The sequence below is a fragment of the Micromys minutus genome (assembly GCF_963924665.1).
Source record: "Micromys minutus genome assembly, chromosome: 25".
NCBI classification, from domain to species: Eukaryota; Metazoa; Chordata; class Mammalia; order Rodentia; family Muridae; genus Micromys; species Micromys minutus.
The window spans coordinates 4992279-5057848 of record NC_137960.1 but is presented as its reverse complement, the minus strand read 5'-3'; the positions used below and the strand labels follow the sequence as shown (position 1 = coordinate 5057848).

The following is a 65570-nucleotide window of genomic DNA, read 5'->3' as shown; positions in this document are numbered from 1 at the left end:
GAGTTTCCCCCTGGCTGGGAGCACCCGGAGCAGCCTGGTTTTGCTGGTCAGCAAGCTGCAAGGACCCCAGGCCTCTGCCCCCTGGCCCATGATTATAATACACGCAGCTATTCTGAGCGTAGGTTCTACTGTTGGTTTGATATGTGTTAACATGTGATTGAACCCTGGTCCTCGTGCATGTGTGGTACCTGACAGAACCATCTCAGCAGTCCCGTGTGACTTCAGCCTTTACTGTAAGCATCCCTGAAGCATTTTATCCTTCTCAGCTTCTCTTTCTTTCTTTCTTTTTTAAGATTTACTTATTTAATGTATGAGCACACTGTCATTGTCTTCAGACACACCAGAGAGGGCATCAGATCTCATTACAGATGGTTGTGAGCCACCATGTGGTTGCTGGGAATTGAACTCAGGACCTCTGGAAGAGCAGTCAGTGCTCTAACCACTGAGCCATCTTTCCAGCCAGAGCTTCAATTTCTGGATGTGTGTTCTAGCAAGAAGCACTTCGTACCTTTTACATGGTAAGGATTAAGAGAACAGACATGGTCACTCGTGAAGTCATAATCTTTTAACCCCAGCAGCTGGAGACGGTGGCAGGAGGATCTCTGTGAGTTCAAAGCCAGCCTGGTCTACTTAGCAAGTTCTAGGTCAGCCAGGGCTACATAGAGAGATCCTGTGTCAAAAATTAAAAAAAAAAATTAAAAATCTAAATCCAAAACAAAATAGCCATGAATGGAGAGATAGACCCACAGTTCCCCCCTTGCTGAGAAGAGAGGGAGCCCTTAGAAATTGAAGCTGGTTGAGTTAGGAAACCCTGTTAGAGGTTTCCTTGAGTCTGAGGACCCTAGGGAAAGGACAGGAGGGCTAGCTGCCATTAGCTCTTTGCCCTGAGGTTACAAAGGGGCCCAGCCTTATTTCTATATGCAAATTCGATTGTCAGCCTTATTTCTATATGCAAATTCCTTTTTGCATGTAGGGATGGGGACAGACTCATGGGGCAGCAACGCTCCACCTTCACAGGGTCACTTGGGAATTTTTCTTAGCTTTGTTCCCCAAAGCTGCTCCTAAGACAAGCCTGTTCATTTCCCTTAAAACCATGTTTTATGGGGTGTGTTCTGTGCCCAGGGTCACACAGCCCTGCCAGGCAAGAGGGTGCATGCCCACAAGGGAGATAAGAACTCTCTCCACTTGCTGATAAGTGCTGCTTGGGCCCCTCTGGGGGCACCGGTACCCAGGAACGGACCTGCACAATGCCAGCATTGGTGGCCAGCATTAAGGATCAAGGATGCTGCGTTTTCTGAGTTAATACAGCTGCTGCTCCCAACAGCTTCGGTTCGGGCTGTGCTGTGTGTGAGTCCCCCCGCGGCTGGTCCGCATCTGTGTCCACGCGGGCGCTGTGGGTCTCGAGAGCGGGGGGGGGGGGGGGGGACCAGGCTCTCTCGGGGTGAGAAGAGCCGAGCAAAAAGAAACCCCCCAGGCACCATTTATACAAAACATCCATTGGAAACAGCCAGGACCACCTAAGCTGCTACAGACATTCGAGAATCAGAGGAGGGTTCCAAGGGTTCTGGGTACATTGCTCCTTCCCTTCCTCCTCCCTCCCTCACTTCCGGTCCTTCTTCTCTCCTTCCCTGGATACTTCCAACCTGTTAGGTTCTGGCTGTTACATAATGGCTAACTTTCCTCGAGAACTCGCGAAGCCCATTCCCCTCTATCAAAGGAGCCAGTTCCTTATCACGGACAGAAGGGACAATGGCTACCTATGGTGCCTATTAGCATAGGCAAGTGCATGCATTACCCCAGGCTACCCCACTATCACATTTCAGAGTCCTTGCAGACATCCTCCCCTCACCCTAAACTTATCCAGCTCAAGAGTTCCCCTTCCCTATTCTCCTGGCCTTCTCTTCATCTTTCTCTTCCCCTCTCTCTCTTTTCTCTCTCTGCTCTGGACTCTTTCAGATGCCTCTCTGGCTATCTGCTTCCTCGAGTCTACAGTAAAGATTTTCAGCCCTTTAACTAAAGGGGTGGGGGCTACAAAAGGGAGAGATGGCTCAGCGATTAAGAGCACTGACTGCTCTTCCAGAGGTCCTGAGTTCAATTCCCAGCAACCACATGGTGGCTCCTAACCATCTGTGATGGGATCTGATGCGGTGTGTCTGAAGACAGAGACAGTGTACTCACATAACATAAATAAATAAATCTTAAAAACAACAACAACAACAAAGCCTTCAACCTAATCGAATCTTGGATGTGTCATGTCAGTCGGTTTATACATGGCCTGCTTTCTTCTTTATTGTTTGGTATGGGGTACGTTGCTGTTGTTTGTTTGAGACAGGATCTTACGGTGTAGCTCTGGCTAGCCTCAAACTCATAGACAACTGTCTGAACCTCTGAGATTAAAGGCACATGCTACCACATCGAATCCTGTTGTTGGGTTTCGAGACAAGTCCCACTACCAAAGACCAGGCTAGCCTTGAACTCCTGATCCTATATTAGCCTCTAGAGTAATGAAATGATGCCGTTTGGCCTGGCCCGTTCTATTTTGTACATAAGTTATCAAGCTGTATTCTTATTGTTAGCATTTTGTCTAAGCTCTGCCCCACAGTTACCTGGCAACAACCAGATATGCCTGCACTATAAAAGTGGCTGCTTGCCCCCTCCTCTCTCTCTCTTGCTCTCTTGTTCTTGTCGTCCTGCCCCTGTTCTCTCCCCATTCCCTTCCCCCCATTCCCACGTGCTCATGGCTGACCTCTACTTGTCTCCTCTCCTCTCCTCGCCCCCCCTTCAGCCTTTCTCTGACTCTACTACCTTCTTGACTCCCCTCCCCATGCCCTGAATAAACTCTATTCTATACTACACCATTGTGTGGCTGGTCCCTCAGGATAAAGGGACGCCTTAACATGGGCCGGCTGCCAAGGCACCCCCTTCCCCCACACCTCACCACACCTCCATAGAACGTATCCTCCCTCTCTTTATCTTTTAAAAAACATATCACTTATTATGTATACACTTCTAGATTTTTAAATAATATTTATTTATTTCATATATGTGAGTACACTGTCACTGTCTTCAGACACACCAGGAGAGGGATCCCATTACAGATAGCTGTGAGCCACCATGTGGTTGCTGGGAATTGAACTCAGGACCTCTGGAAGAACAGTCAGTGCTCTAATCACTGGGCAATCTCTCCAGCCCCTAGATTTTTTTTTTTTTAAGATTTAATTTTATGTATATAAATGTTTGCCTGCATGAACGTCTGTGCACATGTATGTCTGTGTAGCACATGTATGTCTGGTGCTGATGAAGGCCAGAAGAGGATGTCTGACCCCTTTGAACCTGAGTTACAGATGATTGTGAGCCTCTATGTGAGTGTTGGGAATCAAACCTGGATCCTTAGAAAGAGCAGCCAGTGCTGGTAATCTCCGAGCCATCTCTCCAACCTTCTGTGCAATTTTCCTGCCTGTTATATATTTTTGTTTTTCTTTTACTGTGGCTGGAATCCAGGTTTTCACACAGACTAGCATGTGCTCCACCCTGAGCCATGTCCCTACATGGTCTTCTATATCTTATATTAAATAAAAATTCCACAAAATAGTCCCAGTCTCCCCCCTCCCCCTTTACAGCATTGGTTGGGAACTGTCCCTATTAGAGACCCGTTGGCAGGCTGGCCTGGACAGGTATGTAAGATCTGCCCTGGGGAGGGGCTCAGCTTGGTTTAGGCTCAGCTCCAGGTCTTTCTTGATTTTTTTTCCCTCATTTTTGAGATAGGGTCTTGTATAACCTAGGCCAGCCTTGAACTTAGCATGTACCAGAGGCTGGCCTGGAACTCCTGATCTTTCTTGCTCTACCTCTGGCATGCTGGGATTACAGATGTGCTCCTCAGCAGCCCACTCACTACCGTAATACCTTTTGAACAGGGTCCTTTGTAATATTTTTGCATTGTACACTCACCCTGTGGCTGGCCCCATTCCTCAGACCCCTGGCTCCGTCTCTAAGGCTGCAGACTAAGACTTGGTCTTGGAGGGGCACTGAGGACTCTGTTAGGCGACGTACAGGCTGAATAAGCACAGAAGCCCCTTCCAGTGAGCACCGGCACACAGTGCAGACATGTCTGGGGCAGGATTGTTCACTTTTAGGCAGATGCCTGCATAAAGACCCTATACCTGCACAGTGACCCCACACCTGCACAGTGACCCCACACCTGCACAGTGACCCCACACCTGCACAGTGACCCCACACCTGCACAGTGACCCCACACCTGCACAGTGATCTCACACCTGCACAGTGACCCCACACCTGCACAGTGACCCCACACCTGCACAGTGACCCCACACCTGCACAGTGACCCCACACACATGCACAGTGACCCACACACCTGCACAGTGACCCCACACCTGCACAGTGACCCCACACCTGCACAGTGACCTCACACCTGCACAGTGACCCCACACCTGCACAGTGACCCCACACCTGCACAGTGATCTCACACCTGCACAGTGACCCCACACCTGCACAGTGATGCCCCACACATGCACAGTGACCCCACACACATGCACAGTGACCCACACCTGCACAGTGATGCCCCACACATGCACAGTGACCCCACACCTGCACAGTGACCCCACACACATGCACAGTGACCCCACACCTGCACAGTGACCCCACACCTGCACAGTGACCCCACACCTGCACAGTGACCCCACACCTGCACAGTGACCCCACACCTGCACAGTGACCCCACACACATGCACAGTGACCCACACACCTGCACAGTGACCCCACACCTGCCCCTCCATTGGCTTCTTTTTGATGTGATAAAATACACACAACAGAAAGTTTATCATGGGGAGGGAGATCCCCTGAACTATCATTGACTGGTCTGAAACTGGCTATGTGGCTATGTGGCTTTAAATTTACAGAGAACTGCCTGCTTCTCCCTCCAGCATATTGGGATTAAAAGAGTGGATGACGAAATTCGGCCAAAATGTGTGTGTGTGTGTGTGTGTATGTGTGTGTGTGTGTGTGTGTGTAAAGCACATTTTAAAAGATTTATTTAGGGCTGGAGAGATGGCTCAGTGGTTAAGAGCACTGACTGCTCTTCCAGAGGTCCTGAGTTTAATTCCCAGCAACCACATGGTGGCTCACAACCATCTGTAATAGATCCGATACCCTCTTCTGGTGTGTCTGAAGACAGCTACAATGTACATTATATGTAATAAATAAATAATTCTTTAAAAAAGATTGGTGCATATGAGCATTTTGCTTGCATGAATATATATGTGTATATCTGCACTGTGTCCGTAGATGTCAGAAGCAGGTATTAGATTAGATCCCCTTGATCTGGAATTAAATCATCTCGTGGGTGCTAGGAACTGAATCCAGGTCCTCTGCAAGAGCAGCCAGTGCTCTTAATCACTGAGCCATTTCTTAGCACTCCCCCCACTTTTTTTTTTCTGGCCAGGACAAAATGACAGGTAGGCCTTTGTCTCCTAACAAAAACAAACAAACAGAAACCCCCCAAACAAAAGCAGTAGATCCCTGAGAAGTTGGCTATTGGGAATTGGAAGTCATCTTCTTAGATGCTGTTGGTTTTTTTAGACTTGAAGACTCTGATAAAGCTTTGCTTTCAATTTCGTACGCGGACCAGACGTGACGCTGGCTTCTGAGCGCTGGTTTCATTCTGGGATTCAGGTGTAATAAGGAAGTTGTCGACTGAAACTGTGTGTTTTCTCCTCTGTCTCCCTGGCTGGCAGCAAAGGGTGGGGCGCTAAGCCAGCCCTCCCTTCTGATTGGCTACCTGTGAGCTCAGCTCCTGGGAAACAATATATATAACCCAGAAGTCCCGAGCACCTCCAAATGTTAGCAGCCGAAACAGCAGCTTTTTCTCCCTAGAAGTGTTAGACCTGACCTACAAAGGACTACTACTTACCAGGGAACAATGCCCAACTCCAAGAATCCCAGCTTAGGGATGTCCCGGGACAGCGGCGACTTCTGTGGCCTGAGGTAGGTTGAATCCTCTCTTTTGGAACCCTGGAGCACTGGATGGGGATTTCAGGGTCCCAAAAGGAAGCTGGAATAAGCGGAATAGACCTGAATTCAGACCTGACTTTGCTTCTAACTCGCTGATCTTCCTAGAATCTGTTTTCATATACATATATGTAATAGTCTAGCTGTCTTCAGACACACCAGAAGAGGGCATTGGTTCTCATTACAGATGGTTGTGATTGGGATTTGAACTCAGGACCTCTGGAAGAGCAGTTAGTGCTTACCCTCTGAGCCATCTCTCTGTTTTCTTATTTTTAAAAAAGATAGAGCAGAGGCCAGTAGCGTGGCTCAGAAGGAAAAGGCGCTTTGCTACTGACATCGAAGCCTGAGTTCAATGTTTGGGTTCAGTGATTCATCTGAATCTTCACATGCGTGTCATGGGACCCCCCATGACACCTCTGTACACACCACACACATGCGCATACACACATGGTACCATGCATACTTTCACACAAACACACATATACATACCAAACACACACACATATACACATACTACACACCACACACTACATACACTACACATGGGCACACACCACACATGCACACACACACATCACACACACACAGGGGTGAGGCCAGCACTTTTCAGAGTCTGTGACTGTAGGAGCCCAAGAAGGACCCCACATAAAAGAGAGACCTTGACTTGTTGCCGCTTAACAAGTGGGGCTAGGTGTGGCCGAGAACAGGCTTGCCACTTGGAGGCTCAGGAGTCCCCAAAGAGCCTCTCAGTACCCAGCCTGTGAAAAGGCAAGAGCTGCAAAAGCTTCACCCTTCTCTGTAGGGGTCCAAAATAATGGCTTTGCACATGGCATCTCCTGGCTCTCACCCGGAAGGTCCTGCGCTCTGGGTGGTATTCACCGGGAGAGCCATCCCGAGCCATGCAGAGCTTAAGCACATAGCCTCGGGGCTGTGGGGTCCCCTCTGGATTCATAATCTTTTACCTGCTGTGCGTGTATGCACTGTATTCACACATATAGATGTGTGACTGCACAGTCTGTGTGTGTGTGTGTGTGTGTGTGTGTGCGTGTGTGTGTGTAGAAGACATTGCCTGGTGTAAGAGTGAGAAAACAGAATTTGGAATTGGATGGGGAGAACAATGTTTGGCCCAGCTCTCTGCTCCCAGCTCTGGGACTTTGACCATGTATCAGTAGCTCAGGACCTCGGTCCCCGGTGCCTGATTCACTGGGTGCTGTCAGAGTCGACGCAATCAGAGGCGAAAGGGCTTACAGTGTGTTTGTGTATGGTTATTTCTACCATAAACAACCAGGGCCTGCCTGGCTAGCGGTGGGGACAGCAGGGAACCCTCTGGATCTTCATGGATCTTAGACATGGGACCGGGAGCAAGACTGATAGTGCAATGTCAGCTTCTTACACTTGGAACAGAGACTGTATTGAGTGTTCTGAGTACCCATGATGTGCTCCTGCAGGGCTTTTCATAGTCTGTGAGGCAGTGTGTGTGTGTGCGTGTGTGTGTGTGTGTGTGTGTGTGTGTGTGTGTGTGATGCCTGCAGGGGTGGAGGAGGGAACACTTGTGGCATCAGAGTAATGGGCAAGGCAAATGTAATGAGGTCAGAGTTCAGTTTAGAAAATATTCTAAACACAGCCTCGTGCTGGGGAAAACCGTGCCAGCTCGAGGTGACTTCTCTGGTCCTTTGAGGCTGTGAAATGAGTCACTGGAGCTGTCCTATCTTAGCCCCTGTGATCTGTGCATCAGACCTTGGGAATTTCTGGCTAGGGTGGATGGACTTTGTTCTGAAGTCTACTCTCGGCCATGTCAACAAACATGTTTACGTGAGTGGTTGGGTATCCAGCAGCGTGCCTGGGCTCTCCCAGTCTGGCTAGGAGGTTGTGATGATGCCTTTAAGATTTATTTAATGTGTGAGTACACTGTAGCTGTCTTCAGACACACCAGAAGAGGGTGCCAGATCCCATTACAGATGGCTGTGAACCACCATGTGGTTGCTGGGATTTGAACTCAGGACCTCTGGAAGAGCAGTCAGTGCTCCTAACCGCTGAGCCAGCTCTTCAGCGCCGCCTCTTCTTAAATTTTTTTCTTTTTGTGATGACTTCTAAATGGGAAAAATTTCATGCTGAGGATACCCAGAAAGATCACCAGCGGTGTAATTTGGGGAGCTGGGTGAGCGTCTTCTCAAAAAAGACAGGTATGCACCAAGAACGCCTCTCTAGGGTAGCAAGTTTGCCCTCTCTGGACAGCCATACTCTCTCAGCTCCTGTCCCAGAGTTGGAACAGTGTTTCTAGAACATTCCAATGACAGAGAAGACAGAGGGGTGGGGGAAGGGAAGAGACGAGTTCAGTCTGTTTCAGCCTCCTAGAAAGAGCTTCCAGGATGTGGTCATAGGATCAAAGGTCAGGACACCTTGGGCAGGAGGCTGAGGAGTGAGATCTCTGGGCTTGGGGTCAGGAGGTCTTTAGGACCCTGGAGTGGTTCTTCACTAGGAATCTTGGGAAAGCATCATGGGACTGTGTGAGTGTGGTAAAATCGCAGGCAGGAGAAAGATGCTGAGCTCATCTCCACAGCTGGTGAAAACTGTTTCCATGACAACACCCCCCCCAAAGATGGCTGTTCCTTTCTTCCAGCAAGGTAGGGATTTCCCCATTCTGTGGAATGGACCCCTGGTGCCAAGCTACTTCAGGGAAGAAAGGGGGGCAGAGGAGACTGTATATGGTGTCCCACACATTTGGCTGTTTTCATGATTGGGTTGACAGCCATCTTGGCTTATAGAAGCCTTGGCCACTGTTGGAACGATATTTCTGGCTCAGTTTCCTTTGAGCTAATTCATATGATCGGGTGGTCGATTGGTCTAAATTTGCCTTCTCTTAAGCCTGCAAGCTACTAAGGGGAGGGGCGGCTGCTGCTCTTGGCCAGTGTAAATGCCAGAACATTCTCTTTGGTTTACATTGATTACATCTTGCTTGTGATTGTATCCTTAGCTCCAAGAGGGATTCAGAGGCCAGTGGAGGGTAAAAGTAAAAAAAAAAAAAAAAAAAAAAAGTGGCTCCCACCCTGAGCCATATTTTGGACGCACATCGGTAAGGCAGTAACTTCTGGGGCTTCAGGAACATGAGGCAGTTTCCATGTAAGATTTCTCTACGGCCCAGATGTTCCCTTTAATGACCAGGGCCCGACAACATCCTCACTTCCTTCAGGAGTTTCCCTGAGACATCAGACAGTGCTGTGGGTCTCCACAGCCTATGATGATAGTACCTGCTGCAGGGTCCAGTTCTCCTACCCCAGACAGAGGCGTGTGTGTGTGTGTGTGTGTATGTGTGTGTGCACGTGTGTGCATGTGTGCACATGTGTGTGTATCTGAGTGGGTACCTGTGGAGGCAGAAGACAGCATCAGACCCCCTTGCAGCTGGAGTTATAGTCAGTCATCTGAGGTGGGTGCTGGGAACAGAGAGTGGGTCCTCTTTAAACTGCTGAGCCATCTTGCCAGCTCATGACATTTTAAAAAAATGTTTATTTATTTAATTCAAGCACCCACACAGGACAACTCACAACCTGTAACTCCAGCTCTAGGGTATTTAACACCCTCTCCTGGACTCTGTGGACACGTGCAATTGCATGTACCTATGCGCAGACAGACACGGATATACCCATAATTATTTTTAATTCAATGGGATGGTAACGTCTACCTCTAGTTCTAGCTTGGGAGGATCTCTGTGAGTCCGAGGCCAGCCTGGTCTACACTGCTCCAGGGTAGCCAGAGCTACACATAGACCCTGACTTCAGAACCAGAACAAAAATGAATGATTGTAAACGGGGAAGGTCATACTGAAACTACGCGGAGGTGTGGCCCAGAGCCTAGCACGTTCCGGGACCTGGGTTCCAGCCGTTGTACTGAGAGCATAAGTCTTACATACAGAAAAGTACACAGATCAAAATACAGCCGGCTGGCTAGAGTTTGAGACAGGCCGGGTCAAGTGCAGTGGTACACCTCAGGAGACTGAGGCATGACCAAGAGTTCAAGGCCAGCCTGGCTTACAGTAGTTTCTAAACCAACAATGAAGCGAAAGAAGAAGGGAGGGAGGGGCAGACGGACAAAAGGACAGGTAGAGGTAGACAGGCAGGCATCAACACCCAGAAACCCTGGCTCCCATCATGGGTCGTGGCTGTATCAGGAACAGCAGCTTGGCTCCTCCCGGGCCTTCCAATGTAAACAGATCTCCCATACTGGCCGCTCACACCAGTGTGGGGGAGGAGGAGGGTAAGGGTCCTGTTTCTGCTGAGACGGAGAGGTCTCCTGACAGATTAGATCTTTTAGAGTCACAAACTGCAAATCATCTGAGGAGAGAGAGGTGGGGACGTCAGGGTTGTGTTCCTCTGGGCCACTCTGGCGACGCCACCGACAGATTGGAGGGAAATCTGATTCTGTTTCCTTCTCTGGGAAATGGGTGTAGTGACCTCCTTCCCTGGGGGGTTGCACAGGGGACAAACAGGACAGAAGGTTTGGAAAGCATGGTCGGGAAAGGGTGGTATCATGGTGACAGGTCGTGCGTGAATGCAGGTGGGCAGGGGCTAGCCTTCCAGGGAAATCTCCTGAGGGAGTTGTTTGTTTTGCTTGTAGCCCGGTGGAGACCCCGAAGGGCCCAAGGAAGCCTTCAGGATGTAAAAGAGCCCGATCTTTGGACCGGCAGGTTCCCAAGAATAACCCTGAGTCCTCAAGCTCCAGGTGCCCCTCTAGCGCCACCTGCAGGAGGACAGCCAGCGATGGAGCCCGAAGTTCCGAGAGCCGGTCTCGCTTTGCAGAGGCCCGGGGCGCTGCCCCCGCAGCCCTCCCTCTGGAAGAGAGAAACAAGTTTCTCCCCAGTGAGCAGGGGCCACCAGAGGACACCAAGAAAGAGAGGCCTCCAAGGGAGGCCCAGCAGAACTGGTTTAGGATAGTGCTCAACCTCTTACTCATGAGGATAGAGGAGCCCAGAGAAAAGGGCAACCGGACGTCAAAAGGGAAAGGGGACCTACCAGAGGCAGCTGAGGAGCCAGCGTTTAGGAAGAAATCCCAAGACAAGAAGACCAGCCGTAAGAAACACAGTCACAGGAAGCCTATTGCCGAAGAGCCTTCTGGGCCCCGAACCGCAGAAGCACAAGGCCAAGAGGACACAGCACCCCGTGTGGCTGCCTCACACGCCACAGAGGAGTCCGACTTGCGGCTGATCTGCAGGGGTGAGCAGACTAGGGTAGCTCCATTGTCCCACCCCAAGGACCAGGTGGTGCTCTAAGTTTACTAAATCCCAGATAGGAAGTGGAGAGTAAGGGACATTTCTATGAGGTTAAACGTCTGGGCACTGGAGTTCAACCCAACAGAGGCGCTGCCATTCAACAAGCTGTGTAGCCTAGGGATGGTGAGAGAGGGGGCGGGGGAATGCTGTCTCCTGGGTCAACACAGCATTTGGGGGAGGGGCAGAAGTAGCCGATCTCCCACTCCACAAGCCTACGATGCCCATGAGTGCCTTGTCTAGACCCTGCTCCATCAAGAATAAATCTGCTGTCCGACATGGTGGCACACGCCTTTAATCCCAGCACTGGGATGGGGTGGGGGGCAGAGGCGGGCAGATCTCTGAGCTTGATGTCAGTCTGGTTTACAGAGCGAGTTCCAGGACAGCCAGGGCTACTCAGGGAAACCCTGTCTTAAAAGACATAGAAAACAAACAAAAGAACAAATCGGTTGTAGTTTCAGCCGTGGCTGCCCCTGGAGCCTCCGATTCCTCTATGGTCAAGGGAGACAACCCCAAGTGATCCCCGTAGCCAGGGACGTGGAGCGAAGTCTCCTCTCCCAGGGGTCTCAGCTATGTTCTGGAGACGCTGGTGCAGACACACTGTGACTTTGGTGGGAAAGGAGGCTCAGGGAGGGCTCGTGGGGAAACTTGGTCTGAGACAATCCACTTTCCTCCGGGCCAATTTCTGATTTGAGGTGAAGTTTAGGGGTGGCTGCTGCCTGGTCTGTCGCTCTGTGGAGGCATGTCGCATGCTGGTTAACAAAGTCCAAGGGATGTCACTAAATCCGGTTTCAACTTGCTTCCGTTTGATTTCCAGGGGGACCAGATTCTGACCTCCCCCAGGCCTTGCCCAGTGAAGGAGACCATGCTGAAACCCCAGATGGCTCCAGTCAAGCCACAGGTCCTCCATCAGAAGAGGACCCCAGGAAGCCTGACCGTGAGTCCAAACGCCTAGCGTCCTTCTTTCCGTATATGAGAGTCTGCACCAGACTAGAGGGTTGCTCAGGGCATGCGTAGATCTTGCCTACCCTGCTGCTTCCAACATCAAGGACTTACTTTAGAATCTGGCGGGAGAGAAGCTAAGGCAGCAGCACTCCTGCCTCTGTGACCATGGCAACGTGACTTGGCTCTCAATTTCTTAAAATGCATTTTGAAATATATAGAAAGACAGGGCAGGGATGCACCTCAGTTCGTATAGTGCTTGCCTGGCATTCGAGAAGCTGGAATTAGAGCCCTGGCTGACATAAATAAAATGTGGTGGTGCACACACGTAATCCCAGAGCTGGGGAGGTGGAGGCAGGAGGATTGGTTCATAGATCATCTGCTATGTAATGAATTGGAGGTCACTTGGAGCTACATGAGACCTCACTCATCCATCCATCTATCTATCTATCCATCCATCTATGTATGTATGTATGTATGTATGTATGTATGTATCTATCTATCTATCTATCTATCTATCTATCTGGTTTATTACACCTCCCACCTAAGGTGTGGTTAGGCAGGGACTCTGCTTTAGCAGGTAAGAGGTCTTGAGCTTACCTAAATAAGACAGCTGTATGGAAAAAGGCGGAAAGAACTGTCCGACAGCCACAGTGAATAGCCGACAGATGGCTTTGCGCCTTCTTGCAGAATTACAGAGAATGAAACAGAGCTTCGTCAGTGCAGACTAAAACCCTCACCTCTCAGCTGTATGTCCAGACTGATACACAGCCGGAACACCTCCACAGTGCCCTCTTCATCTACTTCTCTAAAAACAAAGGTCACATTTTTAAAGCTAGGGCACACAAGAGATAAAAAGGCTCGCCTGTGGCCAATCTGTTACCATTGTCTCAACTGTAGACTGCATCAGGAAACAGGAAGCCTGGGAGGCTGGTGAGAGACCAGGAGGGAGGGGTAGAAACTCCACATCTAGCTGGGGACAGAGATGCTTGTTTGTTTGACACTTTGTGCAAACAGACCTTTGGAGCCGAGTGTAAGGCAGAGCAAGCCACCCAAGGAAATGTGCTCACGTGAGGTGTAGTGGAGGCAGCTATGTGGCAGGTCCAGTGTGACCTGTGGAGTGTCCGCCAATGTCCTTTCTGTGCCTTAGGCTGGGGACCTACCATTTCTACAGATCGCCCAGGCTATGGGCAGCCGGAAGACTTGGAATCAGCCTTGGGAAATGTTTCTAATTCCTGTTCCTTGTCTGATGTCCTGGCAACCTAGGGAAGAAGAAGGACAGATTGTGACAGAGGTGGGAGGGAAGAGACTTAGCCACCACCAACTCAAAGTTCCCAGATCTAGGAAGCTCAGTTGGCAGGGCAGATGGACATCAGACCTTAAATGCCTACATAAAGCATCATGCTTTGGGCTGTGAAGTGGCTCAGTGGGTAAAGACATGTCCCACCAAGCCCCGATGATGTGAGTTCGATTCCTGGGACCCACAAAATAAAAGGAGAGAAGTGGCTTCCAAGAGATGTCCTCTGACCTCCGTGTGTGACTTTTCTCTTTTTCCTAATAATTAAATTCTAAAAACTAACTAAAAAATTAAAAAACTCATACGTTGCCTCAAAAACACTTCCCTGTTGGGCTGGAGAGATGGCTCAGTGGTTAAGAGCACTGACTGCTCTTCCAGAGGTCCTGAGTTCAATTCCCAGCAACCACACATAGCGGCTCACAACCATCTGTAATGAGATCTGATGCCCTCTACTGGTGTGTCTGAAGACAGCAACGGTGTACTCAAACACAAAATAAATAATTCTTAAAGAACAAATCAAATAAAAAATGACTTCTCGGTGACTCTGCTTTAGTCAGGATGGTGGAGGATGGGAGGGCCTTTGAGTATTGGGGGGTACAGGAGGGTCTTCGGGTACTGGGGAACCTCAATCCTGAGTGATCCGGGCTGGTCTTGTTCTCCTTGGGAGTCCAGATCTGAATACTGCCTGCGTACTTAGGCGTGGTGGTGCCCCTGCTCTCTTGCAGAGGATGACGTCATCCGGCAGATCGTGGAATTGATCAAGAAAGCTGGCGACCGACTGGAAGAAGAGGTGAGGCGCAGGCATCAGAGGGCGCCTGCAGAGCTGCTGCCGCTCCGGGTTCGTTCCCCCCTCCCCTTCCCAGTTAGCCTCATTCCCAAATCCCAGAAGCCGCCTCCCGCTCTGCTCTGCGTGGGCCTGTGTGGGGCTGCCTGTATTCTCTGCTGAAGGCCAAAGCTTTGACTCGGTTTCTTTCTCCTCCTAATAGCAAGCGCAAGTCCCTCAGCCAGAAGCCGTTCCTCCCCAAAAGCCAACGCCACCCCCCAGGAAGAAGTCCCAGGAAAGGAAGTCTAACCTGAAGAGAGCCTTGTCTCTCAAGAAGCTTTCCTCTGAGGAACCCAAGAGAGTGGGGATAGCCACTATCCTTGCCCCAGAAACCAGGCCCAAGAGGCCCAGCTTCCTACCCCTGTGTGTTAGTGGACCCCGAACTTCCACCTCCAGCAGCCGTGGTAAGCAAGCTCTAGCAGTTGCCATAGCAACCGCAGCTGCCTCCTGCTCTGGAATCTTGGATGCCCTGAGCAGTGTGGGGAGGGTTACAGATGATTATGAGTCACCATGTGGGAATCAAACCTGGTCCTCTGGAAAAACCGCTGGTGCTCCTAACCACTGAGCCATCTCAGGCACATCTTGGTGTTTGCTTGGTTGTTTTTTGAGGCTGGTCTCAAACTCCCTTGTGTAGCCAAAAATGACCCTGAACTTTTTGTCTGCCTGCCTCTACTAAATGCAAGAGTTATAGACTTAGGCTCCACCACCCAGTTTGTGTGGTACTAGGGCTGGAACCCAGGGCCTTAAACATCGTCTATCCGCTGAGTAGCCCAGGCTCTCCCAGTTGCACACTATCCCATCCCTGTCTCTGAGCCTCTGATTCCTCTCTGCGTCCTAGTGTCTGTCTGTGTCACAGTTTGTCACAGAACCAAGGAAGCAGAGTGCAGGAGTGATGTCATCAGTCACGTGGCTCATCAAAGCCAGAGTTAGAGGGAGAAGGACGGTCACATTGGCTCTTCCTGGGCGTTAGGGTGGATGTATGACACTGTTGTAAGGAGAATGTCTGGCTTAGAGAGCATGGATTTGGGGTCCTAAGAGGCGGGATTTTCATGCAAAGCAGTTTAGGCCATAGGATCTTCATACATGGCATGAAGCCAGGCACCTACTGCCCCCTAGTGGACAAACAAAAACCAGCGGCTAGGTAAAGAAACCCCAGGGAAAGAGGTGGGGGTCGGGGAGGCAGAGAAACCAAGGAAAGGCAGTTCTAGAGGCTGCAGAGAGCTCGATCCGGCTCCTCAAAGCCCCAGGCCTGGCACAGCCCAGAAGCTCACTGTAGCCTTGCATAGACCAAGGGTGGGGCGCACTGGCACCTGCCCGGGCTCAGAGTCAGCTGCTGGGTGTGGCTGACGCACACCCTTACTGTACTTTTCTGCTTCCCAGACTCAGAGGCGCCCACGGTCAGTGAAGTCCGGTCTGGAGACGGTGGAGGCTCCCGTCCCTCTGAGCTCCACCCACCAGCTGCTGTATTTCAGGGACCCGAGGAGAAGCCACTGCTGGACAGAGCCTCGGAATCCAGTTAGTCCCTTGCCCCTCAGAGAAACGCCCCCCGCCACCCCCCACCTCCTGCAAAGAACTTTACCGTTTGGAAAAGGGATGCGTAGGCGGGGAGGGTGGGGCGGGGCAAAGCCTGTTTCAGTCTCCCCGTGGAAACAGCTCCCGGCCCAGCGAACACTGCACCCACTAGCCTCAGTTTCCCCATTTTGCAAGCGTGGCCCTTGAGAGCTGCTGGAGGTTCTATCCGAATGACAGCTCATAGAGCACGGCAGGGCTTGTGACGGTTGACAGGCTGTGTTACCACTGTTACTGCTGATAGTTGGCCGGCCGGCTTGAGAACTGGCGAGCTGTGGGGAAGGGGCTGAGAACAGAGGGGAGGTCTTGCCATACTTGACAGTCTATTGTTGAGAGAACCAGGCCTGATCTGGAGACACCTTAAAACCGCTTTTGGGGGTGGCGGGAGATGCTGGAGAGATAGACGGTACGGCCATTAAAGTTCTTGCCTCACGAGCTCCAGGACCCAAGTTTGCACTCCAGAATATAGATTAAAAACAACAACAGAAATGTTGGGGGTGTGTGGACCTGGCCCGGACCTCAGAGACCTTTTAAAGGAACCCTGTTCTTTTCCTAGGAGAATTCAGGCAGAAGATCCTGGCCCTACTCCAGAGTGCAGAGGAAGAGAAGGGAGAGGTGAGAGAAGTAAGAATGCCTTCCCCAACCCTCCTGCTCTTCAGGGGACCCCAGCCCTCTGCTTCATTCTCAACTCCGGACTGGTCTCCCTCAGACAACATTCCACAGCACCAAAGACCATACCCCAGCCACTTCCTTCTCGTGCACCTTTGACATTGAGGTGAGGGACCCTGATTCAGTTTCTCTCTTCCTCCCCAGGAGGCAGAGGAGGCAGGAGAAAACCCGACCCCAGCCCGCAAGGCGAAGTCACAGGTGAAGAAGTCTAATCTCCGGAGAGTCTTTTCTCTCGGGAAACATAGCTCCAAGGAGTCCAAAAAAACAGAGGCTTCAGGGCCTCCAGTCTCTGGCAGCCTGGAGGCCCGGCCACCCAAGAGGCATGGCTTCCTGCCCATGTGTGTCAGCGGCCATAGGGCCTCCATCTGCAGCAGCACAGGTGAGCAGGCCTGATGTTACCATGGTAACTTCAAACCCTGACCTCTGCTTTCTGCTGTGGGAAGCAAAGGGATCAGTGTTTGTCAGGACGCTGGAAACTCAGAGTTCCCTTTCTTAGAAACAATGGTGTTGCCAGGAAGTGGTGGCACACGCCTTTAGTCCCAGCACTTGGGAGGCAGAGACGGGTGGATCTCTGTAAGTCTGAGGGCAGTCTGGTCTACAGAGCGGGTTCCAGGACAGCCAGGGCTACACAGAGGAACCCAGTTTTGAAAACACCAAAAAAGCCAAAGGTGTTGTTAGATCTGTGGTTTGACAGATGTCACTAGGGAACATTAACAGAAACACCTGAGGATTTCAAGGTGACTTGCACTAACCCAGGAGGACCATTGTTATACAGTGGTTTCCCCTGCACTTATGTAGTGCCTGCTGTATACCACGTGCACAGTACTATCTCAGTTAACAGGTCAGGTCTGTCTTATGATGCCCATTTGACAACAGAATATTTCAAAGTTTGCACATTTAAAGAGGAGGTCATTTTGCTGGATAAGAGCCATGTGCATCTTTTTTTTTAAAGATTTATTTATTATATTTATATGAGTACACTGTAGCTGTCTTCAGATGCACCAGAAGAGGGCATCAGATCCCATTACAGATGGTTGTGAGCCACCATGTGGTTACTGGGAGTTGAACTCAGGACTGGAAGAGCAGTCCGTGCTCTAACCACTGAGCATTCTCTCCAGCCCATCCATGTGCCGTCTGAGGGGAAGCTGAGGGCAAAGAGGGACCACAGATCTCAGGAGGACAGAGCTGGCACTCCCCATCCCACCACCCCAAGAAGGGATGGATGCAAAACTCATCCATTTTTTCCTGCAATCTCTTTCAGAAAGCCCCGAGTTCCAGAAGATGGAGGCTGCAGGAGAGGCACCAGCTGGGTCCCCAGAAGTGCCTTTCCAGCCCAGAAGTCATGCACCAGATGTGGGGTCTCCGCCAGAGGGAGCCGAATCTAGTTAGTACATCCTGTGCCCTCTGGGGTAGTTTCTAGTCTGTCTTCTACATGCCCCAGACTAAGTAGGAAGGCTCTGAGGAGTGAAGGTGGCCTAGCTGCATGTATACCTTCCTGCCAGAAGAGGGCGCCAGATCCCATTACAGATGGTTGTGTGCCACCATGTGGTTGCTGGGAATTGAACTTGGGGACCTCTGGAAGAGCAGTCAGTGCTCCTAACCACTGAGCCATCTCTCCAGCCCCTACTGGTGTGCTCTTTAAACTGAGGTAAAAGGTTCTACCTTGCTCCGTTTCAAGTTGTTTGTAATGACCCCTCTGTGAGTTTCCTGCATATTTTAGTGAGCCCAGCTCAAATCAACACCAAAGAGCCATAACACAGCCCAGGGACCCTCCTGTTGTGACAGCACCCATGGCCAAGGGACGTTCCCATTCCTGACATTAGCCCTCAGCTTTCCCGTGTGTCAGGTGGAGCTGAGTTCTGTCACAGGCGCTTAGAGAGAACTGCGGTCTTTCTTTGGACAGCCATGATGCTGTGGGGGTCTGCTCTGGGTGCTGGGGCGTCACTGGGGACAGCCTCTCATCTTTCCTTTCTTCCCTCAGAGGAGCTCGTCATCCAAAAGCTGGTGACTAGTCTCCAAGAGGTGGACAGCGAGCTAGGGAGGCAGGTGAGTACCCCTCAAACTCTCCAGGGAGATACGGGGGCTCACGCTCTTTCACTTGAGATCTGGGTTTTATCCCTACTTCTGGGTGACCTTGGTCATGTTCCCTTGACCTCTCTGAACCTCAGTTTCCTCTTTTGCCAAACTGGGATACTCCCCGTTTGACTCAGCGGTGCCTACGGAGAGAAAGCCAACAGGAGGCAGATGGGAAGACTATTCATTGTACACAGGCCGGGGAGTTGTCTCCACAGGGAGAGTGCTTACTGCGCATGCCCACAGAGAGGCTGAGTTCACATCCCAAGCACACCTGTAAAAAAGCCAGGCATGGAGGGATCGTGCACCTGTCAGGACAGAGCTGTATGGGGAGGTGACAGGAAGGCCTGGGCTCAGTGGTGGTTGGTCTACCTCCAGGGTCAGTGAGGGACCCCATTCTCAAGGGACTAAGGGAATAAAGCAGAGCCTGAGAGGAGGGATACACGACATTCTCTGACCTCCATATGTTCACATACAGGTGTGCATACATCATACACATACGAACATGTGAGTAGGCACACTCTCTTCTCTCTCTTTCACACACACACACACACACACACACACACACACACACACACACACACACACATGTTCTAATGGTTTCCCTGCCAATCAGAGCCTGCCCCAACCCTGGAGTCACAGCAACCCAAGACCTTGTGTCCTCTGACCCCTCAGATCCTGCCCCCAGGTCACCTTCCGGGGTTGCAGCCCTGCTAGTGAGCAGCTCAGTGGGGTCCAGTTCTCTCAGGCTCATAGTTATCCTGTGCCCCCCCCCCACTCAGGCTCCTGCCCCCCCCACATACATAGCAGCCTCCCTTAGAGATAGGCAGGTCCCTTGGGGGCCTGGAGGTACCCCACTTCCCAGGCCCAGCCCTGGGGCACCTGCATCTCAGTACCCAGTGAGTTGAGCCCCTGTATCACATCTGTAAGCTTCAGCCCTCCCCAGAAGGCATACACATTTCACTGCCTGAGCCACTTTACTATCCTTCCTCTTATTCCCCATCGGTGTGCCCAGGGTCCCAAATAAATCGCATGTGACCCAAGTCTTTGTCTTTGGGTCTCCCCCTGCAAGGAGACCAGAGATATGAAGAGAAGTGAATTAGCCAGAAAGACCTTAGTGTGAGGCTAAGAGCCATATCGGCTCCACACACGTGTTGGCTTGTTTGTTTTGTTTGCAGCCCTGCAGCTGCAAGCCAGAGCTTGTAGAAGTGAGAGTGGGGGGTTTAATGAAAGGGTGCTCACCCGGGATATGAGGGAGCGGGCTGGGGTGGGGGGACCCTGCCTGTAACACTGAGGACTCTACTTCTCTTCCAGATCCGCAAGTACCCCAGCTTCAAGCGTTTTTTCAATGAGTTCTCAGATGCCTCCCTCAGACAGCTGTTGGCCACCTTAGACAGACAGAAGGCCCGCCAGGCAGAGGAAGACAGGAACCTCACCAACAGACCTCCACCGTGTGCCTTTGGCACACTGAACAAGTTTGCCGCCAACCACAGCTGCGCCATCTGTACCCTTATGCAGTCCAGAGGCCACTACAAGGGACACAGTTACGCCCACTTCCTGTCCAGGAAGGCCCAGCAGGTGAGGGCAGGAGGGAAAGCACAGACACATCTAACTTTCCTGACACGCTCAACCAGACTTCAAAAAGTTCTTTTAAAGTTATATCTGTTTATTGTGTGTGTGCACATGCGTGCATGTGTGTGTAAGTGTCATAGTGCATGTGTGAAGGTCAGAGGACAACTCACAGGAGTTGGTTCTCTTCTGTGTGGGTTCTGGGTACAGACAGAAATCAGCTTGCCAGTCCTGGGGGTTAAGTCATTCACCCGCTAAGCCATCTTTCTGGCCCCTCGCCTGATTTTTAGGCTTTAGTTCAAATGCCACCCCCCCCCCCTGCTGTCTTCTGGGGCAATTCTAAATGCAGAGCTAAGCAGTGGTCAACTTCAAAGGGCAGGCAGTTAAGCCAAGGTGCTTCTGATTGGTCCCAGGAGGCCTGCAGGAAGTGCAGAGGCAATTTGAATGGTCGGGTGGAAGGTCTGGGGACAACCGTGCATGGGGGAGGGAGCTGTAAAGGCTAGTGGGTCAGCTCAATACAGAGTTTGCTGTTTGAAGACTGTGACCTGCTGACTTAGCCTGTGGCTTTTCCCCTCCCAGGACATCATGAGTCTGGACTGCCAGAGTCCGGACTGAAGGCCACATCCCATAGGCAAGTTCTTTTGGAGTAGCCAATGGTCGGCAGCTTTGGCGCACAGATCCTGAGGAGCAGGATGTCTTGAGCTTCCCAAACATCCCTGCAGACAAGAACGGACAATGGAAAACAGTCCTCTGTGAGCTCAGCACTGCCTGAGAACACTTTCTTCTTGGAAGCTGGACCTGGAGGCTGTGATGGGGTCAGCACTGGAATGGGGTTAGGAGGTCAGGTTCTATCTAGCCGAAGAGAGGCTCTCCCCTCTTCAGTCTCTGCATCCCACCCCCTACCCCCAACTCCCTCATCCCCCCCATCATGAAGATGACAATTGCTAGATCCATGAGTCTTAGAGTGTGTGTGTGTGTGTGTATGCATGTCTGCATGTCTGTCTGCCTGTCTGTCTCTATCTCTGTGTGTCTTTGGGTGGAGAGAGGGAGTGTAGGTCAGAGGTCAACCCCAAACGTCCTGCCTCCAGTTCCAACTACCTTGTTTTTTGAGACTTACCCAAGCAGGCTTGTCTAAGGACCCGCTTGGTTCTGCCTCTCCAGCGCTGACATCACAAACATCTACCGCCACACCCCACCACAAACCAGTCTTTGTTTCGAAAAATCATTTTTAAAATTCAGTTTCTAACAGGAAAATGCACATGCATTCAAATAGCTGGGTGTCTGCCAGGTAACTCACTCAATTGATCAAATAATCTCATGGATTTCCTGGGAACTCTGTAGACCCCAGCAGGAGCCTGGGATAACCTATAGATGGGAGGGAGGGGCGACCTCTGACCTTTGGGAATCCTGTTAGCCTTTATGAAGATCCTGAAAGTTATCTAGTGTTATAACTATAATTATTTTATTGTATCGAGGAAAGGCCTCAACCAGCCACTGTGGCTCAAACCAGTCCCAGGCTCTCAGGTACTGAGACTACCAACCATTCTGTGCCACCACACCTGGGCTACTTTGTTGCAGTCACAGCTGCGTGGATTTCAGAATGTCTGCACAGATGTGTACTGCTCCCAGAGCCTCTTGCCCTAAGACATGCTGTCTCTATCCCGTCTGTCCTGGCTGGTTGTGTATCAACTTGGCAGGCTCATGAGAGGCTCATGGCAGGATGGGCTGGGCGGTAGAATGAGAGTAGGGAGGTGGGGGCCAGTCTCAACTTTCAGAAAATTCAACTAAAATCGACCATTTACTTATATTTTTTTCCCCAATGGCATCAAGGTAGTCTTTAATTGGCACTTGGTGATCTCCGGGTAAATTTATTTTAGGCACTGTTCTGGGAGTGTGGCATGCACGTGCAAGAGCTAAAGTTTTGAATGGCTTTTTAAGAAATTTTACGTGCATTGGTGCTTTGCCTGCAGGTGTGTCTGTGTGTGGGTGTCAGACTCCTGGAACGAGAGTTATAGGCAGTTGCTGTCGTGTAGATGCTGGGAATTGAATCTGGGACCTCTGGAAGAGCAACCAGTGCTCCTAGCCATCTCTCCAGCCCTAGGAACTAAGTTTTAAGACCAGGGTCAGGAGCCTTTTGTACATAGTTTATTTTTATTATTAAGTCTTATACATAGTTCAGGTTAGCCACCACACCCAACTGTACATAGTTTCTTTTATTTATATAAAGATTTTGTTTTTATTTTAGTTTATGTGGGTTTGTATATGTGAGTGCAGTACCCACAGGAGCCAGAAGAGGGCACTGTATCTCATGGCGCTGGAGTTGCAGACAGTTGTGAGCGCCTGACATGGAACTGGGCTTGCTTTACCACTGAGTGCTCTCTCCAAACATTAGACATTGTTTCTTATCTTTAACAATAACTATTCAGGCAATAGAATATTTGTTATGAGTTCCTGGTGCTGGCATCCAAGTCTGGTTTTTGTACTCTGTTGTTTGAACCAATAAAGACACTGACTCAAAGTGTAAACTGGATCTTTTCATTTTGGGAAAGTAGATGACCACCCCCTTGCTCTACCCAATGGAAACAAAATGGCTGCTCCCTTGTTCCATCCACTAGAAAGCAAGATGGCCACCACCAGGCCCCCATCCAAAACAGTCAGAGCCTACTTGTAGTGGCGCCAGCCTCCCTGTCCTCTCTGGGTTCTTTCTGGCCCATCCTTGGAGTAACACTGTGCTGACCCTGTAACAAAAGGGATCTTAGGTTGGGTGATCATGAGCTCCGGGCTTCCCATCCACTCCCAGGCTGGCTATAAAAGAGCAGACTCCCAGGTCGCGGATCCTCCGACCTCAAAGTGCGGGTTCTCTGCACCTCCCGGGAAAGGCGACACCCCAAATCACTCACGAGAAACGGTCTTGATGCAAACTGCAAGAGGATTTTTATTCCAAGCGCACTTGAGGCCCACAACCTGTACGCCATGTTGGAGTAGAGGGCTGCGGACCACGAGGGCAGAATCGGAACATATTTTATATGGCTCACAACAAAGCCCGCGAATCATGGCAAAGCCCGCGAATCACAAACCAATCATTTCATAGCAACAGCCTGTGAGTTACAACCAATCATTGCAAAACCTGTGAATCACAAACCAATCATTTCCCTATAGTCTCAGAGGTCTGTATTTCTGTGGTCTCCTGGGTGGGGGTGGCAAAGACGGTTAGAAGTCACTAGGGCGGTGGGGGGGGGGGTTCTTAGGCGTGGGGTTAAGGCTCCCTTAGCTTGAGGTCCTTGGAGGGGTTAGGCTATATTTTTTATTCTTTCAGCTGGTGATGTCAGGAGTGAGGTATTACTGTCCTAACCTGACTCTGGAGGCACAGAGAGGCTGTGTCAGCCATCTTTCTGATTACTCCGTGAAGCCGACTTAGCACAGATGTGGATATCGGGCTTTATCTGCTGTGTGTCTAAATGGGAAAGTGAGGACAGGGGTGAGGGGAAGTTTATTGTAGATATGAGCGACAGAGCAGCCAGAGGCATGGCCAGCAGAAATGACTGGGGCCATGAGATGGGGGTGAGGATCAAGAGATGAAGAAGGGGGGTGGACCAAAAGAGAAGCCACAGATCAAGCGGTCATGTAGTCAAAATGGCTGGTTATACAGGAATTGGAGAATCTGTGGAGAGGGGAGTAAAGCTCGGGGATTGGAGAGATTGAGGGTAGGGGCAGGGTATGCCAATCAAGATGATTCTGTAACAGGTACTTATAATATGGATGGACAGAGACTGGCAGCCAGAGTCAACCTTGGTGTGTTAAATAGGTACCTCAGTTAGCCATTTGTCCCAGGTTTCTTTGAGGCCTAACAATATCCAGTTTGAGTTCACGCTGGGCTGTAAGGGTTCACGATTCGATGAAGAATGATACCCCGGACCCAATATAGTAAACACAAAGGGTGTTTTATTCTGCGGAAGTCCAGCATGCTGGGGGCTCCCGTTACCAAGGTACCCAAGTGAGCCTGATTTAAAGCACATTAGGGAATCCGGGGTAGGTGACCTCTATGTCAATCTGTTGGGTAAATCTCTATGGATATTCCATTACTGGGGTGTGGGGGCTGGGAACTTGCTGGGGAGGTCTGGAAACTGTTGCTGACCTGTTGTCCTTGCTCCCAGCCAGGTGGCTGGGATATCCCATTACCTGTGTATGAAGGCTGGAGCCTGGGCTTCCCTGGACTTGCCCAGTTTTAGGCCTAGTCTCTTCACCTGCCAATTTGAAGTCTATTATGGAATCAGTCTAGCCTTTTCAAGCTATGTAAGACCTGGTCCACAAACAGAGATCAGATAAAGGAAGAGCCGGGTAAAGTGGCGCAGGCCTTTGGCACTGGGGAGGCAGAGGCAGGTGGATCTCTGTGAGTTCAAGGCCAGCCTGCTCTACAGAGTTCCAGGTCAGCTAAAACTGCCCACAAATTCCTCATGTTTGAAGACAAAGAGAAAAGGAAAAGAGGAGACTAATAAAAGTTAACAGTTAGCAAACGAAAGCATAGGATGCTCAGCAAGTTAGAATCTCGGGTAAAAGACTGCAATGTCAGGAACAGCTACCAGGAAAACAATTGTTCAGTGTTTCCCTAAGATTTTAGTCAGAAGGTGTCCAGGGTCTTATCTACCAACCCTGGAACTTCTGGAACTCTGTGTTACCTCAAGACAGGGGAAATTAACAGAATCCTAGACAATCAACAAGGGGGTTCTAAAAACAAAACTAAACTAAAAATCAAGGAGTTTCTGGCTCACTGGACAAAGGTGACATTGTTCACAAATGGCTGAGGTGTCTCTTTAAGATATCAAAACGGACCTGGTCAGGTTCTCCCAGCATCCCTCAGTTTCTACCCGTTACAGGGTGTGGCTGGCACAACCCACTCTCTACCCTGAACTCTCTGGTCCAGGAGCTGGGCTGCCCTTCCCCCAGAGGCTCTTCCCTACATAATGCAGACATTTGGTTACCCATCCTTTCTGTACTTGGTTGCCCTCTCTTCCTCCCCCTCCCCCATGAGGCCAAGGCTCTGGGCTCTCCCAGATGTGTCAGCCAGATATGTCTGCCTCTGGCTAATAAATCCTCCAGGTCCTGTCCCGACTGGTCTACGGTACTGGATCAGCCATTTTATTTTATCTTATTTTGTGGATGGGTGAGTGGCACACTTTCTTCAGAGTGGAACAAGCCCTCCTGCCCAATGTCATTGTTTGCAGAGACTGAGAGACTCGGAAGGGTAAACACGTGGTGCCTGCAGTTGTACAGCCTGCCCAGAATCCGGTCCATCTGGGCCCAAGTCTGCTGAGCTTGTGGTCTCTTGGACTGGTTTCACACCAGGTAGTGAGTGCTCCTTTGGACTCAGCCGGGGAGATGCCTACTAACATATCAAAGCGGACCTGCTGGGCTCTCAGCATCCCTCAGTCCCTAACTGGATCTGGAGTCTCCCAGCTGGCATACCCTGGGCCTCTACCCTGAATGCTCTAGCATAGCTGCTGGGCTGCCCTTTCCTCAGCTGTTTTTCCCTATATAATTCAGTCATTTTGGCTATGTGTTTATTTTACCCTTTTACATTTGGGCCTCTTGGCTCCTGGTTCTCCCCTCTCCATTTCTCCTCACATGGCCCACCTCAGGATCATGTTCACTCTAGACTCTCCCAGATGCCTCTGGCTGGTTTCTCCCAGATGTCTGCAACAAACCTTCTGCTCCTCCATACCTAAAAGCAGTCACATCCTCTTAATTTTTTTCATTTGGTGTTCTCATGGATTCTGCAACAATTCTGCCAAAGACTTAAAGTGCAAGGGCTAAAGTTATGTTTTACATTTTAATTACTGTGGTTAAGAAATCTGTAGAACAAAAATGTTTTTAACCAGAAAGCCCCCACTTGCTCAGGGACAGATAACTTCCAGAAATGCTGGGAGATGTCTTTCATGTAAGATAACTAGCCACTTGTTTTTACTTCTGTAGACATGCTTGCTTGCCTCAACTACACAGAATGTGCTTGACCACATGTAGGTGGGAGGTACATAGACAGGAAGTACAGTCGGGATGTATGCTTGCCCCAGACTGGACAAAAGCAGAATTGTGTCCCTCTTCACGGATAGGCAGTGAATGGTATGGTTTGATGTCTGTCTGTCCATCTAGAGCGGAATGGTGGGAGGGCATCAAGGCTGGAAGCATAAGACTCTTCAGACCAAGAAACCCAAACTTGGGGAAGTAGAGGTTCTGCAGCACTGGATATCTGAAGGCACCCCTGGTCGAAACAGGCCTCAGGTGGGAGTCTGGACGTAGGTTCCAGATCACTGGGGTCTCTCCTGCTCCAGCCTAGGAGTTCTGTCTACCCACTCCCTAAGAAAGGACAAAGAGTTGTCATTTTGAGTGACCCTTACCTAGGACATCCCTTGCCACCCAGACTTTCTTCCCAGCATTCTCTCTGTTGCACTTGATCAAAACCAGGGTTATAGAATTGTTCTAGTTTAGGGGTTCACTTTACTATCCCAGAGTCCTTACCTGCTCTGCAAAGGGGATTCCTCATTGGGAAGTGATTTTTTTTTTAATGTTTGAAATATTATGAGAGATTAATTGGTTCTTGTTTTTCCAGAAGGGTGGGGTGGCCTGACTGCTCAGTTCAGTTGTGTGGTTACTGTTCCATGCCAGCTGTGGATGCAGGTGGGTGGTGGACATTTGAGTACTATCTGAAAGTTATCCATACAATGCTTTTTTTTTTTTTGGTTTTTGTTCTGTTTTTGTTTTAATTTTTTAAGGCAGGGTTTCTCTGTGTAGCCTGGGCCATCCTGAAACTCATTCTGTAGATCAGGCTGGCCTTCAATTCAAAGAGTCTCGGAGTGGTGGGATAATGCTGTGTGCCAGCACCGCCCAGCTGTGTGGTATCTTAACTAGAGGTTCTCAACCTTCCTAATTCCGTGGCCCTTTAATACAGTTCCCTGTGTTGCGGTGAGCCCCCACCATACACTTATTTTTGTTGCTACTTCGTTACTGTAATTTTGCTGCTGTTATGAATCACAATGCAGCTATCAGATACTCAGGGTATCGGATGTGGTATCGCAAGGGAATTGAGATCCACGGGTCTTAACAAAACCAACGTAAGTTCCGTTCGGCTCTCCTTTTTGTTCTCTTTTAAGGTAGGATCTTGCTGTGTAGCCCTGGCTGTTCTGGAACTTGACATGTAGACCAGGAGGACTTTGAACTCACAGAGATCCCCCTGCCTCTGCCTCTAAAGTGCTGGAGTTAAAGCTATGCAGCACCACCTTATCCCAGTTTGGCTTTGGCTTCTCTCTCTCTCTCTCTCTCTGTGTGTGTGTGTGTGTGTGTGTGTGTGTTTCTCTTTTCCTATTTTGGGGTTTTTGACACAAGGTCTCATAGTGTAGTGTTGGCTATGTTAGCCAGCTTTGAACCCACCACAATCCACCTGCTTCTGTTTCCCCAGATGTGCAGCACCAACACTCCCAGCCGTCCACACAACGGGCCGGTGCTGACCACGGCTGTGCCAGCAAGGGAGGGAAGGCAGAAATGAAACTATATAGTCAGAGTTGCTACATCCCCCAAGACAGGAGAGGCAGGGTCACTCTTGGGTGACATCCAGAGGACATACCTCGGGGCAGCTGTATTCTTGGATCCGGTTGGGATGAGGTTTGTAGGTGACCCAAACTGTCTTAGGGAGTACAGGAAAGTCCAGTGGACAAGGTGCAGACCTACATTCGAGAAGCCAAGGACACATTTGTGAGGGGAAATAAGAGCCAGTATAGTCCCCTGCTGTGTGACCCCAGGGTAGCTAGCCCCTTGCCCTCTCTGAGAAATTACGAGATCCTGCAGAGCCCACCATAGAAGTAATCTTGGCATTTAGACTTGCATGGGTAGGTGTTGTTTTAATTTAAACGTTATGTTTATTTACTTCTATGATAACTACAATTCTTCACTCAGGGCTTCGCAACTGGAGCCAAGGATCGGCAGGTTCTACTGGCTCTTGGGTAACATTATGACTGTGTCGGACACAGGGGTCCCAGAGGGAGCCTTGAACCTTGAACCCTTCAAACGCAGGCAGATCCCTAAACTCATCTGTCCCATGAAACTCTATCCAGGCAATCGTGAGTGGGCAGGAGGGTCCCAGCATCTACTCACAAAGAGGGATTGGTTGACAGCCCAATAAAATACCAGTTAGTTCAGTGGGTAGAGAGACACATGCTTCCAACCCTGCCGGTCTGAGGTCAGACCCTGGGACCCACGAGACAGACCCACAGGTCAGAGATGCCTCCAGAAAATCTGACCTTTGACCTCTCCAACACACACACATGCACAATCAGCAAGTAAATAAACGTCCAGAATGTTTAAAGCAATTTCTGCCAAATGGACAAAAGTATGGTCAAAAGCAACTTCCTGTTTGTACGAGCAAGGGGTCTGCTGGCCAAAGGATGACGTAAGCTGGGTATGGCATCGCCCGTTTATAATTCCAGGACCAGAGAGGTGGGACCAGGAGGGGATCTAGAGTTCAAAGTTAGCTTTAGCTGCACAGTGAGTCTGAGGCTAGCCTGGTCTACATGGTGAGTTCTGGGATAGCCAGGGCTACTCCACTCAAAACAAAACAATTCAACACACAGTTGAGAAGTAGCTAGCAAACCTCCAAGGCCCATGCCACTCTGACACCTGCTGTCTTTTGAAGGCCATTCCCAGGATGGCCTTCCCTGCTGTACCCTCACAGGCTTATGAGCCCGCCTGGCAGAGCAGAGACTTTCACTCACTGAAGTTTGCTAGCTGGCTTCTTCGACCAAGGGCTTCTCTGGAAGCACTCTTTGGTGGCATTTGTCTTCTGTTTCCTCTTGAACATCTTTTTCTCTCTGTTTGAATCCGCAGCAGGGCTCTCCCTGGGCAAAGAGACAAAGGAGGTGCTTGAACAGTGTCTGAAACCACCAGAGCCCTGCCCCAGCTCAGCAGACCCAGCGGCCCTGGCTGAGGTTGATGTTCTCCAGTTCAGGTCTGATAACCGTTAACTATTTATCCAGCCAAGGAGACAAACAAAGCCCAAACTTATACCTACTAAATATAGCCACAAAATGACTTAAAAATCACACAAGCAGGAGGCTGGAGAGATGGCTCAGTGGTTAAGAGCACTTAAGAGCACTGACAGCTCTTCCAGAGGTCCTGAGTTCAATTTGCAGCAACCACATGGTGGCTCACAATCATCTGTAATGAGATCTGGTGCCCTCTCCTGGTGTGTCTGAAGAAGGCTACAGTATACTCATATAAATAAAAGTTTTCTTTTTTTAATCACACAAACAATGTATATTCTTTATATATTTTAACCTACCCAAACTGTCAAAGGTTGGGTTTTTTTTTAAGATTATTTATTTATTATATGTAAGTACACTGTAGCTGTCTTGGGTTAGGTGCTCTGCAAGAATAGTTTGTGTTCTTAACCACTGATCCATCTCTCCAGCCATACTGTGTATATTAGAGATAAAATTACATAACTGGGGGAGGGGAGACAGATCCATCTTAATAAAGTTGGCGTGAAGCAAACACAAATGTCTATGGAAGAATGCCCAAGAACGCGATGCCGCACACTATAATCTCAAGACTCGGAAGGCAGAGGCAACCCGGGCTGTGTAGTGAGACCCACATCCAACAGTAAAATTAAAGAACATAATGTTTCAACCCTGCTTTTCTAAAAGACAACGTTGAAGTTGTGGGGGAGGATGGCTGACGTATACAAGACCGCCCTTCTGATCTTTCACGGGCCAATCCAGCTGTTAGCCAGCTAGCAAGGGAGCCTGGGAAATGTAGTTCCCAGCGATCTTCAAGAACTACAGATCTGCAGGTCCTGCAGAGATAATAATGGAGCGTGTACGTTCCACAACCCATACAACTAAGGCATGCTCTCTCGGTTTCTGTTGTGGTCAAACACAGGCAAAGGCACTTAAGGCAGAAAGGGTTTATTTGGCTCACAAATCCGGGTGACGCTCCGTCATTGATAGGAAGTGAAGGCGGCAGGACCCTTCAGCAACTGGTCACACCCACAGTCAGGAGCAGAGAGCACTGAACCATGCTCCCTCTGCTCAGCCCACTGCCTTTTCATTCACTACAAGGTTACAGTGCTGGGGCTAAAGCCACGCACTATCGTGCCGGCTCCAACGGAGACTTTGAGAGTCCTAGTCTACCATTATGGGCTACCTAAGGCTAGGATGGTACAGCTGTTAGACCATTCCAGTTGTGCCTTCACCCAAAATGAGATCCGGGACCTGGAGTGCACATACTCCCACTGTCCTAGATCAGGTTGTCCCCAGTATGTGCTGGTGTGGGGAAGAGGGATATGGTGTCACCTGTGGCCAGGTATGTTCCACATAGCGCCTCACTGCGGGAGAGAGAAGAGGGCACGAAGGACGAAGGAGAAACTTACACCAGCAGAGGCTTGTGGGGGGCTTCCTTCCCGGTACCCGGTGCTGCCGAGCCTGTCAGCTGTGACGAGGCGGGAGACCCTGTAGCTGGAGGAAACACCGGAAGTATAAGGGCAGGTAGCGGTTACTGGGTCATTTCGCAAATTACAATGTTGAGTGTGAGACCTGCGAGGATGCCAGGTGTTGGGGTCCAACACTCCTTTAGTCCTTTACTCCGGAGTCAGAGGCAGGTGGATTTCAGAGTTTGAGGCTAGCCTGGTTTACATCATGAGACATATAGAGGCATTCACCCAATAGCAAGATGCTACTGTTAAGGGAATTTTTTTAGTTTCTTTTTCTTTTCTTTTCTTTTCTTTTTTTCCCCCTCAGTTCTTTGAGACTGGGTTTCTCTGTGTAGCTTTGGCTATCCTGGAAGTCACTCTGTAGCCCAGGCTGGCCTCAAACTCAGAAATCCCCCTGCCTCTGCCTCCTCAGAGCTCACAACCGCCTGTAACTTCAGGGTTTCCAGCGCCCTCTTCTGGCCTCTTTGGTAGCAGACATGGAAGTGAGTGAGGCACAGAAATGAGGGCCGTGCACATGTTCATCAAACAGAAGCTTTCTTTCCCCCAGACAGGATCTTTCTATGTAGCCCTGGCTGTCCTGAATCCCGATCTAGCCTGTGAACACTGGGCTGGTCATGAGCTCAGAGATCTGATTGCTTTTGCCTCGATAAGATTAAAGGCAGGGGCCTGCACATCCAGCAAACACAATTTTTAAAAACAATTTCAATTTTTCAAAATGTTAGGCATATGTGTGTTTTGACTGAATATGTGTGGAGAGCCGCGATAGCATTCGCCATCACAAGACAGCGCTGACTTCCGTTGCGGCAGCCTGGACCCTCTCTGTAATCAAACTGTGTGCGCATGTGCAAGAGTGTGTTCGCGCCAAGTCTTTGCCCACCCCGGGGCGTGCCAGTGAGATCATGAGTAAGCGACCAATTAGATGTGGACACGCAGCTTTGGGGACTATATAAGGGACAGTTCACGGGGCCTCGTGGTCTTCCTCTTCAAGATGCAATAAACGCTTTGCGGCAGAAGGATCCTGGTGTTCCGTGTGCGTTCTTGCTGGCGAGACGATAGCGCGGGACATTTGGTGCCGAAAACCCAGGATAAACGACTCACCATCTCCGGTATTGAGGAGACCCTCCATCCCCGGAGAGGATCCAGAACTACAGGACTAAGGTAAGCTCTGAGAGACATGTTTGGTCTTGACCTCTCCCATCTCTCTCCCTCTGCTGAAGGGGCCGTAGAAGCTTTTATTCTTGTCTTCCTTGCATTGGTTCTTTTTCTTTTGGTTTTGTTAGAAAATGAAGCCTATCGCCCTATGGTAGCGGCAGGACAGGGAGCTCTGGAGGAGTTGCAAGACAGCATGTCAGAAACAGAGCTGAGTGAAAGGCTGTAGCTTGAAAAGAAAACAGGCTTACCTAAGAAACCAGATCCTTCCAAGGCTTCACAGTCTAAGGAAGTGCTAGAGCAGGGAAAGGGCGCCCTGGGAGAGAAATCCAAGGTAGCAGAACAAAAGAAGGACACCCCAGAGGAAAAATCACAAAAGAGAAGGGAAATTAAAAATATTCAAATAAAGAGACAGGAAAAGAAAGATCGGGTCATCGGAAAGAGGAGCCTCTACCCAGTGGAAGATCTAGAGGCCCTAGAAATTGATGATGACGAACTGAGCCCCTCTGAGGAGGAAGACCTTGAGGACGAGGCCGCTCCGCATGAGGCAGAGAGATGCCACCCAGATGACTGGCACGGTAAAAGGGTTAGAGGCACGGGTCTGGGTCATGAAAATATTTATTGGCCATCCTTTCTAACACAAGGGCCAAGCGGCCCCCCGCCTTATAATCCCAGAGTCTTATCAGATTCCTTTCTCTCTAGAGAAGACCATAAGGAAATTTTACAAGCATTCCCCGAGTTTGAGGCTGCTGAAGGGGGGCGCGTTCATGCACCTGTAGAGTATGTGCAAATCAAGGAGCTCGCTGAGTCGGTCCGTAACTATGGCGTCAGCGCTAAGTTTACTATCTCCCAAGTAGAAAGACTCGCTACTATGGCTATGACACCGGGAGACTGGCAAACCACAATAAAAGCGGTCCTCCCCAACATGGGACAATATATGGAATGGAAAGCACTTTGGTATGACGCCATTCAGACACAGGTCAAGGTAAATGCAGTTGCAGAAGGTGATCAGAGAACCTGGACCTTTGATTTGCTGACAGGACAAGGGCAGTATGCAAATAATCAGACCAATTATAATTGGGGTGCATATGCCCAAATATCTGCCGCTGCCGTCAAGGCTTGGAAGGCACTTTCTAAAAAGGGAGGAGGAGAGGGGCATCTAACAAAAATAATTCAGGGTCCTCAAGAGCCTTTCTCTGATTTTGTGGCCAGAATGACAAAAACGGCAGGCAAAATCTTTGGGGACCTGGAACAGGCTATGCCCTTAATAGAACAGTTAGTTTATGAGCAAGCCACTCAGGAGTGTCGAGCGGCCATTACTCCCAGGAAGAGCAAAGGGTTACAAGACTGGCTAAAAATTTGCAGAGAGATTGGAGGGCCGCTCACCAATGCCGGCCTTGCGGCTGCAATAATCCAGAGTACGAGGCGCCTGGGACAAAAAGGCCAGAAGGTCTGTTATAATTGTAGAAAACCTGGGCACTTAAAGAGAGATTGTCAGGCACAACAACAAAAAAGATTACCAGGACTGTGCACACGGTGTAAAAAGGGATATCATTGGGCTACTGAGTGCCGCTCTATAAAAGACCTTCGGGGTCGAGCTCTGCCACCGTTAGTTACCTCAGCAGTCAACAGGCGAGGGTTCCGCTCACTCGGCCTCCCATCTGTGCATCCAACATTCCTAAGGCCCGGCCTGTGAGCTTGATGCATCTTCCTGTTCCATCAATTTGAAAACAAAGAGAACCTTGTTCTGATAAAGAACGATTCTCCCCTAGTGGTGCCCGGGTGGGATCAAATGGTAAGTAAGGCAGTTCTAGAGTTTTGTCGGTTGTAAAAAACTTAGGGAAAACAACTGCATCATGATGGACAGGTATGGGCTTTGGAAAGGCAGACAAAATTGCCCATTTGTATTCTCCCCATATACTAGGAACCCAGATCCAAAGAGGCAATGCGAGGGTTAGAGGTAGTTTCCGAGGACCCCATCTGGGAGTCATTTCCAGGTGTCAAGATCCTTCGTGTCAATCGTTCCGGTAGCCAAAATGGGTTGTTTTCTTCCTGCGGGAAAACACAAACAGCCTTCCTGGTCCAATGTCCTGCGGAAATGACCTAGCAGAACAAGCTACGAGAGTGATTGCAGTTGCCCTGTCCCCCCAATTAGATGTAGCAAAAGAATTTCATAGACAATTTCATGTGACGACTGAAACTTTACGCCGCCGATTCGCTCTGACTAGAAAAGAGGCTAGGGAAATAGTTACCCAATGTCAAAATTGTTGTCAATTCTTGCCTGTACCCCATGTGGGAGTTAATCCACGGGGAATCCGACCACTACAGGTCTGGCAAATGGATGTTACTCATATCCCTTCCTTTGGAAGACTTCAGTATCTGCATGTTTCTATTGATACATGCTCTGGCATCATGTTTGCTACACCTCTAACAGGAGAGAAGGCCTCACATGTAATTCAACATTGCCTCGAGGCGTGGAGTGCTTGGGGTAAACCCAAACTCCTTAAGACAGACAATGGACCAGCTTATACTTCTCAAAAATTTCAACAGTTCTGCCGCCAGATGGATGTGACTCATCTGACTGGTCTCCCGTATAATCCTCAAGGACAGGACATTGTAGAATGTGCCCATCGCACACTCAAATCCTATTTAATTAAACAAAAAGGGGGAGTCGAGGAGGCTCTACCCTCAGTACCAAGAGTAGCTGTTTCCATGGCACTCTTCACCCTTAATTTTTTAAATCTTGATGCCCAAGGCCATACTGCGGCCGAACGTCACTGTTCAGAGCCTGATAGACCAAAAGAGATGGTAAAATGGAAAGATGTTTTGACTGGTCTATGGAAAGGCCCGGATCCTATATTAATAAGATCCAGGGGAGCTGTTTGTGTTTTCCCGCAGGAAGAAGACAACCCATTTTGGCTACCGGAACGATTGACATGAAGGATTTTGATACCTGGAAATGACTCCCGGATGGGGTCCTCGGAAACTACCTCTAACCCTCGCATTGCCTCTTTGGATCTGGGTTCCTAGTATATGGGGAGAATACAAATGGGCAATTTTGTCTGCCTTTCCAAAGCCCATACCTGTCCATCATGATGCAGTTGTTTTCCCTAAGTTTTTTTACAACCGACAAAACTCTAGAACTGCCTTACTTACCATTTGATCCCACCCGGGCACCACTAGGGGAGAATCGTTCTTTATCAGAACAAGGTTCTCTTTGTTTTCAAATTGATGGAACAGGAAGATGCATCAAGCTCACAGGCCGGGCCTTAGGAATATTTGATGCACAGACGGGAGGCCGAGTGAGGCTGACCCAGGACATTAGTAACCCAGAAATAACAATTACAAACATGACCTTTTGGCAGGAGGCAATTTGGGTCAATGGCACATTTCTATCGCCCAATGCCACAGACAGGAAACGTCCTCGTCAACCCAGAATAGCCCCCATTGCAGTCCAGAGGATGAGGGACGAATCCCATCCTGGACTCACTGCCAATCTTCCAATTCCCGCTGGGCAGATCAGGACAAAACCTTCTCCTTTTCCCCCAATATGATGTCGGATCCCGGAGAGTACCTGGTAGAGTTTAGACCCGGGGCCATGAGACAGAGACTCTTTCTACAAGACCTTAGAATGCACCCCTTTCATAAGTCGGTACTTTGTGGGATTAATGGTAGTTGTACAGAACTTAATCCCTTGGTCTTTATCCAAGGAGGAGCTGTTGAAAAGGCCTCCTTTACTGGTGTCTCAAGATTTTTTCAGTACTGGGGGTCAGAGTCTGTTTCCATGGGAACTGATGAAATTACAACTACAAATGCAAATTCTACTATAGAGATTACTGGGTTCAATAAAACTTTGGTGAACCAGACTAATTATCCACCTACTCCAGTCTGTTTACCCCCCCCCTTTTTTGTTTATCCTTTCCAATGATTCATTTGAAGCCTGTTCTAATGATTCTTGTTGGATGTCACAATGCTGGAATTCAAAGTGGGCTAATCGTGCTATGGTTGCAAGAGTCCCGAGGTGGGTTCCTGTCCCTGTAGAGACCCCCTCCACCTTGTCCTTATTCAGGCAGAAAAGAGATTTTGGAATAACAGTGGCTGTGGTGGTGGCGATGGCTGCTGCGGCAGCTGCCGCTGGGGCTGCCATGGCAACCACAGTCCAAACAGGCACCGCCCTAAATCAATTGTCAGCCGCACTTCATACCTCCGATAGTGCCCAGTTAAAGGGAGAATTAATGGTTGTTAACCAACGCCTCGACCTAGTAGAGGAAAGGTTGGATATTCTCTTTCAATTGGCCCAATTGGGATGTGAGAAAAAATTGGGTGCGCTTTGCATTACCAGCGTACAATATAAAAATTTTACCCGAGCAGCTAATCTGTCTAGACGATTGTCATTGTACCTTGCAGGAAATTGGTCAGCAGAATTTGATGAGACTCTCGAGTCTTTGAGGGCAGCAGTGTTGGCTATCAACTCAACACGAGTGGAGTGGACCTGTCGCTGACGGAGGGGCTCTCTTCCTGGATTTCCTTAGCCTTTTCTCACTTCAAAGAATGGGTGGGGGTGGCTCTGTTTGGTGCAGCCCTATGCTGTGGATTAGTGTTCACGCTATGGTTGGTTTGCAAACTCAGATCTCAACAAAAATGTGACAAGGTCGTTATCACTCAAGCACTTGTGGCCATTGAACAGAGGGCCTCCCCTAAAATTTGGTTATCTATGCTCAAGAATTAGTCGGCTTCTGAGTTCTCTGCTCTTGCACCCCAGGGATTTATGGATCCATTGCACTGGGACAAAAGAGACTCAGCGGTCATTGATCAGCCCTTGCACATTGCTGAGGTTTCCTCATTGCACGCGATAGGGTGATCATGACTTCCCCACTAATTCATTTTTTGGCTGGCCTCTTTAGAGTTCACCCTAGGCCATTTAGCAGTTGTTGTCGCACAGCACTGTGGTATCTAGAGACGGGCAACTTTCCTCATACGCAGACTAATCTAAGACACGGGGCCCGGTGGCGATAGGGTTACCCTATGACGGATAAAGCTTCGACATTAGAGGAACGACCTAAGACAAGAGCCACAGCAGATAGACATAACTACAGAGGCCTAGACCAGCCTCGTTCTAGTAAAACAAAAAGGGGGAGATGTGGAAAGCCACGATAGCATTCACCATCACAAGATGGTGCTGACTTCCGTTGCGGCAGCCTGGCCCCTCTCTGTAATCAAACTGTGTGCGCATGTGCAAGAGAGTGTTCACGCCAAGTCTTTGCCCACCCCGGGGCGAGCCAGTGAGATCATGAGTAAGCGACCAATTAGATGTGGACACGCAGCTTTGGGGACTATATAAGGGACAGTTCACGGGGCCTCGTGGTCTTCCTCTTCAAGATGCAATAAACGCTCTGCTGCAGAAGGATCCTGGTGTCCGCGTGCGTTCTTGCTGGCGAGACGATAGCGTGGGACAAATATGTATGGTGAACTCAGGCCACGTGAATGCTGCAGGAACAGCCAGGGGTCTTAAATACTGAGTGTCTAGTCTCTAAGTGGATTTTAAAAATAGACTCATCATGGTAGCTCAGCAGATAGAAGCACTTTCCAGCTAGCCTGAGAACCAGAGTCCCATCCTCCGGACCCATGTGGTAAAGGAGAGTCAACTCCTCCGGCAAATTGTCCTCTGGCTTCCACACATGTGCTGTGGGAGGCATCCCATTATACCCAGCGAATCAAAATTCAAAACACATGTCTGGATGTAGGCATGTATGACTATTTCAAGGGATGAATTCGGTTATTTTAGAATAATAATCAAACAAGCAAGTAAGCAATAAAACCAGCAAAGAACATTCTCATATTTAAGAGCCAAATTATCACATCAGTGAATCTGGGAGAAGGCTGCAGATGCAGACCTGCTGTTCCCCGCCCCCAAGGTAACGTCAAAGGGGCGGGTCCTGAATGTCTACCAGAGCAAGTAAGTAAAGCAATGAAGATTACTATAGGATCATTGTGTGTGTGTGTCTGTCTGTCTGTCTCTCTCTCTCTCGAGTGAGTGTTCAAATGGAGTCAGATGAATACTCAATTGTTTTGTTTTTTTTCAAGACAGGGTTTCTTTGCGTCCTGATTGCCACGTAACTTGCCATGTAGACCAGGCTAGCCTCAAGCCAAAGAGATCTGCCTGCCCCTGCCTCATGAGTTCTGGAATTGAATATTTAATTATGATTTATAAAAATTTCTCACTTATCTGGCTCATTGGCTATCGAGTTCAAGAGATCTGCATGTCTTCATGGCCCCAGCACCAGAGTTACACACACAGGATGCTGTACCCAGCCTTTATGTGGTTCCTGGGATAAAACTCTGGTCTTCATGAATTTTTATTGGTTAAATATTTGTATAAAATATATGAGTTCTCAATTTAAATGGCTTTATTATAAGCCTCTAATATCAATATTAAATTCATTTTATTTTTGAGATTTATTTATTGGTCAGGCTGTGGTGGCGCATACCTTTAATCCCAGCACTCAGGAGGCAGAGACAGGAGGATCTCTAAGTTTGAGGCTAGCCTGGTCTACAAAGTGAGTTCCAGGACAGTCAAGGCTACATAGAGAAACGTTGTCTTGAAAAACCAAAAGGAAAAAAAAAAAAAAAAAAAACAACTAAAAACCCAGATTTATTTTATTTTTAGTTGTGTAGACCGGAGGTGTGTTCATGTAAGTGCGGGTGTCCATGGGATCCAGAATGGGGAACAGATTTGGTTTTGAGCCACCCAGTGTCCTAGCCGCTAAACTGCTCTCCTCTAAGAGAAGAGCAATTGCCTGTAACCCTGAACCATCGCTCCAGCTGCTTTGAGGTGTTTTTTACTACCAGAAGGAGGCACTGAGCTTTGAGATGCGTGGGGACAAAGGTCAGAATGCCCTGTGGAGGTGCTAAGAGAGATGGCTAATGTCACCCTTAGAACTGTGTTTCTCAGTTCCAGGCCAGAGTGGGGAGAGCCATACCTGTGGGTTGTTCTGGGCCTAGGTCCTCCACAGATGGCTGGGCAGGTGTTGAAGGACTGAGGGGCAGAAGTCCAGATGTTGCCCTGGCTGCTGTGGCTCCCTGGGAAAGTCTGCGCAGCAGTCTAAGGGACTCAGGTGACCCAACAGAGGATCCAGCCTTTGTGCTGTGTGAGTCTGTAGCTGGGAGCAACGCAAGTAACAAGCTGCTCCTGCTTTCGTCATCAGTGGCCGGGTCTGGCGGAAGGTCGTCCTTCACTCCTTGCTCCGGGTTTGGAGTTCGAACATTTATTGGGCAACTGTCACTGGGGCCAGTGGGCCTTATTTCTGCACCCCGCAGGGCCGGGACCAAGGGCGATGCAGATGGCTGCTTGGAGGAAGAGGCCCTTGGGGACACAGGTGACTCCACAATCCCCTTGCACCCAGATTCAGGTGTCTGCACTGCTGAAGCTTGGCTGTCCTTTCTGTCCTCTTTGGGAGCCGCCGAGGAGTTTTCGGGGCTGCCCCTCTGTGCTGGGAGGCTCTGCAGACTTGTAGGCGGAGGCTCATGGCCCAGGGCGATCTCTATCTGGGAGTATACTTCTACCCTCGGGAAAATCACTCTCTTGCTGGGAGAGTCGAGGTACGCGGCGTCTAGGAGAAACCACAGCGCGTCAGATTTGCTATGCTCACGGTGTCTTATGGGTGGGTGCACAAAATCTACATAAATATGATGCACAGATAAGTACAGCATTGAGACAAGATCTCATGTAGCCCAGGCTAGCCTGGCCTTAAGTTTACTATATAGCCAAAGATGACCTTGAACTTCTATTCCCCCTGATCACATCCCTCCTCCACATCCCCAGAGCTGGGATTACCGCATTGCACCACCCTGCCAGGTTTCTGAATTACTGGAAATTAAACATAGGCTTTCATGCATGCTAGGTAAGTATTCGAATCAAGTCCCAGTCCCAGCCTCTCCAGAAAGACGGGGTGGGGGTGATAGATGTGTGTACGTGGCCTGCTGGGCACAGCTGGGTGCAGACTGGCATTCTTCAGCTCCCGCTTCTCCTTTCCCACTGGCAGGCCGGGCTAGCGGATTCCAGCTGCAGGAGTAACTGGGTGGGTGAGAACTTTTGCAAGGGAGGGAGGAGAGACCCGGGGGCGGTGAAGATAAGATTGAGAGGGTCCAGGGCGGCTTCCAAGTGGCAGGTGGGAACCCATAGTGTGACTCTGGGTACCAGCAGGGATTTCCCAGTAGCTCCTGATCACATCCTTTGCCAGCAGGAAAACCCAAGAAGCCTGGCATGAGGGAGGGAGGAAGGGACTCGTGCGCGCGCGCTGGCGCCATCTGGTGGAGGAGCCATGCATCTCATGGAGCCTGGGAGGAACCTGGGCCAGAGGGACAGGAACCTGAGAGTGTAGTTGTGACCCAGATGCGGAAGGGTGTGGCCTGGATGGTGAAATCTAAGTATTAAATTGTAGGATCTTCCCAACTTCAAGTTCCTCACAAACACCATCACCCAGGAAGGTTGAGGGCTTCCAAGCTGGTGGCTAAAGAATACTGCCCAACCCCAGCCCCCATCCTCCAGGCTCTGGGAGTTCACTGTAAAACTCCCTGAGATCGGCACTACCGTCGCTCCCCTCCTTTACAGATACAGAAGCTGAGACCCCAGGAGATTCATTACCGGCCACCCCAAAGATGTCAGGAACTCGGGTACAAACCCTTCTTTACAAAACTGGAAGTAAGACTCAGAACAGAAGTGATTTTTCCAAGCACACACAGCTCAGAGGTGGGGCTGAGAACCCCCACTTTTCTCCAGAAGCCAAGTGGCTCTTGGTCTCTGTCTCTGTGTCTCTGCCTGTCTGTCAGTCTGTCTGTCTGTTTTCCCAAGTTCCTGAAGCCTGGACAGGGGTAAGGACCCAGGAAAAAGTAAGGGAGCTGGAAAAGTCAGTAAGTAAATTTAAAAACATATATATTTCTAGTAAGAAAATATCATTCAACACTTACTTTCACCCCAAAATATTTCTTTTTCCCCAAAGTATTTTTTAAAAAGATTTATTTTATATAAGTATACTGTAGCTGTCTTCAGACACACCAGAAGAAGGCATCGGATCCCATTACAGATGGTTGTGAGCCACCATGTGGTTGCTGGGAATTGAACTCAGGACCTCTGAAAGAGCAGCCAAGTGCTCTTAACCGCTGAGCCATCTCTCCAGCCCCAGTATTTTTTTTTTTTTAAGTTACAGAGATGTATAGCCATATCAGAATAAGAATAAGAAATTTGGAACTCAAAGGCCCAAAGCCAAGTATTTTGTAGGACTGTGATAGCATATTATACATCTACTCTGAAGATTGTGTGACTACATGGAGAAAGGCCGGGCCAGCATTGGGCAAGCGCCCTTGGCCCTGAGATTCCATTGGTCGGAAACCACATTCTAAGTAGTTAACCCCAAGTACAGGCAGGTCTCTCTCCACAAAGATGCTTGCCAAGTTCATGGAGTTTGAGTGAATTAACCTCTGTACTGATTCTATTCGTCTGACGAAGGCAAGAGAAGACAGGGCCGGGTCCTCTTCCCAGACCATTGTAGGATGTTGATCAGTAAACTACTCAAACGGAACTAGTCACATCTACTTGAGACTGGGTCTGGAGCAGCTCAGGCTGGCCTAGGAGCAGCCACATAGCCGAGAATGACCTTGAATGTCCAGTCCTCTAACCTGTTCCTGAGTGGCAGGCACTCACGCACAATCCTTGTCTGATGCAGTGCTGAAGATTGATCCAGGGCTTTGTGCAGGCCAGGCAAGCGCTCTACCAACTGAGCTGCATCTCCAACCCCTGTTTTTTTAACTTCATAAATATGTGTTTAAAAATATTCTAAGCTGGTCAGCGGCGGCACATGCCTTTAGTCCCAGGACTTGGGAGAAAGAGGCAGGTGGATCTCTTTGCTCTACAGAGTGAGTTCTAGAACAGCCAGGGCTGCACAGAGGAAACCATGTCTCAGAAGACTTAAATACATAATATATACATATTCTTTTTCAACCCACAGCGACAGTGGTCTATCTTGGGCAGTAAAGGCTGCTAGGTCTCTTTCCTTCCGTCCAGCTTTCTTGGCTACAGCTTTGGGACACCCAGATTTATAGCCCTCCCCCGCTCCTCCCCCCCATCACACACCTCCCCCCTTCCTCAGGCTCTGGTTACTCACTCAGCCTCCGCAGGTATGAGACAGCGTCATCATATCCCCGGTAATAGTATTCCTGCAGGATCTAGATGGTGACACAGGAAAATAAATGAGGCTGCAGCCACCAGGAGAGCCAGTGTCCCGCCATAGCCACTCAATAAGTAGACACTCCTCCTGTCCCTCCTACTGGGGATCATGTCAGTAAGCCCTGGGCTATACCCCTACCCGTCACCGTCTGCCCAAGAGAGCCGGGAAGCAATTGGTAATGGGGTAGGGGTGAGCGTGTCAGCGGTCACCTGTTCCCAGAGCATCACCAGCCTCCACTGTTAGAATTTGTGGGGTGTTCCTGGGGAACCAGAGACCACACATCTGGGTCATAAGAAGGACAGAGGTTGGGGTTTAGGTTCAAACCCCACCACTACTCCTCATTGGCGATGTAGTTGTAACCACGCACAACCTCACAGTCTCTACCTAATAGGGATGTTGAGAATATCTTGCAGATGTTGGGTGTGTGTGTGAGAGCTATGTCCACAAAGCTCTTTCTGAAGGGGGCCAAACTGGAAACATTTAGGTCTTTGCCGACCACTTATTCCGCTGTGGGATTTTGTTTGGAGATAGGATGACATGTAGCCCAGGCTAACCTCAAACTCCCCATGCAACTAAGGATGACCTTGAACTCCTGATCCTCCTGCCTCCACCTCTCCAGGACTGTATACTCCAGTATTCCACTATCCTCGGTTTGTGTGGTGCTGGGGAATTGAACCGAGGGCTTCACGCATGCTAGGCAAGCACTACCAACTGAGGTACATCTTTAGCCTGCTGGTTTTTAGTGATCCTTTAAACATGGCAAAACTCTGGACCCTTTGAAGGAAGAGGCACAAAAGGAGGGTCCCATCTGTTGTGGATCCCACCCCGTTGGCCCTTCTCTCACCACCAGGTCCGGGGGGAACAGCGCATGTGTCATGCGGGTGATATTCTCCAAGGAGAACTGGAAGGAGAAGTTAAACATTCGGAAGTCGTGGAAGATGGCGGGGCAGTCCCTCGGACAGATGTCCTGCTGGCTGCTGAAGGTGGAGATGGTGATGGAGTCTGTCCAGAAAGCACAGGGCTGCATGCTTGTGAAGCCACCATCGATGTATCTCTGCAGGGAAGAGAGACGCTCAGCCAGAGAAGATGTGGAGGGGCTGGGGCCATGGGAGAGCAGAGTCACCATTCTGTGATCAGCCTTGAGGCTGAGGTCCCCAAGATAAATGGTGGGTGGTGTGGGCATGGTCACTTACTTGCTGAGTCTACGATGACCTCAGGACTCCAAGTCTAATGCTCTGTCCCTGGACTGCTGTCCCTCACAATTCTTGCTGATAACTGGCCTCTGTTTGGGGTCTGTGGCGGTTTATATATGCTTGGCCCAGGGAGGGGCACTATTAGAAGGTGTGGCCTAGTTGGAGTGGGTGTGGCCTTGTTGGAGTAGGTGTGTCACTGTGGGCGTGGGCTTTAAGACCCTCATCCTAGCCGCCTGGAAGCCAGTCTTCGCCTAGCAGCCTTCAGATGAAGAGGTAGAACTTTCAGCTCCTCCTGCCCCATGCCTGCCTGGATGCTGCCATGTTCCTGCCTTGATGATAATGGACTGAACCTCTGAACTTAGCCCCAATTAAGTGTTGTCTTTTATAAGACTTGCCTTGGTCATGGTGTCTGTTCACAGCAGTAAAACCCTAAGACACTGGATGACTTAAGAGACCACACCCCCTTCCACAACCTGACAGTATACCCACCTCCAGCCCCTTTTCTTTGGAGTGTGGGTGGGGCTTCAGTTGGTTTCCTTACTTATGAACTGAACAGTACATTGGTTCTGTACCCCAGGAGTACCAAAAAATGTCTGAATCTCTCACTTATATCCTCACTATTCAGACTGTAGCCAGGAGACGGGTCACGGGGTTCCCTAAGGCCAGCCAGAGATGCCGAATCTTGGCCAGCCCAGATCTGTTAGAGCAGAGTCCCCCATTATCTTAGGCCTCCTCTGAGTTACTTATGGGCACATGAAAGCCTGTGACACTGACCTAGATAGCCCCAAAGGTCTCCTCAGTCCTGGTCTCAGGTCCCTGTGTTCCGGGGTCTGCGTTCTGCACGCTGACTTCTGGGAGAACCTGGCAAGCCTTGGAGCCTTGACTTGCTGGGTTCAGTGCAGGGTTGGTGGGTCGAGAGTGGGACTTGGGGGAGGTGCCCCTTAAAAGCTAGGAATTCTGAATAGTAAATGTCCCTCCCCTTATGTTGTCCCAGGGTCTCTGTTCACTTACCTCACCCCGATAGGTTGGGGGGATGAAGCCACAGTAAACAGGAACAAAGCAGCTGCAATACAGGGCCTGGGGAGAGACAGGGTGAGGTAATTCGGGGGCCTGGGATAGGTGCTAATGATCCCTGACCCCTACCAATTCTCCATTTCTTAAATTTAAAGGGTACTGGCCTGGGGAACTGTCTGAAACTCACTTCTCATCCTGATCCCTAGTCGGGCCCCTGGAAATCTACTGGGACCACCTAGTAGACTAATAATCTTCCTCTTTAATCTTGAAGAACCGCTCCTGGCAGACACACCGGCACGAAGGAAGGGAAGGGCCAGGCGAGCAGAAAAGGGGAGAGGAAGATGGGGAGTGGGCTGGGCTGGGCTGAGCTGCCCCTGCTCCCCCTGGTGGTGACGCCCCAACCAGGGTCTTGCCTCAATGAGCTCTTCCTTGGACCGGTACTCGGAAACCACGACGTTCTCTCCGTCCGTGACTCGGGTGAGGCTCACGTGGAGCTTCCCGGTGGCGAACTTGTAGGAATCCTCCGGGAGCACATCGTACAAGAACTGTCGCATCATCTGTACCATCTTGCAGGATGGAGACAGAGGTCCCAGGAAGAACTTCTTCACCTCCGCCAGGCCGTTATTCAGCACTCGGAGGTACTCCTCTGTGGAGGGAGCAGGGGGAAGATCACCCTCAGGGGCAGTGCGGAACCGTGGGGGGAGGGGCCCTGGGCGTAGTGATAACCATTTCGCCCAACAGTTCACGGTGATGAGGCCTTGGCCCCAGAAGCCTGGGGCCTCGAGTACAGGCTTGTCATTGTGGACAGGACAAAGCCAGACCGGAAAGGAGGAAGTCCCAGATGCTCTACAGCTAGGAGACACCGGCGCCAACACGGGATCCTGGTGTCCTGCTTCTTGACCATGCGTGGACATCCGATAGAAAATTTCAGTGGCCAAAAAAGGTATTTTCTTCCAGCAAAATGACTGCCCCAGCTTCCTGTCCCCACACACCTGAGGTCTGCCACCAGGCTGTGTTTAAGAGATTCCTACACAAATACATACATGATTTTACCAAGTGACAAGGGTACAGAGGTCACGTACCCTTCACAGACTTCACCCGAATTGCATAGCCAAGGGTGATCTTGGTCCCCCAATTCTACAGTCTCCTCCTCTGGAGTGACACCCTGTTTAGCTTTTGCTCTGCCAAGGAGAGAACCCGGGGCTGCTGGGAAGAACTCTGCCAACTTAGCTGTGACCCTGCTCTCCTAACCAGATTTTTACATTTCATTTTATTTTTTAAAGATGTATTCATTTATTATATATATAAGTACACTGTCGTAGCCTTCAGACACACCAGAAGAGGGCATCAGATCTCTCTACAGATGCTGGGAGTTGAACTCAGGACCTCTGGAAGAGCAGTCGGTGCTCCTAACCACTGAGCCATCTCTCCAGCCCCTACATTTCATTTTTATTTATGTGTATGTATGTACATACGTGTGCCCACAGAAGTTAGATGGGGCTGTAGGATCCCCAGATCTGGAGTTAAAGGCAGCTGGGAGCCATATGACATGACCAGTAGGAACTGAACTTAAATCCTCTGTAAGAGAAGCTAATGCCTTTAGCTACAGTCGCCTTCTCCAGACCCACAAATACTGTTTCTCTTGGTGCCAGGGATTGAACTCGGGGCTTTGCACACGTTTGCATAAGTTTGGTGCTTGACCACTGAACTACGGAAGCCAGTCCTTAAACAAGAATCTCATTTGGAGAGGTTTGTTTAAAGCTGGTGTCATGTATATGTAGTAGGGACTTGTGTAGTCGTGAGCTGTTGGCCGTGGGAGCTCAGATTGCATAAGCACCTTTGACAGAGAGCCTATCAACTAGATCTGGGGGGGAGGGGTGAAAGAGTCTGGCGTCCTAGTGCCTGGCGATCCAGAGCACACACAGAGAAGGTATCTGATCTGCTCGAAGGCACACACAACAATCTAGAGACAGAGGGAGAGCTTATTCCTATTGCATTTTATACTTCACAGATCCTGGTCTAATCCTAGAGACTACTAATGCTGGAGTGCCTTTGTACAGATGGGGAAACTGAGGCAGGGAGCAGTGTCGTGCCTGAGGTCACACCGTCATGCAGTCTGGGTTTGCTGTTTCCTTTGGTTTCCCGACTCCGGGCCATCCCTCACTCACACCCAGATCACAGTTGAATTATGCTGTTAGGGACCCCTGACTTGGCTGTGGACAAGGCTTGCTCACACTCCTTCCGGGGATTAGGAAGCTTGGTCTTACCATGCGTAGGCATGAGCAATCAGCATCTTCCCTCCAGGGAGGGTGGTAACCACTGCAGGTTAGAAAACAACCTGGCAAGGGGCCACCGAGGTCTCAGGTCACCCAGAAGACAGATTACAACGCAAGCACTGAGAATCGCTTTCCCGTAGTGTAAGCTGGCCTCAGACTCACTGTGTAGCCAAGAGTGACCTTGAACTCCGGATCTCCCTTCAGCCGGTTTCCTAGTGCTGGGATGATGAATGTGTGCCATCAGACGAGCCATTTAAAAACCTTACTGTTTATGTACACATCACGCTGCACAGAGGTCCGAGGGGTGATGGACGCCCCGGGACTGGAGTTACAGGTGGTTGGGAACTGCCAAGTGGGCTCTGGAAATCCATCTAGGTCAACTGGAAAATCGGCCAGTGCTCACAACAGCTGAGCAGTCTCTCCAGTCTGTTTTTGTTTTTTTTTTAACAGGTTACCTGAGGTCATTGACCCACCTTCAGCCCTGCTTCAGCCTGTTCTACCAGGTCTGGAGAGTCACTGGCAGAGCCTGGGATGATGCAGGAAACACACCTACTCACATGGGAGAAACACCAAGCAAACCCAATACCAACAGCTGTGGAGGCACAAGTCTCCCGTCACCTTGTTAGGTAGAGGCAGGAGGATCAAGAGTTTGAAGATCGCCTGGGCCACCTAGACCTGCCTTAAAGACAAGACAGGAATACAAAGAAATAAAGAATAAAAAGACAAAGTCCCTCTATCCAGAAATTAACGTCTGGCCTGCCTTTTTAAAGAAACACACACACACACACACACACACACACACACACACACACACACACATTTTTTTTTCTACCTGCATGTATACCTGCATGCCGGAAGAGGGCATCAGATCCCATGACAGATGGTTGTGAGCCACCATGTGGTTGCTGGGATTTGAACTCAGGTCCTCTGGAAGAACAGTCAGTGCTCTAACCACTGAGCCATCTCTCCAGCCCCCACACTCAGCTAACCTGGTCTACAGTGCAGCTAGGGCTACACAGGGAAACACAGAGGAGGAGGAGGGGAAGGGGGTGGAGGAGGAGGGGAAAGGGGGAGGAGGAGGAGGGGAAGGAGGGAGGAGGAGAAAGAGGGGGAGAGGGCTCAGTGGGTAAAGTCAGTCGCTTGCTGTCAAGCCTGATGACCTGAGTTCCATCCTCATGACCCAGGAGCCAGGAGAGAACTGAGTTCTATTTTTACAGGTTGCCCTCTGACCCCCACCAGGGCACACACACACAGCAGTGAATACGACCTGCTAGCTACTCTTCCATTACCACGATAAACCACTAGGAACACATAGAAGGGAGGATTTGCTTGGGCTTTGGGTGGAGAGATAAGAGTCTGCCATGATGTGGGAACGTGGAAACAGCCAACAGCCAGAGCAGATGCCGAGGGCTCACACATATGAACCACAATCAGAGAGCAGAGAGATCTCATTGGAAATGGCTCAGGCCTTTGAAGTCTCAGGGTTTCAGTGGCACACCTTGTCCAGCAAGGTTCTGCCTCCTACACAAAGAGTTCAACCAACCAGGGATCACATATTAAACCCCTGAGCCTTCGGGGGACATTTTCATTCAAACCACCACATGCACACACATGCACACACACGCATGCAACACATACACATACATGCATGCAAACACACAGGCAGGTATGCACACAAACACACAAACACATGCACACAAGCACTTAAGCGCACACATAATTTTAAATACTAGTCTGCTAGAGGACCTGAGAGATGGCTCAGTGGTTAGGAGCACTGGCTGCGCTTCCAGAGGATCTAGATGTTTCAGGGTACCCAGCGCCCTCTTCTGGCCTCTGTGGGCACTGCATACACTTAGAGCACAGACAAACATGGCAGGCAAACACTCATTAACATAAAACACAAATAGATGAACAGAAACAGGAGAAGCAATCCGTGCTAAATCCTCTGCTCATGTTCCCGACTATTTTCTTTAGGACAAACCACTGGAAGTAGGCATGCGAGGTCAAAGGTCTGCATGAGTCAAGCTGACCTTACTTTAAGGTCAGCTTTAGAACAGGATCCATTCCCGGACGATAGGGAGGGGAGTGACGGTGACGAACCGCAGTGGGGGGAATGGAAATGGTACTGACATTTGTAGGCTCCGTGCATCTGAAATGGTTCGGTCTGGAAATCGGCTGTGTGCACCCAGACACACAGAGCCAGAGGGAGGCGGTTTGGTTTCTCAGCCTGGGGGCGTTTGGCTTGAAATTCTTCCTTGATGCTCAAAGCAGACACAAACCGAAAGGTCATCTATCTCTCTGCATTTTCTTGCTTCCCTCCTGGTTTCTGTGTTTGTCTGTCCTGGGGTGGGGCTCTCTGTGTGTCTGTCCTCAGGGTCTCTGTGTGTCTGTCTTCGAGGTCTCTATATGTCCATCATCGGGGTCCCTCACTGTCTCTCCCTCCCTGGCGCTCCTCCCAGCAGTTTTGGTGATGAGGAGGAGAGATGAACAAGTAACCAGGTCAAACAAATGTCCTTTAGTGAAGTCAAACATTAACAGATGTAACGGTTCATACCAGTCATCCCAGAGCTCAGGAGATAGAGGCACATGGTTTGAGTTCACATTGAATCTGGTCTATTTTGCAGGATATTTGATCACACTGTGAACCCTGAGATCCCATTGTTTACTGAAAAAAAAAGAAATCTGTTTCTAGTTGTGGTGTAGGCTCTGAGCATACACCTTTAATCCCTCTTGGGTACCTTTAATCCCAAACAATGAAGGTAAAGTAAGATCAGAGAAGGAAGCACCATGTTTGAAAGTGATGTCTAATTGAGTGGCAGACAAAGTGACAAATCAGAGGAAGATTTGACAGGATAGGACACGCCCAAGTCTCAGGAGACCAGAAAGAAAGAGAGGCTAAGAGAGCACAGGGAGAGAGAGAAAGAGAGGAAGCAGTTTGCTAGAAGAGTTTTACACAGATGGTTGCACACACACACACACACACACACACACACACAGAGAGAGAGAGAGAGAGAGAGAGAGAGAGCAAGCCAGACACAGGTGAAGACAGAACGAGCCAGAGAGTGAGAAGGAGCCAGAATGAGAACAGATTGTCGAAGTTAGCATGAGGCCAAGCAGAGCAATTCAGTGAGAAGCCGAGAGAGAGGCCAGATTGAATCAGTCGGCTAGAAGAAGAGTTTGAGCCTGAACAGCTGAGTTGAACCAGCCAGCCAGAGTTCAGAAAGAGCTAGAAAGGGTGAGCCTATTCATCAGCAAGTATTAGAGGCTGAAAACATTCTAGGCCTAGATTAGATCGGAAGAGGCTAGACGCTTCCAGGACTAGGCCCAGGTTTGCAGACTGACGTAAGACAACCATGTTCACATGGATGGTCCTGTCTCAGAGAGAGAAGTGAGAGGGAGAGCAAGTGAGACACACACACACACACACACACACAGAGAGAGAGAGAGAGAGAGAGAGAGAGAGAACACTGGGTTTGGAGCCTTCACTTCTTTACACGCTTGTTTCTACTACAGATAGCAGTTCTCCTGTGTGTGTGTGTGTGTGTGTGTGTGTGTGTATTTATGAAGCCTCCTCTCAATATCCCATCAGGAGGCCTTTCAGGAACCTTCCAGAAAAGGAAGCTGTCGCTTGACTCTACCATGAGCTCGCACACAGACAGCCAGGGGACACATTCGATTTTGGTATATGGCCTCCTATACCCAAGTCTGGCCTAGATTTACTGTAGTTCCAAGAATGACCTTTAACCCCCTAGCCTGTTCCCTGTATCTCCCAAGATGAAGGGAGGTCTGTAACCAGCAAGAATCAATTGTATTGACCAGTGTGGCTAACCCAGGCTTCAAAAGCCTCCAGCGTGGGGAACTTCAGCAGGAGACAGAGGCTGAGATGAGGCTTCTGTCAAGGGCAGTGTGAAGCCACAGTACTGATTCTCAGATACTTGGGGAGCTTCATCATCTGTAAGCACAGGTCTGTACTGCAAAGCCAGGCAGATTTGCCTCCAACCCCAGGGTCACACAAGCCGTCTGGGGTAGCTCTGGCTAGTTGGGCATGCTAATTCAACTCCACCATCTATAAAATAAGGAAAAGGAGAGTCCAGCGTGGTGGCTCAGCAGGGAAATGTGCTTGTGGGGAGCCTGGCTTCCATCCCTGGGAACCACAGGGTGGAGAGAGCTAATTGACAAAAGCTGCTCGCTGACCTCCACAAAGCGCATAGGTGCTGTATGTGATCCCATGACCAAACACGCCCATGCGTGTGAATGTGCACACAATTTTAAAAAATAGAAAGTTTATATATACATATATGCATGCACACACACACACACACACATATAATTACATACATGGACACGGTTTCTTTGTGTTGCCCTGCCTTTCCTGGAACTCACTCTGTAGACCAGTCTAGACTCAAACTCAGATTTCTGCCTGCTTCTGCCATTCAAGTGCTGGGGTTAAAGGCATGCTCTACCACGGCCGGCAGTTCCATATTTTTAATGTAGATAAGAATATCTTCTTTAGGACTGAGGATTTGTCCAGCTAGTAGTGTTTTCCCAGCATGCACAAAGCCTTGCTCTATCTCCAGCAGTGCATAAACTGGACTTGGTGTAACCTGAAACCCCAGCACTGTGGAGGTGGAGACAGGAAGATCAGGAGTCAAGGTTATCCTCTGCTACAAAGGAAGTTAGAGGCCAGCCTGGGCTACACTGTATGAGACAGTGTGAAAGCCCTCTGCATACAGTATGCACTCAATTTTTGTCAGGCCTGTAATTGTCTATGTGCCCACTGAACAAGGCACCAATCTTTCCCTTCATCCTCTTCAAGGTGTATCAAAGTAGAGGGCTGGAGAGATGGCTCAGTGGTTAAGAGCACTGACTGCTCTTCCAGAGGTCCTGAGTTCAAATCTCAGCACCCACACGGTGGCTCACAACCATCTGCAACTTCAGTTCTGGGGGAATCTGACACCCTCTTCTGGTCTTTATGAGCACATCACGCATGTGGTACACAGACATACTTGCAGACAAAGCACCCATACACATGGAAATAAATAAGTAAATAGTAAAAACATGGGGGAGAGGGTATACCCACAGTCTCAGGAGTGACATGGCTGTGGTAACATGCCTCTTCTATGGGAGACTGCTAGAGGCTGCATTTGAAAATATCAGGGGCTAGAGCGATTGCTGAAGGAGAAGAAAAGAGATGATTTGATGTCTATGTATGTTATTTGATTAAATGGGAAATATTTACCCCTTTCCCAAGAGCAAAGAGGTCTTACTAACCCCTAGTACTCATGACAGCGTCCAGAGTCCCAGCAGACACTTAATTAACTGAATGCGTACTCAGATGATGGATGAATTAGTAAGCTCAGAGTTAAAGCAGATGCCTGTCTTCCCTTCCCCCACTCAGAGGTGAAGGGGCGCTGCAGGCCGACCCCATAAATGACTAGATCCTGTTCTTGGATGTGCAAGAATTAGGCCTGCTGTGTGGGATGAATCTGGGAAGGAGAATGGGGCTGTGTGCGCGCGCACACACAAACACACACACACACACACACACACACACACACACACACACCTAGTCTCGGTGGACTGGTAACCTAGCAACAGTCTCCAGCTTAGCCAATCACAGTTGGCCAGCCAGCTCTCCCTTGTATTGAGATGGCTGCTGGGGGGTTGGAGGAGGGGGCTGAGGTGAGGTGGCTTCTGGGAGGCAGGAGTGAGAAGATTCCCAGGGAAGCCCCAGCAAGGCTCAGAATCCCTGACTGAGGAACCTGCACGCCTTAGGCTCCTGTCTGGCTCCAAATTGCAGGCTGAAATCCCAGTTGTGTTTTCCCCTGGGTCTACCTTGGCTACCTAACCACATTCTAATAATAACTGTCATTGTTATTTAATGAAAGTAGTTCACCCAAACAGGCTTTCCCACCTCGGGTCTCCTCACCTTCACCGAGACAGGCAGACTCTAAGGGCAGATCCTGGTTCATGTGCCACACACGGCAGAGGCATCGATAAAACCATTTTGCTTAAAGCTACCCTGTTGCTTATAGAAAGCCCGTGGGGGCCCTTTGGTGTGGCCAGTTTACAGCCAAAGAAGGCTTTGGACCAGGCAAATCTGAAGTGAAAATTGATTCTATAAAATGACTAAACGGAAGCTGTTACGAATTGAAGCAGGCGGGCTGGAGAGATGGCTCAGTGGTTAAGAGCACTGACTGCTCTTCCAGAGGTCCTGAGTTCAATTCCCAGCAACCACATGGTGGCTCACAACCATCTGTCATGGGATCTGACGCTCTCTTCTGGTCAAGGACAGTGCAGTCATTACGTTAAATAAATAAATCTTTAAAAAAAAAAGATTGAAGCCGTATGGGGGTCAACCCCCTGGGAGATTCCCTGGCTCCACCTTACACAGGAAACCCCTCAAAATTCTTACAGATTAATAGTTCTAAGAGTCTAGGTCAAGAATACTAGAGCAGACGCAGAGAGGATTGCTCAAGGGGTAAAAATGCTTGCCAGGGAGACGTGAGGTCCGAGTTTGGTCCCCAGAACCCACGCAAAAGCTGAATGTACTGGTAGCTCCCTCAGCACTAGGGAGGGGGAGCCAGGCAGATCCACGCGGTTCACTAACCAGTCCCAGTGTAGTCTAATGGAGAGCCCCAGTTCCCCGTGAGATAATAAAACAAACACACACATAAAACAGGTGGGCAGTTCTTGAAGAAAGACACTGAGGTTGGTTTCTGACCCCATGTGCACACAAATGCATGTGTATCTGCACGTATAGGCACTGATGGGGAGCCACACACACACACACACACACACACACACACACACACACACACTAGCCCAACCCCCATTTGTCTGCTTTTGCAGGTAGAAGTTCCAGCCCCGCACAAAAGTGAAGGTGAGTAGATGATTAAGGGGGTGGATGAATGAATAGGTGGGTGAATACTTGGGTGGATGGATAAGTGGGGTGGTGAGTGAATGGGTGGGTAAGGTTATGGATGGATGGGTGGGTGGGTGGGGAGACAAATGGGTAAGGTTGTGGGTGGGTGGATGGTTAGATGGATGGATAAGGTAATGTTGTGGGGTAGGTGGGTGGGTAAGGTTGTGAGTGAGTGGATAGGTGGATGGATGGGTGGGTAAGTGGGTGGACACACACTGTAAGTCCTACACCCTATGTTAGTAGAAATATGTCATTAGCAGCACACACACACACACACACACACCTGTGCAGGTGCACACACACGTACATACACACACTTAATTCTTAGAAAGCCTTAGAATTAAGAAAAAAAACTTATACTAAAGTATTATTACCATATGGTGGGTCACACCTGTAACCCATCTCAAGAACCTGATGCAGCAAAGTTGGCATGAGTTAGAGGCTAGCCTCGGTTACACAGTGACATCCGGTCCCCAAAGCAACCAAATGGGACTCTGACAGGCTTGTGTCAGTTGCTGTGGGATGGGCTCATAGCCTAGATTTCTAGCCATCTTTTGCAGACCCCTTTCTTGCTTTGGGTATTTCCGTACCCCCCCCGGGCACCTCTCCTGGCATTCCTCCATGGACGAGGGGAGAAGCCTTACAGACCTTGATGCACCAACACAGAGGTGCATCTGGAAAGTTCTCTCAATACTCCAGAGCCCTCAATCCCCCTCCCCACCCCCCTGCTTCTCTCTCTGTTGTCTTTGGAGATTATGTCCCACGGTAGAAATCTACCCTGGCCCCATCCGCATCCTTCGGTATAAGCGAGACACCTTAGGATGAAGCCAGAACTGTGTTGTGGGTGTGGCAGGGTACCTACAGGTTGTCTCCCGGCACCCCTTCAGCCGTGAATCTCTCCAGTTGGATACCTAGGCAGAGCAAGACCAGGCCTCCTGCCCGCCCTCCCTCTCTACCACGACACTTAGTCATTTCTGCGAATGCTACGAGAGCCCGGGCTGCCTGAGGCATCCACTGGCCAGGCTCTGCAGAGCCCTGCCCCACCCCGTGTGACTCGGGTCCTGCTCTCTGCCACTCAGGTGCTGAGATCAAGCCCTCATCTTTGGTCCTCACCACACTTCAGATGGGAAGTGGGGCCACCTCCTCTACAGCACAGACCAAGGCTCAACTGGTAATGTTGGGCTGGGAAGGAGACAAACATGTCTGCAGGGAGCGGAGCTAAGGCAGGGGGCTGAGATCAAGCACTGCCCAGGGCTCTGCAAGCCCAGGGCCACCACAGATGACCCTTCCCAACCAAAACAGCCTTGTGACCTGGTGGCTTTCTAGTCTCCAACTTGGTCTGAAGCAGAGAACAATTTCCCTAATCTTTTTCTTTTTTAATTTATTTATTATATACACTGTAGCTGTCTTCAGACACACCAGAAGAAGGCATCAGATCTCATTACAGATGGTTGTGAGACACCATGTGGTTGCTGGGATTTGAACTCATGACCTCTGGAAGAACAGTCATTGCTCTTAGCTGCTGAGCCATCTCTCCAGCCCCTTCTTTTTCTTTTTGATGATGCTGGGGTTGAACCTAGGGCCTCATGCACTCCAGACAAGCACCCTGTCATTTTATACTACTCATTAACAGGCATAGCCAGAGACTTTACTACCCAGCATCCTATCTTTACTCAGGCATTGGCTCTCCATTCCTTGGGGGGATGGGGGGGTGGGGATCTCCAGGGGGAAGCACTGACAGAAAGACGGCACTTCCCAGCATCCTTTGCTACCAAGCGAGGCAATGTGACTAAGTTCTGATCTCTAGATGAGAGCTAACATGTGTGTGTCACCTCTGAGTCCCACCTCAGAGGGAAGGGGTGTGTCTGTTTCCCTTTCTGACTAGACAGAACGTAGACATGGACCCGACACAGGGCAACACCTGCGTGCACCTTGATGTGGACTCTAGGGACTGGGGCTCGGGGTCTACAGAGAAGACCTGAAGGGAGCTAGCACGTGTGCTGTAGAGGCAAGAGCCCTCTTCTGTTGCCCCCACTCAAGACAGCACTCTCCCAACAGCCTCCTGGGTTTTTGGAAGGTTCCGGAGATTGGGCCGCTGACTCCCAGAGGGCTCTACGCCAACTGGGAGACTGATCTCTTCCACGCTATAGCAGGTAAACCGGTCCAGAAAGGTAGCACTCTGGCCAGATGACATCCGGCCTTTTCCCTCCTTGCCAAATCCCATTCAGAAAGGCCACAGGAAAGCCAGGAGCCCCGGACTGAGCCACTATGGCTGCCCACAGTTTCTTAGCTCCTGTTCTCAGGGTAGGCAAAGCTGGGATCCTGATCTGAATCCCCCTCTGGGAGATTCTTGGCTCTGCCGCTACCTATCTGAGAGCAGACTAAGGGGCGTCAAGAACTGGGTGCCGGCTTTACGTAGTGCCGGGCGTCAAAGTCACCTTCAGACAGGCAGCCTATCAACTTATCCATATCTCCATCCCTGATTTTTTAATAAAGCCTCCGATGGTAACAAAGCAACTGGGAGCTGAGCTGACATGCCCTGGGTCATTGCTGAAGCTAAATGAGGACTTGAGGGGTGATAGCATCGCCCTGTATAATGTGCTCAACATTTTCCATGTTAAAAAAAAAAATAAAGCATTTTTTAAATGAACAGGAATGCTCACAAAAACACTATTCATGATAGCCCAAAGTAAAGACAACCCAGATAAAGATGTCCAACATCGAGTGGAGAGATGTGGTCAAGTCCACACAGTAGACTATTATTCAACCATGGAACGGAACACCAACTGGTTCGCACTACAGCCTGGTGAACCTTGATCACACCGCGATGAGGGAAAAAAGCCAGAGGCAAACTACACGCATTTCCTGTCTATTAGATGTGGAGAACTGTGTTGTTGACTGTGTTCATCTGGAGAGACTGAGGACAACTAAGGAGTAGGTTCCTTTGGGGGCAAAGCATTCCGAAACTGGAGCTCTTTTTTTGGAAAACTGAACAAACCGTGGATAAACTTTAAACAAACTACAAGGGTGAATACAGCCTACACGGCCACAGTAAAGCCCCCCCCCCCTCTCTCTTTTGGTTTTGTTTTGAGACAGTCTCCAGTTGCCCAGTCAGGTTTCCAGTGAACTGCGTAGCCAAGGCTAGCCTCAAACTCCTCGGACTCACAGGTGAGCTGCACCTCGCCTGGCTTTTCTTTCCTGTTCTTCCTCTTTGGTGAGACTGGGTCGGAACACCAGTCTTTCTGCTCTGTTGTGGGCAGGGAGGGGAGGGAAGGAGACCACAGGGAAGCTCCCGGGAGAAGGGGCGCGCCCAACCACTGGATCATCAGGCTCGTCTTAACCCACCGAGTCACTGTCCCTCCAGCCCAAGTCTTCTGTGATGTCAGTCATAGGTCACCTCAGACCAAGTAGAGGGGACACCAGCAGCACAGCCACCGGCCAGATGGCTGGCGGTTCTGCTCTGGCTTTCCCCACAACCCATTGCTCCTTTTCCTCCATGTGAACCGAATTTCCCCTCTCTGAAACCGTGACATCAGGTGACCTGTGTTGTCCATCTTCTGGACACACTGGTTTGTCCTCCTTGTCACCCTGTCCTTCCACATCCTTGCTGGAGGCCTCCGGTCCCGCCCAGCCTGTCTCTCCCGCCCTAACTCCCACTCACACCGCTGGCTCCCTCAGGCAATCCTGACTGGAGGCACCGGCTTCACTCTGAGCCTTTCTAGAACCCAGGGCACACTTCCTCTCTCGTTGGAACAACACCACAGAGATCCAGGCATGGTGAGACGTGCCTGTGATCCTGGTACTTGGGAGGTGTAGACAGGAGGAACATGAGGGCAGCCTTGGCTACATGAAGGGCCAGCCTGGCCTAGCTGAGACCCTATCTCAAGAAAAGAAAGCGTGAGACATATAGAGAAGGAAAGAATGCACAGAAGAGGGAAGGGTTGCCATAAAGTCTGTTGGGGAGGGGTCTTTTTGTAGTAGCAGCTGAGAGAGGTGAGGCTCCCTGACCACCAAATCGTGATCCTTTGATGAGAGATGGAAATTATTCGGGGGGTGGCAAGATGGCTCCATGTGTAAACGCACTTGCTGTTAAGCTTGAAGATCTGAGTTTGATCCCTGGGACCAACATGTTGGAAGAAAAGAGCAGACAGCTGAAAGTTGTCCTCTGAACCCCCCACAGGTATGCCCTGCGCCCCCCACACCCACACACATACACACAATAAAGGGATGAATGAATGTAGCTTAAAATACCCTATAAAGCAGTTCTTTTCAAAATACAGGAAATTCAGTTCTGTGACACTGTGTCCCACTTCTGGCCACACCAGAAACTCTGGAACCCCACTGGTTGTCATGGAGATTGCCTCTCCTCAAATAAATGGTGATGTCATCTCCAATGAGGACCAGACAGGGCCCTAAGTGCGTTTGAGATGTCTGCACCTACTTAGCTTCCGCAGGGATGAGGGAGAGAAGTCTCTGGTCAGAGAAGCTCCAAATGGAAACCACTTTGAGGGAAGAAGTGTGGCTGAGCTTAAGGACTTTTTTAAAGAAAGAAAGAAAAAGGCAGGATGGTAGCAGAAAGGATTGTCAGGTATAGGGGCTCAAAGCCAAGCCTGATGAACCGAGTTTGATACCCAGGACTGTGGGGGAGCAGAGGAAACCCTAAGTAAATGAAGGACTGACTCACTGTGCTCTTGATATGTGTACTGTCATGTCAAAGTCCCAGTGCCTTGGCCTCATCCTGTGTGTGTGTTGCTAGTGTGTGCAGAAAATGCCCACCACAGCTTTCTGTCCCTGAGATTTACAGCCTGCAGGTTGCTCCCCTGCAGAGAAAGACTGCTCCTACCAAGACTAGCAAAACCGGCTGTATTCGATAATCCTGTCCCCTTGCCCAGCTGTGTATAATTGTATCTCCTGGTTTACCTGTATGTAACAACCCTACGTCTGTGTACTGTTGTCTATAGTAAACACGCTGAGCTTCCAGGATGCTACAGTCTCTCCATCAGACAGCTCCACCCTCAACGTCCCAGCTTTTCTGTGTTTCTGCCATTTTTTCATCCCCTGACGCCCCTAGTCAGGGTTAGAAGGCCCATCCGTGCAAGGACATGGCCTAGGACCCACCTGGTGGCAGGAGAGAAGCAACTCCTGAAGGTTGTCCTCTGATCACATGTTCTACTTGGCACTGGTGCACTCACGCACACACATACTCTGGCGTGTGCACACACATAGTAAGTATAATAAAATTAATTTCAAAAAGCAACAGGTCTCCAGTTATATACATGAGAGTGTTCCCACATAAAGAACAAGGCAATGAACACACTTTTCCAGCTACTATGGGTGTGTGCCAAATCCCTGAGACCAGCAGGGAAACCCTCAGACCCTCCTGTGTCAGCACTGAGCTATCAGGAAGTGATGTGGAAAGAGAAACCCCTTCACAGCAGTAAAAACTGTAAGAGCCTTAGAGATAAACCTGGTCCCGGAGGCTGAGGCAGGAGACTCATCATGAGTTCCAGGCAAGCCTAGTCTATAGAGTGAGACAAAAACAAATAAAGATCCTTAAATTGATAAACATAAGTGACACACAATGTCTTCATTAAAGGGCACCGAGAGCAGAGATAGGTTATATTTACCACGGGAGGCTTAATTCCAGATAAAATCACAGCTGGACCTTTCATGTTGAAGATAGCAGGAGGAAGGTTTGAGGGAAGAGGGAGGGAGAAGAGGAGGAGGGGGAGGAAGAGGAGGAGGAAGAGGAGGAGGGAGAGGAAGAGGAGGAGGAGATGGAGGAAGAGGAAGGGGAGAGGAAGAGGAGGAGGGGGAGGAAGAGGAGGAGGGGGAGGAAGAGGAGGGAAGAGGAGGAGGGAAGAGGAGGGAAGAGGTTCCTTGGAATCTAGACAAGCATGTGATACAGAGATATAGATGGAAGCAAAACTTCCATACACATAAAAATCAAAATAAATGCATCTTTTGAAAAAATGATGTCTTGAAAATGTGGGGCGTGCTGGCACATGTATGTGTGCTGTATGTGCACATGTGTGTACACATGTGTATTCATGTGCCCACACCTATGCTTGAGATTTTAGCACTGGAGAGGCAGAGGCAGAGGTAGGTCTTCCTGGGCTCCCTAGCCAGTCAGTCTAGCCTCCTGGGTGAGCTCCAGGCCACAGGGACTGTCTCAATGCAGGTGTACAATGTTTCTAAGTGTAACACCAAGGTGGCCTCCACATGTTTGAGAAGACCCATATACACATACACACATACACATACATACATATATGCATTTCTCACACACACACCTCAGATCACACACACACATGACACACACACACATCTCAGACACACATATACACATATAAACACATCTCTCCCACACACATACACCTCACACACTCACACATACATATCACATACACGCACATACATATATCACACACATATGACACATACATCTCACACACACGCACTCACACCACTCCTATTAAACTGCAAAGTCACTGCAGAGAATCCTCCAGCATGGCATAAAAGAGCCCACTGCTGGTTACTCTTGAGTCCAAGGGCTTACACCCACCTTAGGAATGTCAGACAGCAACCAGCCTGCTCACTGCACCACTGTTTACAACCACAGGACTAGGGGTGTCCATCAACAAAGCAATAAGCTGAGAGGTGGTTGGTGTTAGTGGTACATGGAGACTTGGGTCCAGGCTTCCCCTGAGCTTCTGATAACAGGTCAACATCCTGGTTACCTGTCCTCTGTCTGGTAAATGTTCTCCCCAAAGTACTTTGTTTAAAAAAAAATTTTTTTTAATGAATTCTTCTTTACATTTGGTTTTGTTTTGTTTTGAAACAAGGTTTCTCAATATAGCCCTGGCTGTCCTGGAACTACTCTGTAGTCCAGGCTGGCCTTGAACTCACAAAGGTCTGCCTGCCTCTGCCTCTCATGCACCAGGATTAAAGGCCTGTACCACCATGCCTCGGCCCAATATATTTTTCAGCCCATCCCCTCAGTAAATCAGGTCTGTGTAAAAACTCTGTCCCCCGCCTCCCACTGCTAATCCCACAGCCACAAAGCCAGGGTCCCATGAGAGTCCACCCTGCCAAACAGTGACATGTTTTAAGTCATTCACGCGCCCACTCTGGACAAACTAGGTTCAGGCTGAACTTCCCACATGCTGTTTGTATGACCTCAGGCTGTATAAGTGTGACACTTTATATAAAGGGAGATAATAATAGATTCCCCCTTAGCAGGAGCTGTAAATCTAGATGAGTTAATACCCTAAAAACTCCAAACAGGATCTGAAACGAAGGACACTCCTGTTATCCGGAAATCATTTTGGTTATCCAGAAATCATTCTGGTTATCTGGAAATCATTCTGGCTATCAGGAAACCACGGGGCAGTAAAATGACTAAACTGGATTGGTCTGTACACCTCACCCCTCCTTACATCCTTCTGTATTCATGAGCCATGTTGGGTTTGGGCCTCTTCATGACTTCTTCCCATTCCCTGTGGTCCATTTTTGCCTCAGGCTGGCTAAACAGGTTTCTTATTTCTCCTATTGAACAAACTGAATTGATCCTATAAGGTCTTGCTATAAACTCACTGGGGTAACATATATATTTATATATTTATATATTATACACACACATATATATTTGGTTTTCTGAGGCAAGGTTTCTCTGTGTGCCTCTGTCCTGGAGCTCTCTGCAGACCAAGCTGGCCGCTGCCTCCTGAGCACTGGGATTAAAGTGTGGGATGGTATGTTTTTAAGAACTTACTGTAAGGCAGCAGAGGCCGAGGCTGGGGAGAGTGCTTGCCTGGCCTGTACAGAGCCTTAGGCTCAATCCCCAGAACCACAAAAATGGGCATGGAAGTGTGTGGTTGTTATCCCTGCAGAGAGGACTCAGGAGGATCAGAAGTTAGGGTCATCCTCAGCTACACAGAGCATTCAAGGCTAGCCTGTGCTACATGAGACCCTGCCTAAAATAAAGCAAAGACAAGGGGAGAGTGAGCATTTGCAGGGACCCAAAAGACCAGGGCCTCCTCCCAGAGACCCCGTGTCCAGGGCAGGGAGTCAGCAACTTCAGAAGGGAATGACTCTTACCTCTCTGAAGCCCTAGCATCCTTTCCCCTGGGGTGGGAGGGGGGAGCATTGGGTGTGTAACCACAGAGGGTCCCATGCCTAAGAAAGATCTGGAAAGATCTTTGTCCCTCCCTTTGCCCATGTTTGGGAAGGGCAAGTGGACTAAGGGCTGCGGGTTGGGCAGACATTTTAACTCTCTTGTCCCATTGTTTCTTATAAACTATTAAAAAGGAGCCGGTCCCTTGCCTGTGTGAGGGAACTAGAGGGGCCCTACTGTTACCCTTTGGGGTGAAGTCCCACCCCCACCGGCTGCTGCCTCCTCAGAGACCCAATAGCTGACCCTTCAGCTGGTCTCAACTCTACCTTCTAGCACATTCTAAACCCAATCCCCCTGTTGCCCCTGCAGAGAGGAGGCGGGAAGATCCGAAGTTAACGTCATCCTCTGCTACACAGAGAGTTCAAGGTCCAGTTGCTGGTACCCCATAGCACACTCATCCCCTAGTTGGTTTCTGCTCTGGTTCCTCGGACCCGGCAGTCAGGCATCCTTAAAACCCCCGAACTAGACAGTCAGTGAATGAAGCAGTTCATCCCTATTAACTAAGTTCCTCCTTTGACAAACCCATCATGGGGCTTTTCCGATGGCAGGACCTGGAGCACAGAGAGCTAAGCAACTGACTTCTGTGGGTACGGAACTGAATGCCAGGGCTAGGACTCAGCTTTGGGGTACACTCAGCATCCCACAGGCGCCGGCACAGCTCGACAGAGTCTCAAGTTATCTGGTCCTTCCGTTGCTTCCTCCAAACTCACCCTCAGTCCTCTCCTCTCAGGTCTGTCACCCGGGGAACCAAAAATGTCTTTTCTCTGCATGTCCCCTTACTCTGTGCAGTCCCCACTTGGACGCCTCCTCCTCAACATGGCCGCCCCTGAACATCTCTGGAGCACGGCCCCCTTCCCCCCTCCAGCCCCAGCCAGCTGAGATTTGTTCACAGACACTCCCCCCACCAATCCCTTCCATCATGACACAAGAGACGTCTCCATTTGAAAGTTTGTTATTTGTCTTTTCTCTCTAGAATGTTCTAGAACTTCAGCTCCACATGGGCTCTACATTACAGCCCGGCATCGGGCAGCTGGGGATTGGCTGGGCCTGTGCTCTACACTGTTAGGACAAGGAGGCTGTTGCTCCTATCCCTGGGTCAGCACTGTGGCCTCTGGTTCACCAGGGGCACAGCTGAAGTTCCCACATTGTTCCCAGCTTCTCCTCAATCCTCAGGGTTTGCACGTTGGGAGCCCCTTCCTCACTAGGAAGAGGCAGCGTTTGCATTTTAAGAGAAGCCTCTCCCAGCCTCACTCCTCATGATCAGACTGCAGTGTTCTGGCTCAATACAGAGGGAGGAGGAGTGTGTGTGTGTGTGTGTGTGTGTGTGTGTGTGTGTGTGTGTGTGTGTAAGGGGGGCTACCCGGGCTGCCAGGCTTGGCATTGTCCCCCAGTGCACTTCCAAGCTTGTACAGTCCCTCCGCAGCCCCCTTCAGAGACACCAGAATAAAAGTCTTACCCATCTCAATCCCGCAGATGACCAAGGCCGCAATCACAGCCCCAGCTGATGTCCCTGCAAAGCGATGGGCCGTGTCCAGCATCCTAGGGGCCAGATCTCGCAGAGCGTCCACGGCCCCAGCCTGATAGTAGGAAAGGAACCCGCTCCCGGAGAAGGAGATGGAATGAGGGGTGTCTGGGTCTCCTTTGAACACCTGTTCGTCCATCTTCCGGGCCCCTGGCCTCCCAGCGGAGGAAGAACCCACACCTGTCTGCCTTGGCTCAGTCTCTCCTTCCGCGCCAGCCAAGAGCCGGGAATGTGGCAACTCTACCGGCCCAGCCAGGCACCCACAGGTGGTTCATCCAGCCACTGCCTGGGCCTGTTTAGCTCTGCTGAGAGACACCCCTGGAGGGCTGATAAGGGACCCCAGATCCTGGATGAAATGGAGACGGTCCTCAGAGTCATGGGCAGGAGCGTGGTTCTGCAGACCCCATGCTGACTTCATGGCCTAGCTAGACTTGGGCACAGGCTCTTCAGCGTTCTCCACCCATCCTGAGCGCACTCAGGAACAGGGCATTCCCTGCTCCCTGATCTGGGTGTCCACAGAGGCGGTGCCTCTCAGCTCTCAGCATCCAGTTGCAAAATCTCTGCCTTGCCCTGTGCTTTCTTCACTGACAGGCTGCTCTTCACAGGGGACAGAATTACATGCCACACCCCTGGACGCCCGCCCCTGAACGCCACGCCCCCCAACCCTTGTCTCCCCCCCCCCACCCCACTCCCAATGCAGGCTGCCCAGTGGCTTTGGCTTTCAAAGGGGAGGGGTAACTCATACCACCCCATGTCCCCCCCCCCCGCCCTCCTCAGACTCTAGAAAAGTTTTTACACAGGCACCTCTCTATTTATTCTTACCTTAGGATTGGCTCTGGGGGGAAAAAAATAAAACTGTAACAGAGAAGTTTGGATCTGGGCTTTTGCCCTGGTTTGCTTTCCATCGCTGTGATGATACCGTGACCAAAAGCAACTTGGGGAGGAAAGGATTATTTCAGCTCACAGTTTAAGGTTCAACATGAAGGAAAGTCAGGGCAGGGCGGCAGGAGCTGATGCAGAGATTCTGGAGGAACGCTTGCTCCCCCATTGCTAGCTCAGCCTGCTTTCTTACACTACCCTGGACCACCTGTCCAGGGGCGGCCCCGCCCACAACGGGCGGGGCCCGTTCCATCAATCACTAATCAAGAAAATACCAGAAGAGGGCAGAAGAGGCCATTGGATGCCCTGCAGCAGGAATCCTGGAACTGAATCCAGGTCCTCAGGGAGAGCATCAAGCCCTAAGACATCTCTCCAGCTGTACAGGAGGGAAGAGAGCAGAGAGGTGTACCATTCCAAGATGCTCACATAGATAAACAGCTTGTGGATTGGGGTCGGGAGTCATGAGGTCCCATGTAGGGACATCAGGATCAGGGCAGAGAGATGTTTTGGTAAGGGACAGGGGCTTGGGGACCAGGGTTAGCTCTAGGGCTGCCCAGCATGACTTCTGGAGAGGAGGAAATGTCCTCACAGCCCAAAACTGTCACTGCAGATCACGAAGGCAGCAAAAGCTTTCCTAGTCTCCTCCTTCCCCTCCTCCTCCTCATCCCTCTCCCCTCCTCCTTCCTCTCCTCTGCATTCTTCCCTTTCTCCTACTCCCTCTCCTCTTTTTTCCCCTCCTCTTCCTCCCCCCCTGTCTTCTCCCCTCTTTATCTTCCCCTCCTCTCTCTCCTCCCCTTCCCCTGCGTTCCCCTCCTCCCCCTCTTCCATATTCTCCCCCTCCTCTTTATCGCCCTCCTCCTCCCTTCCCTCCTCCTCCATCACAGCCATCATCATCACTATCACCATCACCCCATGGCGGCAGGACCAGAATTAGAACACAGACACCAAGCTGTCTCCCTCCTAGTCCCAGTTGACCCCAACCTCCCTATAGGTGGGGACATGGAGTTCCCATGTCCCCCAGAGTTCCCGCCAGCTGACGATTTTGTTGCTCCAAACTGGAAATACAACAGCCCAGGACCCCCTAAGGGGGAGCCTTTCAGTGTTCCCCCTTACACACCTCAGACATGCAATTGTCATATTTGGAAGGCAGGTTTTGGTTAAGTTAGGGGTGTGTGGGGGGGGGTGTCTCGGGGACATGTGACAGGAAGAAGCCAATGGGGAACAAGGAGAAGTGCCCTCTCAGCTCCCCTAGACTAGATACTAACAGACTTCCTGGGAATCTGAGAAGCAAATGTAAAGTAACCAGAGACACATACAAGGCGCCCTGTAATTAACTACTAATCCGGGCAAGGCTAGATCGCTGGAAGCTGGGAACCAGAGACTAGAGATGGTGGGAGGGGGTGTGTGTGGGTCAGGGGTCAGCAGGAGTGGCTGTGCCTGGCAGGTGACAAGTCAGTATCAGGAGGACAACGGAGCCCAAGGCTTCTGGAGCAGGTGGAAGAGAAGGTAAAGTCAG

General features: G+C 50.0%; 2 protein-coding genes across 2 annotated transcripts; one reads left to right on the top strand and one right to left on the bottom strand.

The window, feature by feature from the left end:
* Nucleotides 1–5935: 5935 nt before the first annotated feature.
* On the top strand, nucleotides 5936–20841 carry BNIP5 (BCL2 interacting protein 5; the record flags this gene model as incomplete). Its single annotated transcript, XM_080937737.1, has 12 exons — nucleotides 5936–6000; nucleotides 10636–11231; nucleotides 12102–12221; nucleotides 14249–14313; nucleotides 14510–14750; nucleotides 15727–15861; nucleotides 16472–16539; nucleotides 16729–16963; nucleotides 17846–17968; nucleotides 18566–18630; nucleotides 19972–20235; nucleotides 20806–20841. 12 exons carry the CDS (start codon nucleotides 5936–5938, stop codon nucleotides 20839–20841), a joined length of 2013 nt encoding a protein of 670 aa, XP_080793863.1.
* A 6970-nt stretch (nucleotides 20842–27811) lies between these two features.
* Nucleotides 27812–63314, bottom strand: PNPLA1 (patatin like domain 1, omega-hydroxyceramide transacylase; the record flags this gene model as incomplete). Its single annotated transcript, XM_080937736.1, has 9 exons — nucleotides 27812–27941; nucleotides 28986–29108; nucleotides 30641–30725; nucleotides 38830–39459; nucleotides 42010–42070; nucleotides 42917–43126; nucleotides 44277–44342; nucleotides 44693–44925; nucleotides 63110–63314. The coding sequence occupies 9 exons, from the start codon at nucleotides 63312–63314 to the stop codon at nucleotides 27812–27814; spliced, it is 1743 nt and encodes a 580-aa protein (XP_080793862.1).
* Nucleotides 63315–65570: the final 2256 nt, after the last annotated feature.